A 64,924-nucleotide genomic window follows, 5' to 3' on the forward strand; every position below is an offset into this window, starting at 1 on the left:
TTTTTGTCACTCATTGTCCTGTCTATACAGAACACTTCAGGATAGGTTTTCCTGTCTATTTGAGTAGCATTCATGAAGAATATGATGGATTTCATGTTTACATGTCATAAAGTTATCAGCTACACCTTAGAATGCGATACTGTTGAAGGGCGCTGTTTCCACGTTTCCAGCGTCTAAATCTGCTCTTTCCCTCGTTAAAGCTGTCTGTGTGTATCCAAAATCTGAGCATTCACATTTAGTGGGATTTCTACACAGAACACTTCAGGATAAGTTTTCCTGTCTATTTGAGTAGCATTCATGAAGAATATGATGGATTTCATGTTTACATGTCATAAAGTTATCAGCTACACCTTAGAATGCGACACTGTTGAAAAGCGCTCTTAAGCGTCAGGATCTGCTCTAAGTCCTCGTCAGAAGCTTTCTCTGTGTCTGAGAACTGAGTTTTTGTCACTCATTGTCCTGTCTATACAGAACACTTCAGGATAGGTTTTCCTGTCTATTTGAGTAGCATTCATGAAGAATATGATGGATTTCATGTTTACATGTCGTCACCTTCCTAAAATAATGGCCTAAGTCATGTTTTGACAAAAATGTTTTTTTTGCCTAAATCACCCCCTCATGATGCTGGCCACCTCTGGTAAAATCGCCTGAATCCTCAGTTGAGGGGAACATGCAATTCTACCCCCGGTTGTATAATGGCCTATGTCAAAAGTGTGACTCTTTTGTTGAGTTTTTTGTGTTTCCTGAAAAACCTGAAAAAATGACTTAGGCCATTATTTTAAGAGGGTGTCGATGTGATAAAGTTATCAGCTACACCTTAGAATGCGATACTGTTGAAAAGCGCTGCTTCCACGTTTCCAGCGTCTAAATCGGCTCTTTCCCTCGTTAAAGCTGTCTGTGTGTATCCAAAATCTGAGCATTTACATTTAGTGGGATTTCTACACAGAACACTTCAGGATAAGTTTTCCTGTCTATTTGAGTAGCATTCATGAAGAATATGATGGATTTCATGTTTACATGTAATAAAGTTATCAGCTACACCTTAGAATGCGATACTGTTGAAGAGCGCTCTTAAGCGTCAGGATCTGCTCTAAGTCCTCGTCAGAAGCTTTCTCTGTGTCTGAGAACTGAGTTTTTGTTACTCATTGTCCTTTCTATACAGAACACTTCAGGAGAGGTTTTCCTGTCTATTTGAGTAGCATTCATGAAGAATATGATGGATTTCATGTTTACATGTCATAAAGTTATCAGCTACACCTTAGAATGCGATACTGTTGAAGGGCGCTGTTTCCACGTTTCCAGCGTCTAAATCGGCTCTTTCCCTCGTTAAAGCTGTCTGTGTGTATCCAAAATCTGAGCATTCACATTTAGTGGGATTTCTACACAGAACACTTCAGGATAAGTTTTCCTGTCTATTTGAGTAGCATTCATGAAGAATATGATGGATTTCATGAGTAGCATTCATGAAGAATATGATGGATTTCATGTTTACATGTCATAAAGTTATCAGTTACACCTGAGAATGCGATACTGTTGTAAAGAGCTGTTTCCACGTTTCCAGTGTCTAAATCGGCTCTTTCCCTCGTTAAAGCTGTCTGTGTGTATCCAAAATCTGAGCATTCACATTTAGTGGGATTTCTACACAGAACACTTCAGAATAGGTTTTCCTGTCTATTTGAGTAGCATTCATGAAGAATATGATGGATTTCATGTTTACATGTCATAAAGTTATCAGTCACATCTGAGAATGCAATGCTGGTGAAAAGTGCTGTTTTCACGTTTCCAGCGTCTAAAGCGGCTCCTTTCCTCGTTAAAGCTGTCTGTGTGTCTCCAAAATCTGAGCATTCACCTTTAGCGGGATTTCTACACAGAACATTTCAGGATAAGTTTTCCTGTCTATTTGAGTAGTATTCATGAAGAATATGATGGATTTCATGTTTACATGTCATAAAGTTATCAGTTACACCTGAGAATGCAATCCTGTTCAATAGCGCTGTTAAGTGTCAGGATCGGCTCTAATTCCTCGTTAAAGCTGTCTGTGTGTCTGAGAACTGAGTTTTTCTCACTCGTTGTCTTGTCTGTACAGAACACTTCAGGATAAGTTTTCCTGTCTATTTGAGTAGCACTCACGACGAATATAATGGATTTCATGCTTACATGTCATAAAGTTATCAGTTACACCTGAGAATGCAAGACTGTTCAAAAGCGCTGTTTTAACGTTTCCAGCGCCTAAATCGGCTCTTTTCCGCGTTAAAGCTGTCTGTGTGTCTCCAAAATCTCAGCATTCACATTTAGTGGGATTTCTACACAGAACACTTCAGGATAAGTTTTCCTGTCTATTTGAGTAGCATTCATGAAGAATATGATGGATTTCATGTTTACATGTCATAAAGTTATCAGTTACACCTGAGAATGCAGTACTGTTCAATAGCGCTGTTTTCACGTTTCCAGCGACTGGGTCTGCTATTTTGATGATCAATAGCTCTGTCTAATCGCTCTGAGCGCTTGATTCTGCTTTAACTATCGTCAGAATCTGTCTCTGTGTCATTCAGACTGAGCTTTCACACACACCATTAATATCATTACATAGCACTCTGTGCCTTTTTTCACTTCACGTATTTTTTCTATCAGGAAAGCCTCAGTATGATGTTTCCCGTGTCTACACGTTTCTCATAGGAGGAATAAAAACAGACTAATCTGTAATATTATGTCAGTTTGTAATGACATGTTTGTACAATCATATATTTGGCTACATTATTATAACACAATTTTCAGTTTGTGTGCTTTTCCCCAAGTTAACAAAGAAAACACTGATGATGATCATTACAATGTTTAATATTTCTAGTCATTAAATGGTAAAATGCCCACAGAACTTACCACTACTAAAGAGCCACAAATCCATTTAACCCATCCTTTTTTCAACCTCAGAAATGTTCTTCTAGACAAAGACATCCTGTAAAAGCACATTTACAAGAGTTATGGTTAGAAAACAGAACAAGAAAAAATGTAGAACAAGCACACTTTTTAGTTCTATAGTTATGAAATAGTTACAGTTACAGGTAGTTATTTAATTACTTATTCCATTAAAACATGACAATACTAGATCAATCTATACACGTCAAACTCAGGGATTGGTTACAGGCCTGGCTAATGCCACTTGAGTATTAATCTGTAGACTGGTAATTAGAGGATGGGTTTACTGATTATTTATTAATGAGTGGGTGTTTTCATGCATTTTCAAATACTGCCAGCCCAACTGTGAATGTATCATACCTGTAGTGGCCGTTTGTCCACAAAGAGCAACGAAAAGTTTCTAATCAAACTTTAAATCATAAAAAACTCAAAAGGCCACATTTGCACCGTGGGTTGTGGTGTACACGGATGGGAGAAAGCATAAGGTCCAGACGACTTTCAATTTTCAACAAAAAACGTGATTTATTTAATCGGATAACAAGCAAACACAGAACAAAGAAAAATTCCTGTGCCTCTCCCGCTCCGGGAACCATTTGCCCACCCAGGTGCATGCTGGTCCCTACCGTGCGCTTACCTATATAACCTACGGTGCCTCCCTACCGTGCCCAAATGAAACAAACAAATAACAACAAAACACCCAACTACAAAAATGATAAACTAACAGAATACTAACAGCAATTTAATCATAATGAAATCAAAATAGAATAATGAAATCTAAACACTAAACTAAATAACACCAAATAGCTCCCACAATACCTAAGTGCAATTTGTATTCATATATGATATCACAATAGCATGAGAAAAATCAGCAGTCAATGGCTTACTACCTTTATACTGCTGTGAACCAATGATATGTCTCTACATTCAGCAATATATATACAAAATTCATGATCTGATATGCTCCAGGGACTGTATTAATGTATTTTATCACAAAATTTGGTTCATAACATACACATACACAGTTAAAAGGTCACCCAGATCTGAGCCGATTGGCAGACCTCTGTCAGGGCAGCCAGAGTACCACCGCTCCCTCACTCTGGCTCGCCCACTCACTCACTCGTTTAAAATTAGCCATTAGCCTGCACATGGCTGCTAAAACATTAGTGGTGCCAAACATTATGAAGGCAAGTGTATTATGGCTGTCTTACACACCACAGACAGCTCTCCCCTCTGCCGCTGCCAGTCAATATACCCACAAGTTCCCTTTGTGTCCACCTAAGCGTGCCACCCTAAATGACTTTCACCCCTAGGACTAATTGTCATTTCAGATGGATGCACTTATAAGACTAACATGCCAAAAAACTCTGAACTGTAGCCACTCCTGTAAAATAATGGTGCTCATTGGTTAGGCCGCAAAACTGTAATTCAAAAGTTCAGTAGCTACTCTTCTGTATTCCCACTAGTTAGCATTACGTATTGGCTATTCCCGAGCTAGCTAACTTAGCTATCATGTGCTCATATATTTCCCAAATTTCTGGGAGTAACTAAACTAACACTGCCAATGTCACTTTCTAATCGCATACCGAAATTCCAATTTCACAGACTTCATTAGAAAAACATACTTCTTCCGATTATTATTTGACATTGCTCATTGTGGATTTCACTGTCGCTTCCACTTTCATGCCACTCTCCTGTGAATTCTTCCACATTCATGTAGTGAGCTTCTGAGCATGCGCAATCATAAGGTTGTTCTTAGAGGACAAAATAAATTGAGATAAAAAATAATATAATTTTTCCACATCAGTTTATGTTTTTCACCAACATCAAATATGATTACAACTGTCATATAGTCATTGATTTTCAGGATTCTAACCCTTCAATTCACAGTTTGTTTAAATAATGCCACTTCATGAATTATTTCCCATATACAAAATACTAAAGAAGAATTTTTTTGTATCATTATGAAATATAATGTCATGAGAGCCACTTGCTCTCAGCCCATATTGAAAAGTAATCAAAAAGACTCGCATTGCATATAGGCACACACACATATTTATAGTGCACCCCACAACTCACACACACACACACACACACACACACACACACACACACACACACACACACACACACACACACTCACTCACACACACACACACACACACACACACACACACACACACACACACACACACACACACACATCTTCAAAGCTCAATAGCCTACTGTAACTTATGTATTGAAATGTTCTGCACCTATGAGGTATAATATATTATTCTATTCAGTTTGAATGCCATTTATTCCAGTGGCCTACAATGCACCATAATAGCCACACAACTATGCCACCAGGAAAATAAATGTATTTGTTCCAAAGTCCAAATATAACTTCATCCAATTGAAAAAAGTAACAACTATAATTTTGGAACCTGGACTTCAGAATCAAAGACTATTCATGATGATATGGTGTAATGGAAGAGGGATCAACATTTGCAGTTTTTTGCAGGGCTTCAATGGGAAAAAAACAGTTTTAACCTTCAGTTGCGATTGTAAACTTTTTGTGTACATAGTGTATTATAGATATAGTATGGGATCTGAGGACACATCAACTGTTTATCAGAATGTGTTCAGTTTGCCCTGCAAAAGCACAATTTTTCAATTGTGCACTACTCTCACTCAAAGCAGATCCTTCTGCGTTAGAGATATTGTTAATCAGTTTTCACTTTATTCAGACTCATTTTTCACATTAACTGTCATTTCTCTCAGGAAAGTCTCATGTTAATCTCTACACTGCTCTCACTCAAAGCAGTTCATTCTACATTATGTTTAACACTAAATGAACTTTGAACAAGAGTAGCACAGAAATTGTTCGTTTTCAGGTCGGTCCCATCCAATTTCTTTCTTCATATTCGTCATATTTGCAACTAGAGCAGATAGGAAACATAATTCTGAGGCTTTCCTAAGGGAAATGAGAGTTGATGTGAAAAATGACAGATATATGATGGATATAAAAAACTTCATAACACCTGGTATTCCCAGTCAGTCTCCCATCCAATTACTGAAAGTACTAAAAATATGATTTCTAGTGACCAAGAGATGAAAAAGTGTACAAATCAGACCAACAAGTCAACATTCAATTTGGCTGGTTTATTCTTGCATGAAGGACAGAACTGATGTAGGATACACCAAGTCCCTCTCCGAATGACAGAACTTGAGCTGCTTATATCGTATGTTGTTCTGGGTGTTGTAACTAGCATCTGTTAACCTTTAGACCTTTACCTATGTGTTTCACTTTTATTGCTTACCTCCTAAAAGGGGGTGCATCACTAAATCTCTGCAGGATGTAGATAAACTAATAAACAACAATATAGCCATAAAATCCAGATATGTAATGGATCCCTTGACATCCTGCTCACCCCAAAGGTCAGCAGCTTACCCAAGGTTCACATTCTTAACATCCTTAAACCAAAGTTACAAACATGCAAAACAAATACAATCTTACAATCCTCCCTCTTTTTTATATGCCCTTTTTTTTCTTCAGGGGCTGAGGTTACATGTTGATGAACATATATTCAATAATTCAAGCATATATATAATATAAGAGATAACAGTTGACATCACATGCATAACATATCAAAGTACTCAATGCAAATAGGGGCGAAAAACCCTATGAAAAGGGAAAATTTGGCTTGCACTGGGCACATATTCTTTTCTATTCATTTAATTCTTCCCTTGATGTTTTCCTTTCAGTACAATAACATGAATACATGAACATGAATAAATGAATATACATGCTAACATAAAATCTAAGTATATTGAATATTTCAACTACAATTTCTACTTCATACAAAAAACATACTAAACAAAGTTCACATTTATCTTCTATCTCCCCTGTTTTTATTCAGTTTCTAACTTTATCCAATTGTTGCATCGGTCCTTTTCCTTAGATGATGACTAGAAGAGTTATAGCTGTTAACATCCTTCTTTTTTTCTAGTTTCTGTTGTTGCTTCTCTGAGGTCCTCAGTCCACTGTTTCTTCTTGGCTGTTGCATTGGGTCCTGCCTTAGTTTGCTGGCATGGACCCATTGATGCTGACCTTTGACCTTAACTGCCGTTCTTGTTAACTGCAGGACTTGTGTTTGTGCCCCGTAACGTGGTTCCCCAGCAGTCTCTGTCAATCTCCTCCCCCACACGTACAGTCTCCTGGCCAGAATGGGTGTAGTGCCAATTCTGCTGGTGCTGGCAGTTTCAATCACCTGTCGAAAATATTTGCATACAACAGAGTATAAGTTTTTGACATATTCTTGTTATTTGTCCTATGATTGTGTTAGATTTTATTCATCAAAACACCCAAAGAAAATGGTCACCCCATTAATACCTCATGAAAAAAACAGTAGTTATCATCTAAGTTATTGCCTCTGTAGCGTTAAGCCATATTTTAGGATTTACTCTTGTTGAAATGGGGCACCAGTCCTCTAGGAGGACAACAATGAATTACTTCATTGCCAAATTTATCAATCTCATATCAGAAGCCATGACTTCTCGATTCAATGGATCTCCAGTCTCTACGTCAAAAGAATATAACAGGACAACAACTGGGTGTAAATAAAGGAGTTTATTTAACTAAACTACTATCTACAGAGTAAATGCAAGGTGTAATAATTATAAAGATGAAAATAATAAGGAAATGAGCAGTGTGATGAGTTGGCAATGGTGGGAAAGGATATGTTATGTCTATACACTATGGCTGATGACACTACATCTACGAGTTAGGTTTGATGATTGAATATTGCTATATTTCGACATCAACCCAATCATGAGCAGAGTGGTAAGACTGGCCTACTGTGAGTTGCGCTGTAGCTGGAGATCCTCGGCTGGAACCCAAATGGCTGTGGTTGCCGTGGTAACCCTGGAGACGCGGGATCTATGTGGATTCTCCTGGAAGCCGTGTCCCGTTATCACGATGACAGATTCTGCCGGTGTCTCAGCGGTTCAGCTCTGGTGGAGTTTGCCAGGAGACTTTCTGTCTCGGGCTCTCTTGATTTCTGCTCGGCTTCTCTGCAGGCGGTCGTGCAGAGGTGTTATCTGCTGGTGTCTCTTGTGGGTTGATGCGAAATAAACTCTACTGCTCTTCACTTTGGCTGGATACTTTAGAGGAGACTGGCGTTGACCAGATGACTCTAAAGTTGTCAAAATCTTCAAAAGGGAAAACTTGATGATGATTAAAAGTTACAAAATTACTCTGAGGCACTTCTGTTGCTTTGGTTCAGTTGGTCTTGACTTGGCTTATAAAAATAAAAGATCGCGCATGTAGACAAAAATCATGTTACTTGTAGCTTGTGGCAAAGAAAAATAAAAGACGTGAAAAGTGCAAAAATGACTAAGAGCCATGAGTTTGTGGCTAGCAGCTTAGAGCTAAGACTTTACATGGCTACAGAGCCGGGCTTTGAGCCGGGACTCTGAGCTTTGAGCAAAGATCTCAGCTTCTAGTTTCTGAATCGTTTCTCGCTTCTCGCATCTTCTTGTCTGTGAACTCTGAACTGATTTTCGGGGCTTCTGACCACTGAACTGGCTTAGGCCTGGTTTTTGGATTCTGACTTTGTGACTGACATCTGACCTGGCATTGGCTTCTGAACTGACTTAGGCAATGTGTGAATTGTTCACGACTGTTTTATCCCCTGGGGGCTGGCGCATGTTTCATGGGCACCACCCATCTCCTCATGTGTTTCCACTTGGAGAAGAGAGTAATTTTCCACTGAACTTTAGAATAATTTAAATCTAAAGTTTACTTATAAACTTGCACATTCATCTTCCACCATGACCACAAAACATTAAATGACATAACATAAAACTACTTGCACTAATTGTCATGTCCAAGAATTTATGTTAAGTTACTTTTGTGTTGTCCTGTCTTTATGCTGTCTCGTGACTTCCTGTTTTATTTTGAAATCTTACTTCCCTCTCATGTCAGATAACTTGCTCCTTCCCCCCGTGTGTCTGATTGCCTGCCCCTCCCTGATTGTCTCCACCTGTGTCCCCTTACCTTGTGTCTATTTAGAGTCTGTGTCTTCCTTTGTCCTGTGCTAGTTCGTCTTGCTTATTTCAGACAGCCAAGCCATTTCTCACGATATCCAAGCCACGTCAGGTTCCTAGGAACTCTTGTGCTATCCTTGTTATTTCTTTCACGAACTTGTTTTCCTCTATCAAAAAGTGATTTTTGGTTAGTAGTTTTATGCCTCCTTAGTGAGTGATTTTGTGTTGATACTTTATCAAGTAGTTTTATGCCTCCTTAGTGAGTGATTTTGTGTTGATACTTTATCAATAAAGATTGTTTATTTTTGTCTTGAGTCGTGCGTTTGGATTCACGTTCTTGCCCAGTCGTGACACTAATGATAGCAGAGAGGAGTAATAGGAGTGTTGATTTCATATTACATCCTTCAAACCTGGAATTAATTATGATACAAGTGGTTAATTGATCAAACAACAATATAAACATTTCCCAAAGCTAATGGTCTATACATATGGATTACATAGCAGTTCTTCGACTGTAATAATAATAATATGGACATTCTGGATGTCATGTAGCGTGTTACCTTGTGTGAACGATGCTGACAGTAGGGTCACATGAAGGACATTGTCTTAAAATCTACATGTTACATTTCAAACATTCTATGGGATAGAAGTTTGGGGTTGAACTATTACATAGGAAAATCTCATGAGTTAGAGAACAGTTAGATATTTAATTTTACATTCTTCCTTTTGATCTGTGTCTGTGAAGAGAGTTCTGCTGGTCACTACCCAGGATTGGAATGTGGGTTGTAGTTTATGACTCTTATCTAGAGAGGGACAGAGGAAGGGAGGTTGGTGCGTGTGTGCGTGTGTTCATGCATGGCACAGACAGGCAAGGATTCACACCTTGGTGTTAATCAGTCCTTTTGTTGTTACTTGTCCTATACAAGAAACAATCAAATATCTTTAGACAAAGTCTTATTGTTACAAACTGGAGATTTTGCCTATATTCTCCAGTTGTCTGGTGTCCATTGGTTGATCCTCTGGAGCTGACCCTTTGACCTTTGGTCTGGTTCTGTGTCGTTCGGACATGCTAAAAGCACGGTCTGTTTGTGGAAGAGGGGTCCTTTGTCTCTGTTTCCTATCAATCTGATAGTTTGATGGTGGGAAGAGTCGCAAAGTGTCAATTGTGGGTCCGTAACTCTGCATGTCCTTATAATGAACTTCCTTAGCTTGTGACTGATGCCAGGCCACGTATGTACGCTACACCCCCCTTAGCCTGTTGTGCACATTTCACTCTGGCAATCTATGGCAACATCAATGCAGTTAATTATTCCTTACTAAGACCTACATGTTGAATCGACTTTCCTGCTTTCTTAAGAAAGCCTCTGTTTTCCCAAATTTTGCTAAAGTTGTGTGCTGCTGAAATTTTTAGAATCTGTGTAAATTGTAACTGCTTTATTTTCTGCTAACAAAGAAGCTCTCGTTGATGCAATTAATTCCGCTGCCTTTGCTGATTTTACTGGTAACTTAAATGATTCTGTGCATTTCCCTGTATCATTCTCAACTGAATAACCTTCCAAAATTGGCTCATCATTTGGACACATTGATGACCCATCATAATTTATATAATTTTTTTTTCAATGGTGTCTGTTGCAAATCTGCCCTACTGCTAGATGTTGAATTAATTAACTCCATGCAATCATGATCAATATCAACATCTTCTCCCTGAAGTAATGCCTTCAAATGCACAGTTGGATTTGTGTGTGCTGCTGTTGAAATGGTGAGATTTTGTGTCCCTGTCAAAATATGTTCATAATTACAATGTCTCTGACTAGTCTGTTGTGTCATAATATTTAATAAGATAATATTTACTGCATGGGAAGTGTGAAGAATCATGGGATTTCACAGTACAATAGTTTGCGCCTTTTCTCCCATTATTGCTGCTGCTGCAACTGCATGCAAACAAGAGACCATGTCCTTAACAATTAATGGAAGCGTTTTAGAATAATAGGCTACTGGTCTTGGTCTCTCCCCATGAATCTGCGCCAACACAGCTGGAGCCACATTTCCGTCCTCTGCCACATAGAGGTGAAAAGTCAACTTATAGTCTGGCAGGCCCAGAGCTGGAGCAGAACACAGAATATATTTCACATGACGAAAAGCATGTCTCATTTCCTCAGTCCACTGAATAGTTGGGGGAGTTTCTTTCAGTGTAGCAGCACGTACCACAGCATCATATGTCGCATATTCCGGTAACCCTGCCCAGCAATAGTTCACAAGTCCAAGGAAGGAAAGCATTTCCGTCTTTGTCATTGGCCTCCAAATCTCCTTTATTGCACTGATTCGTTCAGGTGACAGATACTGACAACCATCTTTCAGAACATATCCCAGAAAGTGGACAGAGTCCTGACAAAACTCGAGCTTCACACGTGATGCTTCGTCCACCTGTGGCCAGATGAGTCAGCGAGGCATGAGAATCTTTGACGCAATTCTCCTTTGTTGGTGATGCAACCAAAATATCATCTATATACTGTAGTAACGCAGATGAACCAGACAAAACCAATTTAGACAAATGTGCTTATCTTTTTTTTTTGTTTAAGTATATTTTTTTGGGCTTTTATGCCTTTAATGGACAGCACAGTGGAGAGTGACAGGAAATGGGGAGGCAGAGAGAGGGGGAATGACATGCAGTGAAAGGCCGTCCGATGCGGGATTCGAACCGGGGCCGACTGCAGCAAGGACTGTAGCCTCTACACATGGGGCGCCTGCTTAAACCACTACGCTACACGACGCCCCAAATGTCCTTATCTTAACTATTAGACTGGCAACACATACCATGCTCAACCTTCTGAATCCTTATTGACAATTACAATATGTGACTGTATGTCTCACGTTCCCTATTTTGGTGGACGAATCTTGACACAACCTTGCTTTATTTATTTTAGATTTCTTTTATCTTTTTTCTTTAATGTACTTGTAAACCTAATTTATGTTGGCCAACATTCATAGGTTGGTTTGGGTGCAGATGCAACAATGTTTCCCCATTAGTAGAGATCGGACATCTTCAGGGTGGTATGGCCCTAAGCGACAATGAGGGTGACAAATGCACTTTTTAAACATGATGTGATCATCACAATCATAAACACTGCTACGTATTTATGTCAAGCACAGCCATATTTACTTTTCTTTGTTTCTTTCTCTCTTCCTTTTTTGTGAATGATCTCAACATGTCAACATTTTAAGATCATAAAGTGTTGCTTTTACATTGTGATCTGAGAGGCACAGATGCAGGCACTTATAATTATTTTTTCAACAAAATCTCATAAATTTGTTTTACTTTCATATGGTTTAAATTCTTCTTAACACTGTTAAATTCAAGAAAAATATTTGGCATTTCACTCTCCCAAATTTATTGTCTGTTTTTCAATAACTTTAACCCATTTTACAGGAATACTTGTTTTAATATTTTCAAACACATTATCTACTGTTGATCAAACACAACGCTAGTCGTTTTTAACAAAGACAAAGTCGCTGAGGATCAGTAACGTCTCCAGATCAACTCCGAACAACGGAATGGAAAACTTGAAAAAATGCTCTGGTGGATGCCTATACTTCAAGATCGCTGATTCGCTCATTTCGCTTTCAATCAAAAAGGGACTCAGCCTCAGACAGATCATCCAATCATCATGCAGAAGCCGAGCGTCCAGGCCAGCCCACTGTCCCATAGACCCCCAGAGACGCTGAGCGTCCGATGGGCGGGACAAAGCCCAGCATTTATCCAATGACCGCCTAGTTTCGCTGCAGTGGAACAACCCACTCTCTGCTTCCCCATTGAAGTCAGGAGACGCTCGGCGTCTACACTGTGTAAAGCGCTGTGGCGCTGCGGGGATGAATGAGAAGAAGTCGTGTCGGTTACCTGTGATAAGTAGCTGATTCTGAACAAAAGATGAACGTGTTCTAGTGCATATTTAGGCAATGACATGTACACACAACAGTACATATTTGACCACTTATTTTGTTGACAATTTAGGGGAAGCTGAGCTTCCCTTGCAGTCTTAGAGCAATCGCCACTGATCACCACAATCATATATCATTCCTTTAAGAATTCTGCCCATGCCCCAAAGACCTCCTGATAAAACAAAGGCACTGTATTTGTAAAGGACTTTTCCAAACACATGATAATTCCATCTTCACCACAACCTCCACATTTAAATAGATAGTTCCCAAAAAAGACAATCCATCCACAATCTTTATTTCCATATAAATACTTCTGTACCATTTTAATTCTCATTGCTTTCCTTTTAGAGTATCTATATCAACTAATTTAAGTCCTCCATTCTTGTAACTACCAATCAGTGGCTTTGTTAAAATCTTAACCATTTTACCACCCCATAGGAAATTAATTGCAATACTTCTTAATTAATTTAAAAACCAATCTGGCATATCTAAAACACTCATAATATCATTCATTTTAGACAATAAAGATAATAAAAATTAACCACAATTACTTTCTCTTTCAGTCTTATTTGTCTTATTTTCAAAAGTTTAATGGGGATTTTATTTTATTCGTAACTCCAGTTCATGTATCATATCTGGATTATCTTTCCTTCAAACCTATGTTAATTCCAAGAACCTTCACATAATCTTGAACTTTCAAACATAAACTTTCATTTTAACAGACCTGCATCTATTATATCGAAAAACATAATTTCAGATTTTTCAATATTAATTTTTGCACCAGGAGCCTTCCCATATATTTCAATCTTTCATAATATACTTCACACTAAGTCTTTATCTGTGGAGGTAATATCATCTGCATACTGATAAATCAAACTATTTTTCTCAAAAGGAATTTTAATACCTCTAATCATTCTGTCTTTTTTGACAAATGCTGCCAGGGGTTCAGCTGAAATACTATTCAATATAGCCGACAAGAGGCAGCTTTGCCAAACCATTCAGGGCAATATAATAATCAGGTTCCATACACACCGTGAACATCGTTTAAAAAGCTATCTGGTGTCTTTTTCATCTCACCTGTCCTTCCTCTCAGGAAAGTCTAAGCATGCTGTTTACCGTATGTACCTGTGGAAAATAGGACGGATATGAAGTTTAAACAGACTCTACTGTAATATAATGTCAGTATGGAGAGATATGGTCAAAGTGTTGAGGAGAGCGTCCCGAGTGCAAAAAGCAGTCTATTAGGCATAATACAATGTTTAAAAACCATTCAGGGCAATATAATAATCAGGTTCCAACAGGACTCATACACACCGTGAACATCTTTAAAAAGCTATCTGGTGCATTTTTCATGTCACCTGTCCTTCCTCTCAGGAAAGTCTAAGCATGCTGTTTACCGTGTGTACCTGTGGAAAATAGGACGGATATAAAGTTTAAACAGACTCTACTGTAATATAATGTCAGTATGGAGAGATATGTTCAAAGTGTTGAGGAGAGCGTCCTGAGTGCAAAAAGCAGTCTATTAGGCATAATACAATGTTTAAAAACCATTCAGGGCAATATAATAATCAGGTTCCAACAGGACTCATACACACCGTGAACATCTTTAAAAAGCTATCTGGTGCATTTTTCATGTCACCTGTCCTTCCTCTCAGGAAAGTCTAAGCATGCTGTTTACTGTATGTACCTGTGGAAAATAGGACGGATATGAAGTTTAAACAGACTCTACTGTAATATAATGTCAGTATGGAGAGATATGGTCAAAGTGTTGAGGAGAGCGTCCCGAGTGCAAAAAGCTGTCTATTAGGCATAATACAATGTTTAAAAACCATTCAGGGCAATATAATAATCAGGTTCCAACAGGACTCATACACACCGTGAACATCTTTAAAAAGCTATCTGGTGCATTTTTCATGTCACCTGTCCTTCCTCTCAGGAAAGTCTAAGCATGCTGTTTCCCGTGTGTTCATGTGGAAAATAGGACAAATATGAAGTTAAAACAGTCTCTTCTGTCATATTATGTCAGTATGGACAGATAAGGTCAAAGTTTTGAGGAGAGCGTCCTGAGTGCAAAAAGCAGTCTATTAGGCATAATACAATGTTTAAAAACCATTCAGGGCAATATAATAATCAGGTTCCAACAGGACTCATACACACCGTGAACATCTTTAAAAAGCTATCTGGTGCATTTTTCATGTCACCTGTCCTTCCTCTCAGGAAAGTCTAAGCATGCTGTTTACTGTATGTACCTGTGGAAAATAGGACGGATATGAAGTTTAAACAGACTCTACTGTAATATAATGTCAGTATGGAGAGATATGGTCAAAGTGTTGAGGAGAGCGTCCCGAGTGCAAAAAGCTGTCTATTAGGCATAATACAATGTTTAAAAACCATTCAGGGCAATATAATAATCAGGTTCCAACAGGACTCATACACACCGTGAACATCTTTAAAAAGCTATCTGGTGCATTTTTCATGTCACCTGTCCTTCCTCTCAGGAAAGTCTAAGCATGCTGTTTCCCGTGTGTTCATGTGGAAAATAGGACAAATATGAAGTTAAAACAGTCTCTTCTGTCATATTATGTCAGTATGGACAGATAAGGTCAAAGTTTTGATCTGAGCGTCTCGAGTGCCAACAGGCGTTTATACAGTAAAATACAGTGTTCACAGTCCAGTCAGTGCAATATAGTGTTCGCTCGGAGTCATACACAACGTTAACATCATTATATATTATTCTTTGCCTTTTTTCAATTCACCAGTTTTTTTTTTACACTACAGCCTCAGAATGGTGTTCTCCGTTTGTACTAGTTGCAAATAGGACAAATATGAAATGAAAAAGACTTGCCTGTAATATTATGTCTGTTTGTATTGAAAGCATTAAAGCGCTCATCTGAATGCTTCTTGTGCCATCAGCAGTCCATTCGGAATCATACACAACATTAACATCATTATATATCACTCTGTGTCTTTTTTCGCTTCGCGTTTCTTTTTTAACAGGAACGCCTCAGTATGGTGTTTCCCGTTTGTACTATTTGCAAATAGTATGAATATGAAGTGAAAAAGACTTGTCTGTAATATTATCTCAGTTTTTACTGAAAACGTTAGTGTTGATCTGAGCGTCTCTGGTGCCAACAGTAGTCCATATGGCACAGTACAGTGTTCACAGTCCATTCAGCCAATACACTGTTCATAGTCCATTTGGCGTCATACACAGCATTAACATATTTTTTTTATCATTCTGTGCCTTTTTTACTTCAACTGTCTTCTCTATCAGGAAAGCCTCAGTTTGATGTTACCTGTGTGTACTAGTTGCAAATAAGACGAATACGAAGAAAAACATGCTTTTCTCCAACATAACGCTGTGTGAAATGTGTACATTTACTCTTGCAATTAGTTCAGTTTGCAGTTTCATCACAGCTGTAAAGGCTGCATTGAGTTTGATAGTTCTCTTTCATAATATTCGCTCGATGTCTCACTATGGGATGCACGCCCCCGCTGCAGCCCTCAGAAGCACTTATCTCATTACGCCAATCCTGATTGGCTGGTGAACATGTTCGTCCACGTCAGGTAGTCCTACCTGCCATAAATACCCCCTGCGGACGTCACCACTTCATTCAAATACCTCTTCTCACTTGGATCATATCTCTCGTCTTCAGCTTAACTGACCACAGACGGATCTTATTTAGCTTCCGTTGTCGGGCACTTGTTAGCTCGGGGCATTTTCATTGCTCACCGGTCACACCAGATTGGAGTGTACTGCGTTTCCTTGACTTCCGGCTAGACTAACGCTCAACACCCCACCACGGTGTTCGCTTCCCGGGGAATTAGCACACCAGCTTACCACCTCATTTCCCTCCCTGCGCAGTACAGAGGGAAATGAGGCGTGCTCCCCGGGATGGAAGACAAAACTCCTCACACCAGAGGATACGGAGACTCTGGGCCCCGTCACTACTGCTGTGGGAACAAGATTTCAAGCAGGAATCCACACCAGCTCTGCTCGTGCTGCCTAGGGCTGGAACATACCCGCCTGGCGATCGATGTCCCCGGCTCGTGTCAACACTGCTCGGTGTTTACTCTCAAGAGCCTCCGTACACGACTAGCTCGCCAAGCTAGCCTCTCCGGGCACGACCCTTATCTCCCATCCGACGGCCAAAATGTTGTAGGTGAGGAAGAGAAGGATGATGCCGCGGCGGCACCGGAGGCCAGTGTCAGCTGGGGCTCCCTGACCGAACTGGCCTCGGCCGTCCCGCCCGAGGAAGACGTCCTGGAATTGGATTACGGGGAGGATGATGAAGAGGGTGCCTAGGACCTCCTCATATAAGAGGATGAAGAAGAGGACGACTTTTTCATCACCCCGGCCCGGCCCGGGCTGCGCAGCCTGCAGCCCCCGCCGCCTCTCAGGAGGAAAGTGGGAGAAGCACACCAGCCTCTCCTCTTCCCAGCTCGGACATGCTCGACATGTGCTGCCCGGCTGAGCATCCTCTGGCCTGTCGTCAAAGTCTGACCGTTTCCAGTCAGCCCTGACTGAGAAAATGTACAAGGCGGCGGCGCTCTCGGCAAGAGCACTCAATGTCCACTCCCTGTTCATGGCTTACCAGGCCGAGTTGTGTGAGGATTTTGCGTAGTCTCAGGACCCAGCCGCGTGGGAGGAAATACCGGTCATCACCGACCTGTGTCTGTGTCCAGCATTGCGTGGTCCAGGCCACAGGGAGAGCACTGGGAAATATGGTTCTGCAGGAGCGAGCACGGTGGCTAGGCCTCACTAACCTGTCAGATGGGGAGAAGGACAACATCCTGGACATGCTGCCCATAGTCCCAGAGTGGCTCTTTGGCTCCGCACTGGCCTTATGCAGAGGCGGTGTGAGGCAAAGAAGAAAGATGATGAAGCTCTCCAGCTCTGCCTCCCTCGTAAGCCCCCAGCTCCTTCTCCTCCTCCTCCTCTTGTGCAGCGACGAAGCTTCACACATGGTGGATGGTTCCACAGTTTAAAGTCCCCAAGCTGTCGAAGCCCCAGCCCGCCCTGGCGCCCCTGCATGGTCAGGTAACCCGGCCCGGCTGGGCAGAGAAAATCACCGGCCTCAATCCCAGCCCGCGCATGCTGCCCATTCCCAGGTCAGGAAGAAAAAGAGAGCAGGGTGACCGCCTCTCTCCACAGGTGATGCAGCTGGGTGTTCCCCGTTCCCCAGCCACACCTGCTTGGCTTTCAAGTGTGCTCCCCGGGGACCACCGCGCCCCCTTCTCCCAGCCACAGCGCACCATGCCAGAGCGGGCTGGTGAAAAAGGACAGTTTGCAGCGGAGGGTTCAGCTGTTGCCCCTCCCTCATGTCCACAAGCACGCACCCACACACGTTTTCACAAAGAGTATGAAAATGAAAATGTGTCCCGCTGTCACATCCAGGCCTAAGGCCGAGGACACAGCATACAAAAGCCAAAAAAATAAAAAATGTAAAAATGAATATAAGCAGTGTGGCAGCGACACCTGCTGTCCCGCACCGCGGATGGCCCCACTCTCACTGGCGATGGAGCTGGAGTGTGTGTCCAATCTCTCCCTCAGGTGGAATAGTTGGAGCGCTCTTCCAGCTTCACCCTGGGTGCTGAGGATGTTCTCCGGAGGGTACAGGCTCCAATTTGCCGCCGTTCCCCCGCAATTCGCCGGCATAATTCATTCCCAGGCTCAGGGAGAGTCAGCTCGCGTTTTACAGGAGGGAATTCACTCACTGTTAAACAAGCAAGCGATATGTATAGTACCTCCCGTACAGAGTCAGAACGGTTTTTACTCCAGGTATTTTCAGACAAGAGCATGCTCGTCCCGGCACAGAATATAATCTTTTTGGGATTATTTCTGGACTCGGTGAACTACACAGCGTGCCTCTCGGCAGAGTGAGTGAAAACATCCAGGACAATACGACGACAGTGGCATATATCAACCGCCAAGGCGGCTTACGTTCACGTCGGTTACACATGCTGGCACGCAAACTGATCCTCTGGAGCCCTGAACACAGGCGCGGAACCTGTTATCCAGGGGCGCGCCGATGTACGGGGAGTGGACTCTGCATCCAGAGATTGTGGAACAGATTTGGACACGGTTCGGCCGAACTGCCGTAGATCTGTTCGCCTCGAGAGAAAACGCGCGGTGCGCGCTGTTTTACTCTCTGTACAGCAGGGATGCTCCTCTGGCTGTGGACGTGCTGGCGCACGCCTGGCCGCACGTGCGCCTCTATGCGTTCCCCCCCTGGCCCTGATACCCCCCACTCTGGCCAAAGTGAGGGGGTATCAGTGAGCATCAAAAGGGCAGATATCACAGATCTTGTAATGTCTATGTATATACACCAGACAGTCAATGAATGAAAAGATTTGACCTCAAATATTAGACTACATAACCTAAGTTTATTTTAATTGATCAAATTATATTTGGTCCACTAAAATGGGGTTTTGTATTTACAATAAAAACTAAACCTACACTTCTCACACTGTTCATATGTGGATATAAACACTCTAAAGAAAGAAGAAAGCTTAACCTCAAAGTCATGGTTTCATTTCAAAGCCAGATGTGGCACAAATCAGTTACCACAAAACAAAGACAGTTTTAAACTGTCAAAATATTTTCTGCTTTAACAGCATCTACTACACTTCCCCTCTCAAACCTTTGCTGATGGAAAGTTAGCATTATATGTTCTACTCTATTCAGAATTTAACATTTTTTCAGTGATTTTTCTCTGTTTTCCAGGTCTTCGTACTCACACCACCACATACAGGCCCCCTACGCCTTATTCATCTGTCCCACGTTTTTAAGATGTATCAGCACTCAGCCTTCATAAGCCTTAGAGATGTGTGTGCTACAAGGTTATTAAAGGGATTCACACTTAAGCTACTGTGACAAGGATAGGGTGGATGCTCACACTACAGGTGTCAAATATGTTTGAGAAATTTATATGGTTGCACAACAACGCCACCCTGGGAATTTCACCCAGGGAATTTCGGTTCTAACTACTGGACACACAGGTTCGCTCTATTCATTTGGCATGAGACGTGGTTCAAGGTATAAAAATATATATTTTATTACAATCAGTTAAAATAAATAACAATCAAAATCATTCACACAAAAAAAGGCAACTAGTCAGGAGCAGAGGCTTACCAGGTGGACAGGTATTAGTTAACGGGGAGTGGTTCATCCAAAATAAATAAATAGAAATAAATCACCCACACACACACACACACTTTGAAGTAACCACCACCGGGGAGCACAGCAGATCAAATGAGGGGGACACCACCACCAGTCACCGACACCGCCGCCACCACCACCGGCCTCCGACAACTGAAACAAAAATTAAATATTAGGGGAGTTGCAACTCAGAACAAAAAGAAATAAGTAATGGGCAAGTAAACCTAGAAAACGGATGTACAACTAACAAAGAAAACCTAAATGTCCAAATTATAACTGCCCAATAGAAATCAAAGCAAAATAATTCAAAGAAAATACACAATTCAAAATATCATTTAACACAAGAAAAACAAAGGAAATCTAATTAACTAATCAAAAGGAACCCAAAGAAAAGAAACAAAAATTGATAACCTAAGCAATTAACCCAAATTCAATTCATACAACCCACACCTCACTCATACAATTGAATCGATAAAAGAGAAAATCCAGCTCAGCACAAGCATGCCATGCAGAGGTACTGTGGGAAAACCTGAAGGCTCCAGGTAGCCTGCAGCAACGAGTCTTATTGTGAAAAGCTGATAGCTTCAAAAAGGTGCAACCGCCAAAACGCCACCCAAGCAGCAAGTAAAACAACAGCAGCAAAGCAGGCAAAAGCAGGAAGCAAGCTGGAAGTAGAGCCGAGACAAAGCAGCAGCCGTTCGATCTGTGGTTTCGCCTAACCAAAATATATTATTAGCGCTGTTCAATTTAAACTGAAAATTATGCAGTTGCAAACCTAAATACATACCTTCAGCAGAAGTGAATGCACGCACACACACACACACACTCATACAGGAGGGAGGACGAGAGGGACAAATCCAGACATCAGCATTTCCTATGACCACACTAGCATTAGCTGTTGGAATGCAAATACCACAATGTAGAGAGAGAGGACACTTACCACGCCAAACAGGAGCATACAGGAGCGACAGAGCAGCACACACAGCGCTGTGGTAAAAAAGGAAGCCGGCCTTCTACCGGAAGTGAATTGGAAAGCGGAAGAGCAGGGGAGAGGGCCGTCTTAAATACAGGCCCCTGCTCACGGATAGGCTATCAGGCCATCAAGGTGCGTTCAAGGTGCATTAGGTGCAACGCATAGACTATGCTGCCACACTACCATCTTACTTGGACATTTGTTTGAAATGTTACAGCAATTTCTTTCACAGCAAAGGACCAGATCAGATCATCACCAAATAGCGGACCTCGGTCCGGACCCGGACCGAGTGATGGTTCTGTCCGGACCCGTGAGCCGTGACCAATCACTGATAAATTTACGAGAATAGACGATTTTCATGGAGCATTTTTTTCTGACGGTCGCAACTATAGACGGCGGGCGCTGCTACTCGAGTTAATACGGCAATAGCCTCACTCAGTTGAGCCAATCAAATCCTTTGTTTACCCTGCGCGGCTGGCGCACCAGAGCAGTGAGGAAGAGACATGGCTTGCTCCAAAAGAAGGAAGGTCGATGCGGAAAACCGTTGTTTTAAAGATGAATGGACGGAGAAGTTTATGTTCATTCTTCCGGCAGGCAGTTCAAAACCAGTGTGCCTCATATGCTCCCAAAACGTTGCATTAATTAAAAGTGGCAACGTGAAGCGGCACTACGAAACAAAGCACAGCTCTTTTGAGCAAAGTTTTCCCCTGAAGTCCGAGCTGAGGGCGCGCAAAATAACCGAACTGCAAGCACAGTATGACAGGTCTACCCGACTCATCACGCATACATTTACAGCCCAGCAACATGCAAACGAATGTTCACTAAAAGTATCGTGGATTTTGGGGCAACACAAAAAAACATTTAGTGATGGGACAGTTGTGAAGGAATGCTTAAATGCTGTTGCTGAGACATTATTTGAGGGGAAACAAAAAGACGAGATGTGTGAAAAAATCTAACAAATCCCGATGTCAGCTTCAACAGCAACCAGAAAATCAGAAATATTAGCAGATGATGTACTGGCACAGCTTGATGCAGCCATTCAGAGTGCACCATGCATTTCTTTGGCCATTGACGAATCTACAGATGTTACTGATAATGCCCAGCTTTTGGTGTATGTGAGATTTTTCCACAAAGATAAGAAGGAGCTCTGTGAGGACTTGCTGGGTGTAACACCACTTGAAACACATACAAAAGGAGAGGACATATATGCAGCAATAAAAGAGATGCTGACAAAGAGGGGCATTGATCTGAAGCAGGTTGTCTCTGTCACCACGGATGGTGCTCCTGCCATGGTGGGAAAAGAGCGGGGGGCTGTGTCCCGGATGTTCTGTGTGCCACTCTATCAGAACATTTTGCTGAAGTAATGATTACAGTGATGAAACTCATCAACTTCCTTAGGGCATCCTCATCCCTTCAGCATCGCCTCCTGAGAGAATTCCTGGAAGATGTTGAGGCAAATGCCAATGACCTGAAGGGCAATGCACTGGGACGTTTCTGGTCTATTCGAAAAGAAATAGAAGCTTTCTTAAAGCAGGTCAAGAGCCAGAGAGCCACACAGTTTTCACTGTTTCTGCAAGATGAGCACAAGATGGATATGGTTGCTTTTTTGGTTGACATTACATCACATCTTAATGAGCTCAATTTAAAGCTGCAGGGCCAGAACAATTCAGTTGCTGATTTAATGACAGCTGTTCGCTCTTTCCAGAGGAAGCTGGACATTTTCAAGGAAGATATTGGTGCAGAGTGTGAACGCTTCCCAAAACTGCAGGAACAGATGCAGGGTGAGAGAGATTATTCTCCCTATGTTGACTTCCTCAGCAAGCTGATTGAAAACTTCAGTAACAGGTTCAACAGCTTCTGCCTTGGGCCACAGCTCCTCCTGCTAATCCAGAATCCTTTCCTCATCAGAGAGGTCAGAGGATTTTCAAAGGAGGTGACACAGGTGTTCAAGTGGGCACATGCAGGATCTCTACAGCTTGAGCTCATTGATCTGCAAGAAAATGCTGCATTAAAAGAGCATTTTGAGGCAACTGACCCTGCTACCTTCTGGCTGCAGACTGTGTCTGAGAGTGTGTTCCCTGGTCTAACTAAAGTAGCACTGCACACCATGACCATGTTTGGATCCACTTACAGCTGTGAGTCAGCCTTTTCCACCATGAACATCATCAAAAACAAGTACCGTTCTAGGCTGACCAATAGCCACTTACATGTCTGCATGAGGATGGCCCTGACTCCATTCCAACCCAGATTTAAATCACTGGCAGGGCAGTCACATGCCCATTTTTCTCATTAAGAGAAAAAGAATAATCAAAAGAGAAAGGTGGTGGCCAAGCTCTGTTCTCATTTTTTTCCCTAAAAGAGCAATTTCTTATTTATTGTTTTCTTAAGATGTTGACCTATCAGTTTTTTAGGCTGGGACCTCTTTGATTTAAGAAAAATGTAGTCAATGCTTTGTTTGCTCTGGTTTTGTGCCTAAAAGAGACACTTTGTATTTATTATTTCCTAAAGATGTTTAGGCCACTTTTTTTTTTTTTACTTGAAGTGTGTTTCTTTAGGCTGGGTCCTCTTTAATTTAAGAGAAAAAATGGTTATTAGGCTCTGTTTTATTTATTTTATTCTGAGGTTTCTGTTTTGAATGTAAAAAAAAAAAAAGGCCTTAAATTTATTTATTTATTTTAATTTATTTATGGTAAAAGAGATAGTTCACTATACATGTTCACTCTGTTAAAGGTTTCCTGCATTGACAATAAATATTATTGAAACCATATGAAAAAGTGTGTTGAAATGAAAATGTTCGGACCTTTTACTTGGAGGAAATTTTAGTAACTGGACCTCGGTGACTTTTAATTGAATACCCCTGCTGTATAATGTTTAAGGTTTAAATACATCAGGAAACTTTCCATCTTCTTCTCTGTTTTTCGGCGTAACGATAAATGTGTGACAGCGTCACACCGACTCCACACGTCGTTGGGAAGAGCTGCGTTTCCGTTTGGACGGTGACTTACAAAAATTTACACTTTCTTGAAGTAAACAAACCCCTGGTGTATGTTTGAATATCTATCTGACGTTGTCTGTGGAAAAAAATGCGGTTTTGTGGGATGTAAATGGCCTTAACGGCCTTAAGATCCGTCTCCTCCCATTATATGCTGCTGTGGCGATGCGGGGACAGACAGTGCTACTGCATAACAGGAGCAATTAAAAAAATCTTCAGATTCATTCTTTTAGACCTAAAATATTAGGAAACTAGAGCCCCAGGTTGCCTGGAATTGTTGTTTTAAATTAAAGAGTACAGTCCAGACCTGCTCTAAGTGTAAAGTCCCTTGAGCTGACTTTAGTTGTGATTTGGCGCTGTATAAATGAAGTGATTGATTAACTTGACCATTTAAATCCAGATGGTTGGTGTTATTAAAGCTCTGAGAAGAATATTAATATATTCAATTATTAATTTTCTTTTGCTTTATCAATTAGTGTTGAATTGACTGGATATGGCTACAAACTGTGGCCCTATTGTGTTTGCCCAGCTAACAAGAACCAGATATGGGCATGCAAAAAATAAAAAAGTTATTTTTCAGTGTGTTCAAATGTCTTTAACTTAATACCACTAGCATTTACAGTGTCATTCCTGCATGTACTCACACAAACACATGCACACATTTCTGCAGCTGTTTCTCGTCCAAAGAAGGAACTAACAATGTCATATTTTTCCTATTACTTAGGGCAAATCAACAAAGATCAACTCACATTTTGTATGGGCAACCTCTCAAATTAGGTGAGTACATGTGATAGCATTGTTAATTGTTGAATCTTAATTAAGCCATCGTTTTCTGCTAAAATGTTTTCTTAAATTACATTTTCATCTGTTTTTCCTCTTTCTTTTCTAGGTAGAACATGTGAATGGGCCTGTGTAAGGTGTGTGGAAAATCAGTATCAAGTAGGTATGAATTACTTAAACATTGCAAGCTAAAACACAGCCAAACAGGTTCAGGCATCTCTGCCCATATTCTAATTGTCCATGCACATTTAGACTATGGAACCCATACCCATAAAAACAGGAAACATAATCCCCATACTTTAAATTATTTTAAAGCTGAGGTAGTCACTGTTGTTGCCAGGTTACAGGAATCAGACACTTCTGTTATTGATAATGTTTCTTGTGCTGCAGATACAGATGTAGAATCTGAAACTGATTGTTGGGTCTGAGCTCTACCTGGGCACCATTATGTTAACAGTACTCTACCTCATGAGCTGGACACCAAATATGTTAGATTTCGGTTGTTTATCAATTTATTGGCTATCACAAATTAAGAGAATATTAATATTAAAAATATTAATATTAAATAATAACTTTAAAATGAATTAAAGTTCACGGGGCACCAGCCTAAACTAATAGGCAAAATAGCCAATATGGTTTTAGTCTCAATTTATTACCATTAATCTGGAACTCTGATTAACCATTAGCTTACTAACTATAACCAAATTACCAAATCAATAGTAAGTTACAGTTGAAGGATTGGAATTCTACCGAGTAGAGGTTGGCAATATTCACGCTTGTGCAACATTAAACACACCAGTAGTTATACTTAAAAGGCATTTATTTACAATGGAGCAGAGTAAAGTACAATGTCTAATCTAGTGTATACAGGTGTGTGTGTGTGCGTGTGTGTGTGTGTGTGTGTCTGTGGGGACACAGACAAAGGCAAGATGGCCGAATCAAAGTGGTCACTGTGACCACATGACCTGAACAAAGAAGACTACACAAGATGGCGGTAAACAAAGAAACTACTAAAATGGCCGCTGAGACCACCTAGTGTGTGTGAGAGGGAAGGTGTGAGTTTCTTTGTTAGCCTAGCTCATGTAATCTAAAGGTACCAGGTTAGAGGGGGGAGGTTAGCTTCATGCAGGTTCTAGGACTGAGACGTACTGCTATGTGTGTGAACATACGAGTACTCGATTAACTGTATGACTGACCACAACCTAAGCAAACATTGCAACAACAAGACATCAATCAACAAGTACATTAACAAGTTAAGACTTCTGCTGATTAGCTATGCTGTGCTATGCTGTGCTGGGAGAGGTTAGGCCCAGTCCGTTAACGTTACCCAATCCTTGGAACAAGCAAAGAGGTCCTTTCCAGTGTTTTGTAAAGTCCAGTGAGTTTGGGAGGTTTCCTGGTGGAGTAAAGTCCTGTCTGGCTGTGTTGCTTTGCGGTTATCTCCCTTCTTCTCCTCACAGAGTTAGCTGTTCCATGCTAACTCTGCTACGACTCCTGTTGCTTGGAAAATCAGCTGGCCTTGTGTCGTAGCTGCTGATTCTGAAGAGGATTTGGTTCACTCACAGTTAATCCGAAGCAGGTCGCTGTTGTGGAGGAGAAGAGTGTTTGCAGGCTGCTGTTAGCAGGCCGGCGAGAGAGCTAGTTTCTCAGGTAGCAGAGCTGACCTGGGCTGGGGCCTTGTTTCCCTTTGAAGAACCGAGAGGAGAGGGCTGGAGCTGCTCTCCAGAGCAAGCCAAAAAGGGAAAAGAGAGAGAAGGGGTCTAGAAGACTGGTTTTGTTCGGTGACACCCTTGGGGGTCACATGTCACACGCTGGCCCACACTGGCTGGCCAGTGGGGTCCGTGGGGGGAAGGGTCATCCCCAGGTGTGAACGGTGAGGAACTGTGGAGTGTGAGTTCCTTTGTCCAGTGGAGCAAAGAAACATTTGGTCTATTGAATGATTGAGTCCCAACGTGATGAAGATGCGCATGCTTCCAGTATTGAAGATCTTCCCAAAGTTATTGAGCAGAATATTGCCTCAGTTTTATTAAAGTTAGAACATATTATTTTTGTACCAGCTACAGCTATTGACGAATTACTTAAGGAATTACACTATCTGTTAAGCTCTGTATCTGTTCCAATCACATTTAATAGCCTGTGTAACATCCTTAAAAAACATTCTGTTCCAGTTAATGAGTCAGTTTTCAAAGAGCTTGCTGAAGTAGTGTGCAAAATCCTGTCCTTTGGCTAAAGCCTTTGCAAAAGATGGCCCTCTAGCTACAGCCTACAAAAGGAAACGGTATTATTAAAAAAAAAAATTCAACGTGGTAAACACACATTAAGTTTGCAAGGGAGAACTCAACTATCTGTTGTGGCATAAAGAGAGAGTGTTTTTTTATTAAGTATTTATCTCATTTTCATGTTACCCGAGGCTACTCTCCTGACATTGTCCATGACTTATTTGAGGGTGTTGTTCCAGTTGAAATTGCCCTCTGCATTAGTGAAATAATTACCAAAAAATATCTGTCTCTTGACACTCTTAACAAATTAATCCTGAACTTTCCATGTAAGTGGGGAGATAGAACTAATAAGCCTCATATTATACCACGCACCTACTCCTCTAGAAGGACCATAGGATAAAAATTATAAAAATTGGAATCTATTGAGATTGTTCCCATTTATAATAGGAGACTTGATACCACTCCTCCTTGAACCGTCACCTTACAGTGGTGGAGGAGTTTGAGAGCCCTAATGACCCTAGGAGCTATGTTGTCCGCAGGGTTCCCGGGGCCCCGCCCTGGAGCCAGGCCTGAGGTTGGGGCCCGTGTTTCGAGCGCCTGGTGGCCGGGCCTTGGCCCATGCGTTACATGGGTTCGTCACCCAGTGGGCCCACCACCTGCAGGAAGAGTCAACAGGGTCCGGTGCAATGTGGATTGGGCAGCAGACCAAGGCGGGGGCCTTGGCGGTCCGATCCTCGGTTACGGAAAATGGTTTTCGGAACATGGAACGTCACCTCTCTGGCGGGGAGAGGTGACGGGAGCTTGTGGAAGAGGTTGAGCGATATAGTCGGCCTCACCTCGACACATAGCGTCGACTCCGGAACCCAAGTCCTTGAGAGGGGCTGGTCTCTCCTCTTTGCTGGAGTTGCTCCAGTTGAGAGGCGGAGGGCCGGGGTGGACTTTTTGGTGGCCCCCAGGCTCTCTGCCTGTGTGTTGGGGTTCACCCCAGTGGACGAAAGGGTAGCGTCCCTGCGCCTTCGGGTCGGTGATTGGGTTCTGACAGTTGTCGGTGTCTATGCACCGAACAGCAGTTCAGATTACCCGCCCTTTTTGGAGTCCTTGGGACAAGTGCCCCAAAAGGGGACTCCATTGTCCTATTGGGAGACTTCAACGCTCACGTGGGCAATGACAGCGTGACCTGGAGGGGTGTGGGGAGGAACGGCCTGCCCAATCTGAACCCGAGCGGCGTTCAGTTTTTGGACTTCTGTGCTAGTCACAGTTTGGCCATAACTAACACCATGTTCAAGCATAAGGACGTCCATAGGTGCACATGGCACCAGGACATCCTAGGTCGCCGGTCTACGATCGAGTTTGTAGTCGTATCATCAGACCTGCAGCCGCATGTTTTGTACACTCGGGTGAAGAGAGGAACAGAGTTATCAACCAACCACCACCTGGTGGTGAGTTGGATCAGATGGCGGGGCATCTGGCAGGCCCAAACGAGTTGTGAGGATCTGCTGGGAAAGCCTGGCGGAAGAACCCGTCAAGATGATTTTCCGCGCACACCTCCGGCAGAGTTTCGATCGCGTCCCGAGGGCGGTAGGGGGCATTGAGTCCGAATGGGCCTTGTTCCGCTCTGCTGTTGTTGAGGCGGCTGTTGTGAGCTGCGGACGCAAGGTAGCTGGGGCCAGTCATGGCGGTAACCCCCATATCCGCTGGTGGATACCAGAGGTGGGGGAAGCCGTCAGACTGAAGAAGGAGGCCTACAGGGCATGGTTGGTCTGTGGGTCTCCGGAATCAGCTGACAGGTACCGGCGGGCCAAGCAAAGCGCAGCCGCAGCAGTTACTGAGGCAAAAACTCGGGCGTGGGAGGGGTTCGGTGAGACTATGGAGGAAGACTATCGATCGGCTCCAAAAAGGTTCTGGCAAACCATCCGGCGCCTCGGGGGGAAGGCGGCAACCCGCTCAAACTGTTTACAGTGGGGGCGGGGAGCTGCTGACGTCAACTGAGGATATAGTCGGACAGTGGAAGGAATACCAATACGTATTCTGTGGAGGAAACAGAGCCAAGAGACCTGGGGATGGATGATCTAATCTCTGGGGCAGAAGTCGCCGAGGTAGTGAAACAACTGCGCGGTGGCGGAGCCCCGAGGGTTGATGAGATCCGCCCTGGGTATCTCAAGGCTCTGGATGTTGTAGGACTGTCTTGGTTGACACGCCTCTGCAACATTGCGTGGACATCGGGGGCAGTGCCTCTGGAGTGGCAAACCGGGGTGGTGGTCCCCATCTTTAAGAAGGGTGACCAGAGGGTGTGTTTCAACTACTGGGGAATTACACTCCTCAGCCTCCCTGGTAAGATCTATGTCAGGGTACTGGAAAAGAGGGTTTGGTCGGTAGTCGAACCTCAGCTCGAGGAGGAGCAATGTGGTTTTTGTCCTGGGCGTGGAACTGTGGACCAGCTCTTTACCCTCGCTAGGTTGCTGAATGGGGCATGGGAGTTTGCCAATCCAGTCCACATGTGTTTTGTGGATTTGGATAGGTTTACGACCTTGTCCCCAGGGGCTTCCTGTGGGGGGTGCTTCGGGAGTATGGGGTGGATGGCCCCTTGTTAGCGGCTATTAAGTCCCTGTACTAAAGGAGTGTGAGTCTGGTTCACGTAGCCGGCAGTAAGTCGGACCTGTTCCCGGTGAGGGTTGGACTCCGCCAGGGCTGCCCTTTGTCGTCGGTTCTGGTCATAACTTTTATGGACAGAACTTCTAGGCGCAGCCGGGTGGTGGACGGGTTTGGGTTCGGTGGCGGGAGGATCTCGTCTCTGCTTTTTGCGGATGATGTGGTCCTCTTAGCTTCATCGAACACCGACCTTCAGCTCTTGCTGGGAATTGGATGAGCGGGAGGCGACGACGACGGCGACAACGACAACTTGATACCAGAGGCAGAGCCTGCTTGGCTTGTGTTGCTTGACTTAAAAGAAATAGTTGAACTTGCTGTTACCCCTCTTCATAATAAAGAAACCATTGCCTACCTGGACTGCAAAATCACAGAACACAGGGACAGATTCTTGGAGGTTTTTCCTGCACGACTCTTACCAAAGCATCACTTCCTTGAACACTACCTTCAATTGATCAAATTTTTTGGGCCTTTAATAGGGCAGTGGATTATGAGGTTTGAGGTGAAACATAGCTTCTTTAAGAAAGTTGCTCATCATACAAATTGTTTCAAGAATATACCATTCACATTAGCAACTAAACATCAGCAAATGATTGCATATCATATCAGTGCATTACATCTTAAACCTGCTTTGGAAGTTGAAAATGTTTCCACACTTCCTGTGGATGTACTGAACAAGGAAGTAGTGGGAAGCCTCAGGCAGAAATACCCCAAGATGAATGCCAAAAATGCAACCAAAGGGATCTCCTACAGAATTGGCATGCTAATTCCATTTGGTTCAACCGGTGGCCTTCCTGAGCTTGCAGAAATCCTTCAAATCTGCATTCTCGAAAGCAGTTTGAACTTCGTTGTAAGGATATTGTGTGCATGGTATCATGAGCATTTCAGAGCTTATGAGCTGACTACATCTCCTAATAGAGAGGTTGCCCTAGTTGATCTTGAAAACCTGGCTGATGCTTATCCACTCTGTGACTATGTTGTACTCTGTAAAACATGGACAAATGACCACACAGTGATTTGGTGTTTCCTTGACCAGAGCTTTACTAGGAGTCAGTCAAAATAAAATACATGACAGCAACTCTGCTGAACTCGAACACATTTGCACATACTGTATTGCATGTTCACATCCCAAATTAATTAACTAAACAAGATATAACTGTGCTACAGACGTAAACAATGAAGACGCTTAGCATATCCTATTTATACAAGATGGCGGCAGCCTCGCTCGCCCACCTCCACCTTCAACTACTCGGAAAAACATAGTTTCATCCTACTCAAACATCACACAACTCCTCTCTTGACAGTCAATATGTCTCACAAAAACTATCGGAACAATGTCATTGCTCGCCCCTTCAACCGCATACCTGTAAAACATGGACAAATGACCACACAGTGATTTGGTGTTTCCTTGACCAGAGCTTTACTAGGAGTGAGGAAAACCCCGCGAACAATCTCCTGTCTGTGGGCGTAGACCCAACCAACCGATCCCCGATCCCGCCAGATCACGACCCACTCTGCCTTTAAATGAATTATCCCTTTTAACTATGAGCTTTTAAACTCAATTGCACTTTTAACCTCTTCAGAATAATATCATCTTTTTTAACCTATTACAACTACACTGTGGGTGTGAAACAGATGGTTACTTTGAAAAGGCACATTATTGTTTAAGGTATGTCTATAATGAAACTTCTTTCTCACTCTCTCATGAAGTAGGGATGTAACAAAAATCACTTGATCAATTGTCATGAAAAATTGCAGAATTGTATTAATCTTGTTTTTATCATGTAAATGTTAGAGGTTGTAAGATATTCAGTGGCAATATACACTGTGTGGTTATGTGATTTCAACTAATATCTGTCTGTCTATGTATCTATCTATATGTCTGTCTGTCTCTGTATCTGTCTATGTCTGTCTGTCTCTGTATCTATCTATATGTCTGTCTGTCTGTCTATATCTGTCTATCTGTCTGTCTGTCTGTCTCTGTATCTGTCTATCGATCTATCTAGCTAGCTAGCATGGTTTTCAAGTCAGACATGGTAGAATTAACTAAATGGGAATCCTCAGATTAACTGCTAAAAATGACCATTAGTTGAAGTTAGGGGTGTAACGGTACACAAAATTCACACCTCGGTTTTCGGTACAGCAGAAAAAAAGGAAAGGTCGAAACTAACATTTTCTTATTTATTATTATTAAAAACGTAAACATCCAACAATGGCTCATTGGTCATAACTATTACTGAAACAGTTTAGTTGTGCTGCAGTGGTGGAAAATAACTGGTCTGTTTATTGCAAGGAGTCAAGACACCTGCTGACAGCTGTTTTATGCATATTTATCGTCTAACTGTATATAAAGTAGTTGAAACTAGCTCCACATCCAGCAGCTACAACAGTAACATGCTGCTTACACACTGATGCTTCACTATTAATAATCTAATGATATCATATACAATAATACAGCAGTCAGAGGGACCAAACCGCTACTTTTACTGCAGTACTTTAACAATATTTTTCTCTCTCAGAACTGGTTCTTATGACTTGTTGTCCGACTACGTCCAAAATGAAATGTGTTTTGAACGGCTTCACTAGGCGGAGTGAAAAGCCGACTGTCACAGAGAGGGGAGGGGGCAGGGAGATGCGATATCACTACGGAGATAACGGAGCATATTTTAATAATAGTGTTGTACTCGTACTGCGTGTCCAAGAAAGTGGATTATTAAACTATTTTAACAGCAATTGTTTGGGTCACAGAGTATACCGAATGAAAGTTCCATACTGAACGTCCAGTACCGAAACAGTTCGGAATGAATACATATACCGTTACACCCCTAGTTGAAGTTCTTAAAAGACATTGCAGTAATTTTTCAGTATTATCATAACCTTTGTGTCCTGTATTTGCTCCCTAGAAAACATAAAGTGAAAGATGTCAAGTCCTGTCCACCTGAGAGTTGTCTTTGGCGGGGATGATGCCAGAAAACTTCACCTGATGTCAGGGATACCAGCATCTGTGGATCAACTTGTCCTTGAGATAAAGACCGCTTTTGGACTTGTGCCGCAGTTCAGGCTCCAGTATAAAGATGAAGATTTTAGAAATGAATATGTCAATCTTACATCAACCAGTGAAATAAGAGACAGGGATACTCTAAAAGTGGAAAGTGGAAAGTGCGCAAAGGACAAGAAAAAGCAGCTGCAAACATCAAAAAACCAAGAAAAGCAGAGGTTAACGTTCTCCCATCCCTCCCTTTCGGTGAAACAAGAGAGAGTCTTGAGAATGTGTCAAGACCAGGCTTAGACGCAGGACACAGATGCAGGTTATCAGAGTCTTTATTGGGAAATTCAGGTTCTTAACTCCAAGACAGAGAAATAAACACAGGCTATGAAATATTACCTCTGACGCGCTGCTTAAAGAAGAAGCGTGGATTAACAAATTACCAAAATAATAATCGCTCCAATAAGGGAGGAAAAGACTACATAAAACGTTAACAGAAAATCACTCTCGCTACAGAGGAAAAAATAAGTAACAAAAAAGATGAAATAGAAACAAGAAAAACTCTCCTGAAAACTGGAAGCACTATTATATGAAAAATAAAGTAAATAATAATCACTCCACACGGACGAAACAAAAGGCTATTCAAGCATTAACTATGGAGACAAAACTAAGATATAAAACTTACAACAAAAAAATCTCTCTCTTGGAGGAAACCGACAAAATCTGTGACAATGACTATGGTCCAAACTGAAAAAGGCTGGGGTGAACGCTGTTGTAGTATTTTAGACTATTAAAGTTAAAACTGTTTAATGATTTATACTAGTGGATATTTAGGTGCTAAGGGTGAGTGGTCATTTAAACATCTGCCTCAGGGAAACTATTTACAACCACTGATAAAGATCACCCTATGGCCATGTGTAGGGGGGCAGCCGGAGGTAACAGAGGTAGATTAGTGGTAATTTATATGTATGCATTAACTGTCTTCCTTTGAGCGTGCTGAGCTTTAGGTGACATTTGAGGTCGGAGTCAGATGGGAAGGAGGAAGTCAGCAGAGCCAATCAGAAGACGACAAAACGCCCATGCACATTTCTTTGTTTGTACTTGTATAAATACACTGGATCAGGGAAAGTTAGGTTGTCAGACTGTGGACTGACCAACACTTGTTATTGGTTAGGAAAAGGCACATCTGATCCAGAATTCTGTAATTGTTCATTGCTTGCTGAAAAGATTCACTAAACAATTTGAACTAAATTCTTTGGTGTGGACATTCACTGGTCTTTTGAGTATTTTGAACACTGCACTCACCCTGTGGGGGTGAGAGTTTTTTTCTCTAAATAGCAAAAGCTCCTTCAACGCACATCAACGAAGACGAACACACTGGCACAAGACAAAGGGAGACGCTGACTATTTGAACACATGAAGGTAATGGGGAACAGGTGGACACAATCAGGAATCAGGGAAGACAATCAGACCGGTGACACGTGAGGAAGGGCAAGTGACCTGAAACGAGAGGAGAGTTACTTTTTCAAAATAAAACAGGAAATGACAAGACAAAACATGGAGACAGGACAAAAACCCAACTTGACCTCACCGCGGTGTGACAGAATGAAAGAGTAGCTCTCTTGACAGAGGTGAAAAAGAGACACAACGAGGCTGCGGAGAAAATGCAGAAGACCTTCTCCTACAGACGTAGGGAGGTTGTCCAGGAATCACCTTTAGTCTCTGAATTTGTGAACAGATGGCCTGCCTTGCTCACAGTGAGCATTACTGATGACATTTTGCACACTGCTCTGCTGATGTATAACTGCTTTCCAAAATTATGTTCAGATAATAATTAAGTGGGGGAAAATATTTTATTCTATATGAACATATCTATTCGTACTATAAATCCATGGTGAACAGTTTTTTCTTCATGTCAACAGCGTTTCTTAAGACTGCATTTTCTGAGACTGATTGTAAAGGGAGACTACACTTACTTTTCTAATGGGAAGTTTTAAAATGCAGAGTGTTGGCATATCAATTGTTATGACCGTGGTCATATTATTGTAGTTGGTCTGTTGTGTATGTGTCTATGTGTGTGTGTGCCCTGTGTCCCTGTGTTTTCTTTTTGTATGCAAATAGGTGTGTGCCGCAGCCGCGCCGTCATTGGTGGAAAGGCTCTGCGCCCTGGTCAGTGATTGGCTGCAGCCCCTGGTCACCTGATATATAAGGAGCCAAGATGGCCACCGGCTTATCGCTCTCATTCTCCTCTTCTCCCAACTGATCACTCTGTTGCAGTGACTTAGCTTGGTGTAGTTCTTCGATTAATTTGAGTAGTAAGGGTGGGCTGCCAGTTTTGTTTCTCTGGTTTTCTCCTGTTTATCTAGTTAGGCATGTGAGTTTGTTGTCATTTATTTTCCATTGGTTAGATTAGTTGTTTACTTTCCAGACAGGGTTATTATGTTGGCCTTAGTCCACCCTGAAGCCTAAACTCAGTATTTATTTTCTATATGTTCACTTAAAACCTTTTATGTAAATAAATCACTTTCGTTATATTTAAACCCCTCTTTGTTGTGGCTACTTGGGACTTGGGAGAGATGGGGCCAGTTTATGTTGTGTCCTAGGCCCCCCCTAGACTGGGGCATAGCATGAATTGGGGGCTCGTCCGTCTTCTTGTCGCGCTTTGTGTCCGGGTGAGTTTTGGTGAGTAGTTTTTCTGGTTGGCAGTTTTATTTTGGTGTGTGGGGGAATTATGGAGTTTTCATTTGACGATTTTGTGACCAGTCAATCTTTGGCGAAAATTGATAAATGCAGAAAAGCAGACCTGTTGATTGTAGCAAATTGTTATAATATGCATGTGTCTTACGGTGCTAGGAAAGGGGAGCTTAAGCGGTTGCTCTGTGCAGAGTTGGTGGAGCAGGGCGTCTTACCCAAACCAGCTGTTGATGCGGCTGATGCTGCTGCGGGTGACGCGGCCAGTGACGCACCGGTGGCTGAGGTGAAAGTGGCTGAGGCTGCTGGCACGCTCGCTGCTGGTGTGGAGCTTGGGCTGATCATGGATCCTCTTGTAGGTAACATGACCACAGAGGATCTCCGCATAGCACTCCAAATAAAGGAGGCAGAGACCCGAAATAAACAGCTGGAGGTACAAGCCATGCATCTGCACATCCGGGCTACAAAATCTAGAAAAAGACTGCTGCAGGCTTATGAGCTGGTCCCCGAAGCATACCGTCAAAAATTTAGAAACAGTGAAAAAACTGCCAACCCTATTTATAAATTCTCATTTCAAATTACAAATTTGTTGGCCGCAAAGTACATGGACCATGTCGCTACTGTCACTGTATGGCTTCAACTGAAACGGCTTCCGTTTCAACTGAAATGCCTTCTGTTTCATCTGAAATCCTCTGAGTTTTCAGTTGTGTGTGTTAAAGGTTTCACTAGTATATATGAGATCTTTTCAGTTGTGTCTGTGTGAGTATAATTTTTCAGTTTTGTGTGTGTGTGTGAGAGGGTTTCAGTAGTGTATGTAAAACCTTTTCACTTGTATGTGTTTTCAGTATAGTATGTGAATGAGTATGGCTTCATATATGTGTGTGTATATACATGTTAATTCTAGATAATGTCCCTGACGGCCCCACACACACACACACACACACACACACATATCTGTGAACTCTCAGTCCAGCAGCTGCTATAACAGACCTGCATTAAAAAAAAAAAAAATTTAAAAAGTATATAAAAGTATTTGATATTTGACATTTTGCAGTTTCATTTTTGTACTGCTCACTTCACATCTGTAACACTGCAAATGTCCTCCACAGAATGAAATGATTAACATGAGAAGAGTTTTTCAGCAGTTCTGAGCACTTTGATATTTTATAGCAGTATTTACATGCATATTTTCAGCTACTTTGGGGCAGCAGAGAACTTTCAACAGCATGAGCTCAAACCATATTGCTCCCTCTGTAACTGACACTCAGTTCAGATTCAGACACTGTGTGTGTGTGTGTGTGTGTGTGTGTGTGTGTGTGTGTGTGTGTGTGAGTGAGAGAGAGTGTGCGGGGCATGGCGGGATTGAGTTAATTAATACGCTGCACACAGCTCTTATAATGAAATAGTAAAATATTTCCCTTTATTTATAAACTGTGGTGGGACTAATCAGACTGACAGAGAATGTCAGTCCAGTAGTTGGTCCTTCAATGTGGCACAGGACACTATCACTTTCACACTGCTAAAAGAATGTGGACATATGTGATCCAGACCACCTCTGAATGTGGGACCAGATCACCCGAGACGGATGTTAATGCATGGTCTAAACAGGGCCACTGTGACATGTGACTCAATGCATTATGGGACTGTTAGCAGACAGTATTTTCTGCTACACTATATGGAGCATACAGTTCCAATAATGACTTTTTGCACCTTACCTCCATCACTTATGGACGGCTGCAATAGCTTACAGTCAACCTGTGAACAGACTGTTGCACTATCCTCACTCAGCTATGAAGTATTATTTTTTACATTTCTACCAAAATTTATACTTGTTACCAAATAAGATTTATCCACCTCTTTATTATGTAAACTTGTCTTGTGACAGTATAGTTCACCTTACCTTCATCCACAACTGTATTTTATTTTTAATGTGTCACAGGTGATTGTAAATTGCACACATTATTCAATTCATCCTTTTTTACACCTCTCCAGTGGTGTAGAAAAAAACAAAAAACACATTCAGGTTTTTTCTCAATTTGTAATTAATTACATGACTTTCTGTTGGCTTTAATCAACAACAAAAATTATAGAAATGTTTAAATATTGCTGTCGTTCAACAGTGATAATACAGGATCTAGAGATAGATATTAGAGTTTGTGCTTTTCTAATGTGTCTTATGTACTTACCACATTTAATAACAATGAAAACACTAATTCACCAAAGTGACCCGTTAGATTCATCATGAGGCAGATGGTAAATATGAAAAAAACATACTCAGTACAATTAATCACAGTAGGTTTATTTATTAAACATCTTTGTGATGACAGCAATTAAGTTATGAATAAAACCAATGTACATGAGCTGTACTATACTGACAACTGCTTCAAAATCTTAACTATTAATTTTCAATTCACACTAAAGCGTGCATAAGGCGAATATATACATAACAGCAGCACACATCTATTGAGTGTTTCGTTTTGCTCCAGGTTGCAGTTCTGGTGGGTATGTTCAAGCTGTTTCCTACTGAACACCTTTTTGATGTTAAATTGGTAAATACTTTCACCTGTGAAGGTGGTGACTGTGCTAGAGCTGCACAGATTCTGTTCTTAAAATGTTATTACTATCATTTATCAACAACAGTAGATATTAAGTAAAAGGCAAGAAACTGAACCTGTGAATACAGAGGACAGAGAATAATAAACAAAACAAATGTCTAAATAGCTGGTCTGTCCTTTCATCAGAGGAAGCTGAACTGGAAGTGGTCTTCTGGCATTATCATCATCATCACAGCCCATTTCAGAACAAAGGATGTCCATGCAGTTTCCTTTGTCCTTACATGAGGTCCTCATTCTTTTGGCACCAGTCTTTTTGTTTTCAGTGTGGATACCTTTGAATGAATCAAAGACAAATACTTCAGTAGACATGGTAAATCACAGACAATCACACACATATACCAGCTGTCAGAAAAGGTGCATGAATATCTGCTTCAGTTGAGGACTGCTGTGTATTAATTTACAGTATTAAATGACAAACCCCTACGAGATAATGTTCTAGTATACATTGTATATTGTACTCAATACAATACGATACCAGCGAGAGGAGGAGACAGAAAATAAGTTAATGAGATAAACCTGAATGTTTTGCTGCATGTAGGAAAATTCTATCAGCAACTGATTTTTTCTAATAACATTAGAGTGTAACATGAGTGCAAATGTTTGCATGTTTTGGGACCAGGTACGATTAGCATAACAAACACGAAGTTATCAGCTAGCTAGCTAGGTTAGCAAAGTGCATCTGTAATTCACATTAACTTCTTTGGATGTTAACTGTCTCCCGTTCTACGGTAAAAACAAGCTTTTAGTGTCATGGGTTGCCATGACAGACATTTTATGTGTGAGTTTTGTATTATGTTTGTACTTTTAGTTTGGTCGTTTCCTGTTTTATTTTGTAGTAACATTTCTCATGTCTCTTGATTTTTTGACTTCCTGACTTTTTCCTGTTTTCTTCCTTGTTGATCGTCTACCCCGCCCTATGTGTTTCACCTGTGTTCAATCACCCTTGCCTCCCTTGTGTCTATTTAGTCTCTGTGCCCTCCTTAGACTGGGTCAGTTCATTTGTTCATGTCCCCCGTGCTTCTGGTCCCTGTTGAAGTTCCCTGTGTTTCCTCGTGCTTCTGGTACCTGTTCCTGTCCCCTGTTACTTTCCATTTTGGATTTTTAGTAAGTAACTCACTTTTTGTTATTAAAAGACCCTTTTCCACCAACTCCCTTTTTTCGTTGTCTGCATTTGGGTCCAGCCTTACCTCAAACTGTTTAGGGAGCATCATACACATTAAAAAAAAAAAAAAACTTAGAATCAAAGGGCCACTGATGCACCATGGGCATGTGGTGTACGCAGGCAAAAGAGGTGCATTGTCCATGCCAAGTTTATGTGTTTCTTATGGTTTATTTGTCAAAAACAAGCAAGCAAACAAAGAACAAAGAGATCCTCTTACCTGCATGCCTCTCTTGCTCTGGTAAAAAAAAAAAAAAATCATAGGTCCACCCAGGTGCATTCTGGTCCTATACCTGCCATCCTACCTATATAACCTCAGGTGCCCACAGTGTTACCCAATTCATAAGCAAAACAAACACTAGTTACGCAAAAAAAAAAATTAATATGCTAAACAAGGAAATAACTAAACTAAACAAACGACTAGCAAAAGAAATCACTATCAAAAATCTAATCTAAATAAAGCAAACATCTAGAGTAATCAAACAATACTAATTATTAATAAAACAACTAAATACTAACAACAAATAAATAGCTCCTACAGACTGAGTATTTCATGAGAGAAGTTGGTGTTTTTTGAATGAATGTGTATTGGAGCCAGAGTTTTTTGGAGTGTGCCCTCAGCGGCCCTCGGTGCTATTGCACATTAAGACACTTCTGCATTGGCTTCACTTTTCAGCCCCGGAGACTACATCCATTTTAATATACAGTCTATGGTTGTATCAGAGGGTTGGTTGCTCAGGTTGGAGGATTGGACGGGACATGTAGCAGCTGAACAACCAGTTATTTTTCCAGAAATAGATCAAAGAGCTGCAAAGAGACTGAATATTAGATTTAGATTTGAACACCACTCCCTAATTTTCAGGCATGGACCATTGTAACTTTAACTTCAGAAGTATTGAAGATACTGAGAGAAAGGGACAGAGATAAACTTAAAGAAATGAAAGATAAACACCTTACTCATGTTATTCTTTAAAGTAAAATCCAAACAGATCAACAGAGAGATACCACAGATTTGTAAATTAGCATTATACTGAGCTCCTTCTCTTTAGCCATCCCAGCACATGTTGGCTTAGTTAGCACCCTCCAGCTGTGGCAGTGGAAAAGCTTCAGCAGGAATGTGGAGATAGGCCTGGTAGCTTTCAGTCTTCTCCTGGAACTATTTACTTTGCAGTCTGCTGCCTGTGACATCACAACCCAGACTGTATAAATGAATGGAGGCGGTCAGCTTTAATAAATACATCCTCTCCAGAGGAGAAGAAGAAGGAGGTGAGAGTGAACAAACAAAGGAGCACGGGAGATGGGGGTGATGAAGATGGAGAGAAGAGCCACCCAGCTGGTCTGTTCTGTGCTGCTGTGTATCATCACCCAGGTAAGACCTGCCACAGTAGATCCCACCTGTGAAATGACAGGGCATAGTTATTTTACATATTAACTCATTATCTGCAGAGCTAGTTTTCGTCAGTAGCATCAGTGATATAACTACTGAAACAACTTTATCACAATGCCTGCTTTTTGTACATACATCATGACAATGGTTGGGTTGGGGGAGTCCCCTATCTTCTTCATAGTAACAAACAGTGGAGTGTGATTATGGAGGACTGACATAAAGTTTTGGTCAATATAATATGATATAATATAATATATAAAACCACCATTAGGTATTTGTTACTGTGTACATATATGCACCAAGTGGGGATATGAGTTGGAAACCATCAAATTAGGTTTTCTGGGAGATGTGTGGCCCAGTCATAATCAGCTAATTACCATGGAGAAGGAAAAATATATTTTGGGGGATGAACAAGGTTGTGATAAGACTGTTAAGACTGTATATAAGTACAATATGTCTATATGTATGTATATACTGTATATGTGTGTGTGTGTGTGTGTGTGTGTGTGTGTGTGTGTGTGTGTGTGTGAGACCACATCAAGACTGATGTATGAAATGTGTTACTTACTTGAGCCCACACTTAGATAAGAACTAACCAACTATCTAACTGTAATCTTATGTTACAGTAATATGATGATATCATAATCAGTGAGTTTACGGTGGGATTGTCCCATGACACATTCTGACCAGGCCATGATCCGACATGTTGTAGTTTAACACTAGGGTTGTGTAGAGTGGAAAATTCCATCATCAGTGGAAGTGACTGCCTCACACCATGTTGTTCCTATACAAACACTATTACTGTGGCCTTAAATGTGGTCATGTGTTTGTATTTGTAACATGCTACAAACTTTTTCTTTCTTTCTTTCAGCTCTCATTAGTGGCACATGTAGTAGCCTTTGCGTGTATGTAGGTGCGTGTGTGTTGAGCAGCAAAGGAAAACAGATGACACGTCTGTGTATTCATGATAACAGTATGTGGTTACTGTGTGGTAACCGTGTGTCTGTTGTGTGACAGGTTCACCTGACGTGAACACACTTCCTCTTCCTGTGTTCCATTTGATTGTTTCTGAACATACTGTACAAACAGCAGAGAGACAGGCTAACTGTTAAAAATACTATAACACCTGAATAGAGACACAGGTAATCTGGTGCAGATTACTGCTCCCATCCAGTTGGTGTGAGCCACTGAAGAATGATGTTTGAACAGCATCATGTCTTTGCAGAGATTATGTCCTAATTACGCTAAACATGGGAGCAGGTTTCACTGGAACTATTTCTTCAGTAGAAATTAGTTCCAAAGAAATTGTGTGTTGATATCCTTCATATATTCTTTATTTAATGTGACCAGGACCAAACCTAAGTTTAATAGCAGAGGAGACAGTCAACAATCTACTGCCTAACAGTGTAAACAGTGGCTGTTATTTTCATCCTCTCACTCTAGGTGTGGTGCCAGCTGTGTATGGGGCCCTGTCACTGTCCACCAACCATGCCACGCTGCCCCGCCGGCATTCCTCTGATGTTAGACAGCTGTGGCTGCTGCCAGCTGTGTGCCAGGCAGGAGGGTGAGGCCTGCACCGACCGGCTGCCCTGTGACACCCAGAGAGGGCTGCAGTGTGACTACAGCGCCAGCTTCCCCGGCGGACCAGGACAGTGTGTCGGTGCGGTCACAACACATTCCAACTAAAACACTTTTTCAACTAATCCTGACAAAACTGCAACTGCTACTCCAACTACTACAGCACCTGTTTCTATGTCTTTATTGTTACATTTCAATCACAAAGCCAGAGAGCTTTGTTAAAGGTATAATGTTCAAGATTGTGCTAGTTGATCCACCTCCACAGGTTGCAGCATTTCACCTCTTCACCCCTGTCCAGTTAATCATGTTATTATTTTCCCCATGTTCCGTATAATTTATTATTTATATGTGCATTTATTCTTGATAGTTAAAATTGTTGATAGCACTGACACAAATTAAGAGTACTTGTAATACAAACAGTGTGTTTTTATTTACCTATAAAAATATGAAGGCAAGGGAATACTGCATGACACAAGGGTGTCAGGATATAGCAGCATGAGGAAGGGATGATGACATCATCACAAAAGCAGAAACACGTAAATAAAGTTAATTGCCAGGTAGGTTTTTACTTACAAAATATTTGGCTTGGTGTTTGGTGCAGTATCCAATAAACATATTAACAGGAAATAACAATAAAAAGGTAAAATACTGCAACAGCCAAAAAGATAAATATACATAGATACACATATTCAAAAAATAAATCAATGAAAAAAAACTATGCACAAAAGTGTTGACGAAACTCCTTCTGAGCAGGATGTATAAAAGATCACAGTATAGACAATATCTGTTCTGTGCAGGGATAATACGCCAACGTGTTACTGTAATGTGGTTGTTGATGGTTGATGAGGCCAGATGCAGAAGAAAAGGCAGGGTGCTGGCCCATCACTGGGGATGATTGGACAGAAATTCTGGTCCTGATACAGACAAACGTGATAGGACATTAGTTCTTTAGATCATACAAGTTCTTTATATTCAAACATGTTAGGTCGGTTGTGTGTGTATATAATAAATATTAAGGATAGATATGAATATGCTAAGATAAATACAGTACTAGGCGGTGGATCCTGAACCTGCTGGTTTCTTGATCGAACAGTCTCTTTGTCTTACTTGTAAAAAAGTTACTGACGCATCTAGCTGGACAACAGCCACAAGAACAGGCTAAATTCTACTAAATCACTAAAAGATCAACATTATACATTTATGCCACTTGAAGTGTTTGTCAGTACGGTTTGTAAATTGCACTAATGATACTTTTCGCTACAGACCGACATTAGATGTTACGCACCAGTCTAAAAGAAGAGCTAATCTCCTTACTCGCCTAGAGCTGTGGAAAAACACACCAGCATTCACCCGTGTTTTGCTTCTTTACCGTTGAACGTGGTTTTTTGTCGGAGCGGTTTTTCGGGATGGAGATAAAGATTGCTTTCTAGGCACTTCAGACATCTCTGCGTTTCTGTGATACTCGTCGGCAGCTTTTTGTTTTTAGTCGGGGGCTGTAGCCTAACTTCCTGCTGAGGAAGAAGCTCTTCTTCTCAGTGGGACTGAGGGCAGACTAGACGCTACACTGACTCACACAGCTTCTAGTGTGTCTAGGTGGTATTACAACACGGTCCGAGACTCGGCTAGTTCGTTAGCATGCTCGTTTCAGTAGATATCTCTGAAATACAATAGATGGAGATCTTAGTCTGACATCATCAATGTAGGTCCTTCACATACTATTGATGGTGTTAGTTCGTTTTTTGAACATTTTAAAGCCCTAATGCCTGACTATCTTCCACAGCTCCAGAACTAATTTGAATGGAATATGTTTTCATCGGATGGACATTGGAGTCTGTGGACTCCTTTGTGGTTGTTGTTGTTGTTGTTGTTTCCATCTGTTGCACAATAAAAACGCTTTTTGACCAGTTTACCACAGTACATCTCAAGATCAAACACAGTTATCAGAAGTAAGACTTTTCTTGATGGATTTGTAAACACAAAACCAACATTTAAAACAAAATCGTTTTTCAGACTATTGGCTGAACAAGAAAAATGATGCACACATATATTAGATGGTAATTTAAAGTGATACATGTCATTGTTTGATGTGTAATGCAAAAAATAGAAAGTGATATTATTAATATATTGATAAATGATAAGAAATCACTTTGATATTATTGGGTGTGAAAATAAATTCTTGACCTTGAAAAGGAAACAGAATCATAACCTGGTTAACTGGAGGGAGGCACAACCTGAGGTTACTATAGCTGTTAACAGTACTACTGCTGCTACACAACTACTGAGTGTTGGCAAACTACCAGTGCTACTAATGCTACACAAATACTGAGTGTTAGCATGCTTCCAGTACTACTGCTGCTACACAACTACTGTGTGTTAGCATGCTTCCAGTACTACTGCCGCTACACACGGTTTTTACCGCTTACAAGCCAGCCATTACATCAAATTTCACCTTTGCAATAGAAAATACTGTTAACCGAATTCTTTAATAAATGAGAACTTAATCAGCTGAGATCAGCTGAGTGAGCCCAGGCCACAACCTGTACTGTACTGTACTGAAGAATAGACCAGAGAAAGGAGACCTCTCTGTTGAAGAGCTAAGTTAGCAAAGAACAAATAGCAAATGACAAGTCAACATATGATTTCCCTGAGAGTAGAGATCAGTAGGAATAGCTTACAGGCTCATTGATTTTGTACAAGCCCTCTACAATCCCACAGCATGTGTAAGATTAATGGAACATTACACAGACGAAAGCAATTTTGGAAGGCACATACAAATAATGTTTGATTTTTGACTAACAGCTGCACCTCTGCTATCACTACTACTGTTTTCTAATCATGACACTCATTCATTATGATAAGAACACCGGGTTTTGCCTTTCTACTCTAATTTACGTAACGCTGTAGATAACCCTTCATCCTGTTCTTCATGTCAGACATGTTGAAGGAAGAAGTGCACCACTCATTTTTGTGCTGATGAATGATGTTTTTCATCATTCGGATGATTGATAAAATGACTCAGTTCCTGACTACACCCCTCCTCTGCAACACATACCTGAGAATTTCTTGCTAACGCTCTTACAGTAATAGATGAGATCACCATCTTCCAGCAGATTATTTGTCTGCACATGCTTCACATAACTTACCCAGATAACACCCTCCTCTCTCCCCCTCTCTTTCTTCTGCGATCAGGTCGGAACGAGCTGGGCTGTGAGGTAAATGGCAGGAGGCTGGAGGAGGGACAGGTATTTCAGCCTTCCTGCGCCCAGCTCTGCCACTGCCTGGGAGGGGGCGTGACCTGCGTACCACTGTGCAGCGATGATCTGCAGGGACCTGCTGATAAATGCCCCAACCGTCAGCTGGTGAGACTGCCAGGGCGCTGCTGCAAAGAGTGGGTGTGTGACGGCACAGACAACAGCATTTCCTCAAATCCATCAGCAGGTAATGAGGCTGGTGACCTGAGAGACAAAACAAAGATTGCTGGAATCACATGTCAACATGTTAGTCTGCTCAGGTCATCAGAATCATAATTTGTCAGTCTGTTAGGGCTCATGACTCATGTGAAAGAAAAAAGCATCAAATTCAGCTATTTTGAAGACTGAGGCATTTTCATTTCACTTCTTCCAGGATTTTGAGCATTTGGATGATTGCCAGTTAATTCCTGTGAGGCTTTTTGCCTTCAGGTCCACATGGAGACAAGCTCAGCCAGCACGATGGTTCAGGTTGCTTTCGGGTTGTTTTTCAAAACTGAAGAGGTGTCAGGAAGATTAAACATCTGTGAGCAATATTCTTAGCAGACTAACCTCATCTGAGCAGCAGTTTATAAAATGTCTGACTGTGTATGTGCTGAATTTTCTGACCCATGAGCTCTCATCAAACACACCTACTTCAAACAGCTTTCAGCCTGATGCACACACACAATACTTTCCACTCTGGCATTTCTTTCCAGCAGAGCAGGCGCATCAGGACCACGGGGGTGGGCTGTCTGGCCTGCCGTTAGGCTCCATCTCCAACTGCATCGAGTGGACCTCAGACTGGAGCCCCTGTTCCCACAGCTGCGGCCCAGGTGTCTCCACCCGCACAACCAACAGGAACCGGGCCTGTCTCCTGCGGACTGAGACCAGACTGTGCCAGGTCAGGCCATGCCAGACTCTGCTTGGGCTCCAAAGGCTGCAACTGGTCAGTATAATCAACACGTTACTATAGTCCCAGTGATCAAACTCATAAGACATTTCTCAGTAAAGTTCCCAACAACATGTGCACACTTTATACAAATACTGAGGTGACATACTGTGTTTCTGAGCCTCTGTGCATCCACATGGATTTAACTTTAACTATGTGGAACTCAGAAATGTCCAATTTAAACAGACACTGTAAAAGAAATACATATATAAATGAAAGAGTGCCAAATGGGTGATGTATTTTTGTAGGCCAACCCAGATGTTAGCATCACACCTGTGACAAACAAGAGTTTATGATATTGACAGGTTTTGTTCAACACATCATCTTCAATAATAAACACCATTTTATGATGTTTGAAGCCTGAATACAATCAGCAGAAGTAAAAAGCTAATGTTAGGCTATAAACCAACTACACCCCGGTCACATGACTTCAACGTCACCACCACTAAATTTCAGCTTGTATTTTGAGCCTTTCCTCTGACAGAGTTAGTGATAGTTTGTATAAACACAAGTCTGTAAAGGTGGACTGGTGAGTAGATCAGTTTTGAAGTTCAACGTGATGATGTTTAACGTCCCCGACCACCTCTGTAGTCTCATGTATACATTTGTTAGGAACTGAGACATAAAAGCTTCAAGAAATCAGGACTAGGGTATTTACTGACTGATTTTTTGTTGGAGAATAAAATGTTAATATGTCTTCAGTTTGTGTTTAACAACAGTCCAACATGTTGCCAAGGCGAAGGGAGCTGCGCTTTTGCTTTGGCGGGCACAGATGCTGACGTCAGGCCGTCTCATTTCGGTGGACCTTCGTGGCCTACTACAGTCATGCTCAAAAATATTGGCACCCCTGCACTTCTTTCAGATAATGCACCATATCTTCCAGAAAACTGTTGCAATTAAAAATGCTTTGTATTCACGTTTATTTCATTTGTTTGCATTGGAACAACAGAAAAAAGCAGAGAAAAAAAGCCAAATCTGATATCCACATATATTGACATATATATTATGATATTCCACACAGAACTCCAAAAATGGACTGGACAAAATTATTGTCACCTTTTCAAGATTGTAAGAAATAATAGGATTTCAAGCAAGTGATGCTCCTTTAATTTGTATCTAAACTCACCAAGTAAAAGCTGCTGGCAATATAGAAATCACACTGGCAAACAGTTTAAATGGAGAAAAGTTGACTCAACCATTGTGTTGTGTGTTTGTGTGTACCACACTGAGCATGGAGAAAAGAAAGAAGAGCAAAGAATTGTCTGAGGACTCGAGAACCAAAATTGTGGAAAAGCATGGACAATCTCAAGCCAAGTCCATCTCCAGAGATCTTAGTGTTCCCGTGTCCACTGTGCGCAATGTCATCAAGAAGTTTACAGCCCATGGCACTGCAGCTAACCTCCCTGTATGTGGACGGAAGAGGAAAATTGATGAAAGATTGCAACGAAGGATTGTTCAAATGGTGGATAAAGAACCTCGATCAACTAACCAAACAAATTCAAGCTGACCTGCAGACACAGGGTACAACAGTGTCAGCTCACACTATCCATCGACGTCTGAATGAAATGGGATGCTATGGTAGGAGACGCAGAAGAACCCCACTGCTGATAAAGACACATAAAAAAGCCTGGAGTTTGCCAAAACTTACCTGAAGATGTCTAAATCCTTCTGGGAGAACGTCCGATGGACAGATGAGAACAAAATATAGCTTTTTGGTAAAGCACATCATTGTTCTGTTTACAGAAAACGAAATGAGATCTTCAAAGAAAAGAACACGGCCCCTATGGTCAAACATGGTGGAGGTTCACAAGATGTTTTGGGGTTGCTTTGGTGCTTCTGGCACTGGATGCCTTGACTGTGTGAAGGGCATCATGAAATCTGAAGACTACCAAAGAATTTTGGAGCTCTATGTGTCAGTGTCAGAAAGCTGGATCTCCGTCAGAGGTCCTGGGTCTTCCAGCAGGACAATGACCCAAATCATACTTCATAAAGTACCCAGAAATGGTTTAAGACAAAATGCTGGAGAGTTCTGAAGTGGCCAGCAATGAGTCCAGATCTAGAGAGAGAGATTTTTAATTGCAACAAATGGTGCATTATCTGAAAGAAGTTTCCGGGGTGCCAGTATTTTTGGCCATCCTCCAAAGGTTTCGTCTGCTGAATTGGGAAACAGCTGTGCCACAGTTCCACTTCTCATCCTCAGCTGGAAGGAGTTAAAAATAAAATTACAGTGTTAAATATTTTTATTTTACGAATGATTTTAATATTTTATTAATGTAGTCATTTATTTAGACAACACAGGTTTATGTCTACTGTTTTATTGTCAACATTTATCTACATTAACATTAGCTTGTCCTAATACAATTACATCACCTGCACTTCACAACAAAAGACAGACAGTTTCTGGGATAACACTGACACTGAAAAGACAAAGATCTTTGGGGAAAATACAGCGAAAGGAAGCACTGCACCTGACCTCTGAAGATCCTACAGGAAGTGACCTCACATCACATGACAGGCAACAAGAGTAACTACATCATTACTGTAATGTTGCCTGTCACTGTGTTTCAGGGGCTGAAGGTGTGTGAGAGCAGCTACAGTTCACCTCTTTCCACTCAGCTTGAACACCAGGGCTGCTGGAGCACCAGAGCCTACCGCCCCAGGTTCTGTGCCTTGACCTGTCCGGAGGCAGTCTGCTGCAGCCCCTCCCACACCAGGACAGTGCAGATGGTCTTCCGCTGCCCCCAGGGTAAGCTCATCCAGCAGCAGGTGATGATGATCGCGTCCTGCTTCTGCAGTATCGCCACCTGCCGCCAATCCCCAGTCACATCCAGCCGGACAGTCCTGCCCTGGCTGTGAGGTCCAGCTCCAGGACTGAGGGGCAGGTCCCATCTGCTGGGAACCAGAGGACAAAGATGATCAGACGGACACACACTGACTAATTATGTGGCAGAGTAGGAAGTTGAGCCAATGTTTCAAAATTATGGAAATTCTACAATCAGGATGTGAAAGTTGACAACAGATGTGAAGACTTGAGAAAGTGTATCCAGACATGCAATTACACAGTTGTGTAAATGTGTTTGAAAGACCACACCAAGGTTTATGTAGTAATCTGTATCTAAATTTAAAATAAGCTACATGTAACTTTTTATCCCATATTATACCATCTCTGTGTTCCTGCACTTCTCGTTTGGCTCCAGAGCTTAGAAAGCAACAGAAAACTACCCAACTCTCATGTTTCAAATCACTTTAAACTGAATTTGTATAAAGCAGTGATGATAAAAATGTTCTTGTTGGTTGATAGTGACTCTTAAACAGATTTTGAAGAGCAGTCAGCTCTGTCTCTTTATCTACACATTGACATGTGTTTAGCTTCAAACATCCACTGAGAAACAGATCAGAACTCAGTCTGTCCTGAGCTACCAGCTGAAGTTTGTTTAACTTGTGTCTAGGTACCTCTGTTGGCTCAACTGTTAATCAAATACAAACATGGAGTACTACTGGGGGGCAGTGTTACGCTACCCAGGTCTGAAGCTCTAAATGTAATATGTTGAGTTTTAGAGTTCTGATTGTTGCACACCTTTCAGCATAGTCTGACTATGGTTCATGGATGAATCTGGTAAGCCCTGAACCCCCCAAGTGGTCTATTCATGATTCTTCAGCATACAGGCTGCAGTCTGGCATCTACAGAATGTGTCAAGTGGAGTTGGGCTGAATCAAGTCGAATATACCAGTCTGTAGTTTTAATCGGACTCAAGCAGTGAGCACACACAGCTACAGTAAGCTGCGGGTAAAACATCAGTCAGTCACGACTTGCTCTGCTCAACAGCATTTCTGATGAATCTGCAAATACTTCATTTTTCTTCTTTTCAATAATCCAATATCAAAGGTCCAACAGTTTAGAGGTAGACTAGAATATTCAGAGCGAGGGAGAGAGAATTCTTTAAAGGTCCATATAGTCTAAAGGTCCATGTGATGTTTGATTATAAAGCAGGTCTAGGTTCTATATTAACTATCAAAGTGCTCAGTCCACAGAGAAAGTCCACAGCCTGTATTCAGAAACTGAGCCTTAAAACTAGCCATCAGGACTTCTGGAACTTTGTGATGTCACAGCAAAGCAGTCACCACTCTCAACCACACCCAAGCTCCGCCCACCTAGACCCACTGTCCAACCTTGCAGGATTTGGGTTCTCTGAGTGTTTCCTGAAATCTGCTATATTTTTATTAGATCACTCAGAAAATGGTCAGGCAATCAGAAGAGAGGCTCTGAGCCTCCCGTCTTCTGATTGACTAGTTTTAACTACAGCTCCAGAAAAAGAAACCTGAGAGAGGAACTATAAAGCAACATTGAAATGATTTTTTGTTCTTAAAACCACAAATATATCTTCTATATAACACTGGAGAATAGGAAAATATGGAGCTTTAATAATAAATGTTGATATGATTTTTGGCTGCAAGACGAGATGTATTTGTGGCTGAAGTTGGATTTTAAGTTTTCACATCTTTATGATATAAATAAAAATAAGGGGTGTGGCGTAGTGGTTTAAGCAGGCGCCCCATGTGTAGAGGCTACAGTCCTCGCTGCAGTCGGCCCCGGTTCGAATCCCGCATCGGACGGCCTTTCCCTGCATGTCATTCCCCCTCTCTCTGCCTCCCCGTTTCCTGTCACTCTCCACTGTGCTGTCCATTAAAGGCATAAAAAGCCCAAAAAATTATAAAAAAATAAATAAATAAATAAAGATAAAAGTAAAATTAATATCTCCAGAAATCAAGACGCAGGTTAGAGGAAGTAAAATGAGCTGCTGAGACCTCGATTTACAGATGTTATTGTTCAGGCACTTCACTACAGACTGTGAAGCTAATAGTGGAGCTTTAGTGGTCATTAGAGGAGGTGCAGTCTATGGTAGTTCACTACTACCCAAGTTTCATTTGCAAATGCTTGGATGCATTTTTTCATTTTCAAAAAGTACTGATTTTATTTCTGTAAAAATCTCATTTATCAAGAGAAGAACTGTTTTTGTTTAAAGAAGAAAACTCTGATCAATTGATAGAAGTGACATTACTCATGGTTTTTATCTATAAATATCTTACTAGATATTTAAATGTTGGTGCTTATAAAGGTTATTACTTAATCAGTGTTTGACAAGAGGGAGTGTCTCTCTCTCTCTTTCTCTCTGTATAGACATATATATATATATATATATATATATATATATGTAGGTATATGACATGTTAATAGCTTAGTCTGTCGTGATCAGGATGATGAATATATCCTGTGATTTGTTCTGTGTAAACGTCTCTGATGTTGATTTGTTGTGTGTCTGAGAGCTGGAGGTGGGCGGGGCTTTTCTTGGTTTCACATTCGCTTCGGTTGTTTGTTAGACGTGCTGGTAGTAGTGTAGTTCCCAGAGGAGATGTGTGCTCCGTAGGAGCCCGCCACTGGCTGCTGTTTTATTTTCCATTCGAATGATAACGTGATTTAAACCCCGGAGATGTCTGGGAACGTGACGCACGGCTCCTGTGGGGGCATCAATCTGAACTTTACGCACAGCTTTCTGCCGCCCGTGTTCGTCACTGTCTTCGTGGTCGGGACGCTGTCCAACATCTGGGGTCTGAGGAGTGTGTGCAGCAGCTGGAAGAACATCGGGAACATCAACATCTTCATGCTAAACCTAGGGGTGGCGGACCTGCTCTACCTGTTCACCCTGCCCTTTCTCGTGCACTATTACGCGCGCAACAGCCACTGGCAGTTCGGCTCGACGTTCTGCAAGGTGAACCGCTTCTGCTTCAACCTCAACCTCTACGGCAGCATCGGCTTCCTAACCTGCATTAGCATCTACAGGTATTTAGGGATTGTGCACCCAATGAGGGTTATGGGGAAGATCTCCAGCCGACACTCGGTGGCCATCAGCGCCATAGTCTGGCTCCTGGTGATCATTCAGATCCTCCCTGACATGTTCTTTGACAAGAACGACCTCAACTCTCCACACTCGTGTTTCGACACTACCTCCAACGACCTGATCAGCCACTACCTGCCTTACAGCATCGGCTGGACCGTCACAGGCTTCGCTGTCCCCCTGGTCATCATTCTGGTCTGTTACGGACACATCGTCGTGGTTCTCGCCAGAAAAGCCAACGTGAACCCGGTGCTGAAGCAGCGGTGTCTGAAGCTGGTGGTGATCCTCGTCATACTCTTCTCCATCTGTTTCATCCCCTACCACGTGTTTCGGAACGTCAACCTGAAAACCAGGATACTGAAACAGAACGGAATCTGCCGCGCAAGTTTCCGTGACATCTACATCGCGCACCAGGTAGGCCGGTGCCTGGCGTGTCTGAACAGCGCCATAAACCCGCTCATTTACATAGTTGGAAACGATGACTTCCTCATGAAGCTTCAGCAGCTCAGCCAGCGGGCTCTGCTGTCTCTGGGCTTTACCCCAAACCCGCGGAACCGGGTCCGGATTCACCGTCGAGAACTCACGTCAGCTCCGACCTGATGAACGGATAAGAAGCTAAATGGGTTCAGCCGAGGTTGCATGTCCCTGCATGTCACGTACCGCCAGAACTTCCACTTTCCCGAGAAGAAACAGTGATGACTGAAAACTGTTGTCAGTCGGTGTTAGGGGTCAGAGGTCATCGGGTCGCTGAGCTGCAGAGAGGAGAGCAGGTATAGACCTGCTGCTGAATCTGTTAAACAGTATAGAATAGACAGAAGCTGCTGCAAGCTCATCTCACCACTGGACTGAATCAGTATTACACAGCTGCTGTTCTATCCTGCGCTCTGTTATTGCATGTGCTTCAGTCCTGAGGTCCTCTGTGCTGAAGGTCCAGCCCTGTGCAGTGCTGCAGAGACTTGTTTATGGCCTTCGCACTGTTACAGGTGAAGTATTTGATCTACTTGGTGGTGGTTTGTATTTTCCATGTTTTATATAACTGAGACTTTTGAACAGAGGCACTTACTCCATTCATCTGTCAGAAAACACACAAGATGCATGCTGGGATATACAGTATGAAGACTTGGTGGATTTTACCACACTGTAAAATATTCATTACCCAACAATCATAACATGTAAGTATTATAATAAATATCTTAAATAAAAGTACAGAAATAATATCAGCAAACTGTCCTCAAGTGTCACATATTAAAGTAGATAAAGAACATTATTAAATGGTGTTACTGGAGCATTGTTATTCATTCATTTACATGTAAGGTGGAGATACGTTTGACTATTACCGTTTGACTTTTTGATTTCATAAATGTATGTACAGTATGTCATTGTTTTCATGTTAACCTCACAGGTGTAGGTTTGTGTGTGGACAGTAGGGACACGTTGCTGACGTGCTATCTCAGATGATCTCTCCATTTTATCTCCTTTGTGTTACCTGTAAGATCTGTGCAGAAACCATCAGGTGAACTGAAGAAGAAAACACCTTCATCATTTTGACAACATGTGTGCTGCAAATACTCACAACACAGTGATGAACCTGACTGGGACTTGTTGGGATGGAGAGAGAGAGAGAGGGAGAGACAGACAGACAGACACAGAGAGAGAGAGCGAGGGGGGGGGGGGGGGATGAGATGCAGCAAAGGGCCATGGATTGAACTCAAACCCGAGCCGCTGCGGTTAAGGCTACGCCTTCATGGTACCTGCTTTACCAGGTGCAAAAAAGCCTGTCATGTTCTGGTTCCTGTTTGTCCCCAAAATATGTGACTGATCTAAAAGCTTCATACACCCGTACTGTATTTTGTAAAGGCAGTCCTGAAAAACAGAACTGAAGTGTAAGGGAAGGTATAAAGTTACTATGGCATAAAGTTTGTCACAGTTTTGCCACCACAGCAGTCAAGGCACAGTAAGACTGTATAGTAAAGTTATTTCAAACATCTGGGGAAATTTTGCAGCAAGTTCAGTTTCATGTCATACCCGTGGTTTCAGGAAAGTGTGGGCCATCCACAACATGCTGTCGTAGCACAGGAGTTCAACCACTTCACTTCTTAGTAACAGTATTGAGCAGCGCCTGCAGCACTGTATTCAGACTTACTGGAAAAGTCATTGTCATTGTTTGGCAGTTATTCTTTGGAACTGCTCATTAATGACGCAGAGTGCACTCAGTTCAAATGAGGCGGCAGCAGGAAATCAAGACCAAGGTCTGAGCCCTGTGAGGATTTCACGTCATAACTTATCAGATCTGTGACCTGCTATGCTCCCAGCTAGGATCCAGGTATAAACAGGAACATATAACACAATAAGGATATGCTTCTGTGTCCAACAATTCCCTGGCCCATTCAACTGCAAACAAAGGCCACAAATAGTCTCTAGTCAGACTGAAGGCAGAAATGTAAGAATTCAAGTAATTAGGAGACATGCACAACTCTTCCTGCCTACTATATGGCAGAAATACAGGAACTTAGACACAATCGTGGCAGTATGAAGTGTTTGTCTTCATTTATGGATATATTCCTGTGGTTGCACTATATCAGATGTTAATTTAAAGCTTCATATTTTCCTCTTCTCCTGTGTTTTATTTGAAGTGTTGTTGTCTTTACAGATAAATATTAACATCTCACCATTTCCTTCCCTCACATTCTCTGATTCTGTAAACACAGTCTGGTAAGAAAAACACAATGTGGCTTGATGAATGTGTGTAAGCACTTACAGGAAACACTCAGACCAGCTGCAGCCAGAGACTACATTCACCTGTCTGTGACCTTACAACAACCTGTCCATCTGTGTCAGTCTCATCCACACTTGTTGCCATTTTTGTGTGTCAATATTTCATAAATTTGGGAAGCTATCCAGCTACGTAGACGTAGATGTTCTTAATCCAGATAACTAAGAAGAGCTGAATGATCAGTTGTTTCTCTAAACGGGGGAAATAGCCACAAATGGACACCAGGCCAATTTGAATCAATCACTGATTGGTGGGATTACTGACAAAGCAATAGCTCAGCCATGTCTCATCATTTCCTAAATATTAAACATTTTGTCTGATTTCTTTCCTGTAGAAAGGAATGGAGATAATGTTGAAATCCTTGAAAACTTTCTCCTCTTTGAAATTAAACTACTTCATACTTTTAGCTAAAGACTTCATTTCAGCTTTACAGCTTCCAAAACTTTCAGTGAATAAACTTGAATTCAGCTTTTTGATATCTTGTACAGTTTTTGATTTCAGCTCAAAGAGGGCCAATCTCCCTGATCCCACATCATCAGCATACTGTACTTAAATATGTTGTGTAAGTGTATGTTTCATTTCATTGACTCACAATAAAAAACATCAGAGATGATAAAAATGGTACCTCGTGATCGCCTGTGTTCTGGGTAACCACTTTTTACACACACATTCTTTGTGTTCTTTCTAATCCCCAACATAATTATAATAATCTATATCAATCCCATTTGTCTAAATCTGTCCCATTTCCTCAGACTTTAAATTATAAATGAAATGATCAGTCCTTTATCAGACATGACAGATAATAACACAGCGTCCAGTAATCAATAAGCTTTCACAATTTCACAATAATCTACTGTGACTCTGAACAAACAATAAATCACATTTTAAACTCAACCTCACCTGAAAGTCAGGTTTCAGATCTGACTGTTTCTCTTTAACACACGTCTAAATGTTCAATTATCAAGTTAAAAAAACATCCTTGTTTATAAATCAATAACAGTTAATGAGCTAATCTGTTTCATCGGGACTGTGTGGAGCTTGTTTTAATCAAATCTAACAACCAAGCAACTGTCATCAGGCTCTAATTCTGACATTTTTCTGACATTACCCTGACATTATTCTGACATCACCTTGACATCACTCTGACATTATCATAATCATAAAAAAAATTCTCAGTCATCAGGCCTGACTGAGCCTGACCACTGTCAAACTGCTCAGCTTCCTCAGATCCAGCAGATAATGTTTCCATTTTAGGGACGGTTGACTCCAGCAGAGTTTAAAGTTAGTCCTCTGACGGATTTTACTGTTTTTAAAAGGTGCTATATAAATAAAGTTCATTATTATTATAAACCTTCATTAGATCCTGCAGTCCAGTAGTTAGGGGTCACACGGGTGCAGATGCTGACGCTGCAGCTCTCTGGTTTAATTCCTGTTTGCTGCATGTTGTCTTCCGCTCTCTCTCCTGTCTCCATGATCTCTATCAAATCGAGGCATAAAATTCCCCAAAAAGAATCCTTAAGTTCTTCCAGTAGTGTAAAATGTCAAATGCCAGAGGTACAGCATGTCTGTAACTCATCATTGGCTTTTGATGAAGATGAGCATCTCACAGAGACACAGGTTCAGGCTACTCAACTGTTTACTACAACATGACACTTGTAGCTTCACTCATGACTCAGTGATGAGCAGTGACTTAAAAACCACTTTCCTTTTCATTGTTAGCAAACCACAGAACTGATGAGTCTTTGTTAGCCGTGTGTGACCTGGGTAACAGATGCTATTCATTCGAATTCACCAGGTTACAGCAGTCATCACATTGATCATATTTATAATCAATTAGACTATTGATCTAATCAGTGGCATTCTGACTGATCTGATTAAGTCTGTGATTGAGGAAGTGAAACAAACATACAGCACAAGAAGACTCTGAACCTCAGAGATGATTTATTATATCTCAGGTTGTCTTCACATTATGGATTTAGCTCTTTACTGATATTGTTTTCACATCTAATCATCTTTATGAGGTTTCTGTCTTTCAGTTCATCTACACCAGCTGTCATCTACACCAATGCTCCAGCCAGACTGTTAACTGGTACAAGGAAGAGAGACAGCATCTCACCTGTACTGGTTACCAGTATATAGTTCAAGGTTCTTTTATTTGTTTTTAAGGCTTTACATGGTCTGGCACCCCATCACCTCTCTGAGCTTCCCTGCCCCCTCCCTATCCCCAGATCTCTCAGATCCTCAGATGTGCTTCTCCTGGCTGACCCCTGGTTGAGGCTAGGGGTGACCGTGTGTTCACTGTAGTCGCCCCAAAGCTTTGGAACAGTGGCATGATTAAAGGCCCCACATTTTCCTCTTGTTCAAAGTGTTGTTCCATCTTCTCTCTCAGGCTTCTCTCTGGAGCTCTAGCAACAACAGGTCAGTGAGCCTCTCGCCTCTCTTCTGATTGGTTGACAATCAGGACATGTTCAGAGCTCTGATCAGGTAAAGTGAAAACACCTGATGTTTTCCTAAAGTCTTGTAGGAACCAGAAGGATTTTATTGGCCCCTGATTCATGCAGTGAAATGACACTGTAAATCACAGGGTCATTATTAATGTGAAGGAGACACGCTGACTGTTCAAATGGGAGTGAAGCAACACACTAAAGGCCTGATTTACTAAAGCTTTGCGTGTGTAAAAACATGCGCAAACGTGACAGCACACGCAAACACATGTTGATGCTGATCTACCAACCGAGCGCACCAAGGATTGCGTCTGTCAGTCAGGCAAAATAACATGCGCTATCCATTTTGCGCTTCTGCCTTCATGAATATGCAATATAGGCATGCCTGCCAGAACGCGCAAAATATTGGGAGGAGTAGATGCAAATAGAATCATTTTGCGCACGCAATGTGATTTACCAAAACTGAAACTAATTGCGCTGATTATTTTTACGTCTATATTTAGCACGTTTGAAAGTCAAATCTTAGGCCACCTGGCACAGCCACGCGCACAGATGGCTGCGGCCATTGTTGCAAGGAGGCGGCGTAGGCACGACAGGCAATGGAGAGAATGCATCTTTTCTGTTCGTTTCACTCTTTTTGGAATGGCAGAAGAAAAAATAATCGAGACATATCGGTTATCCGGCGATGCCATGATTGTCCTTTGAAAAAGAAAAAAAAAAGTCATTCGTTTTGAAAAAAAGGAGTTCAGAAAATCCTTAAATAATAAATGTTGCATCATAGTGTCAAGTATTTCTTGTTTGTGCTATTTTGACAAAACCAAAAACTCACATTTTTATGTACTAAAGCCCACTTTCTTTTAGACATAGGAAACATTTAGTTAGGCCTAGTTCCTATAATTTTTTGCTGAAACTTAAAACAAATTAAAACGCACACACTTCTGCGCCCCTGCTGGAACGCACAAACAAAAAACACCCTTTTGGCAATTACGCTTTTCCATTGCATAGCTAAAGAACGTTCATGACGGAAGTTCATGTCTTATGTGGTGTACCTGAATGAATTAAAAATAGCTATCCAACAAAAGAAATGCGTGTTTGTACTATATGGGCTTTGTCAGCGCATTCGTTTATGTGCAATAAGAGTTCTCCACTCAAAGTTATCCATTTAAACCAATATTTATTTGCTATTAAAGAATCAAAATCAGCATGTACATGGATCTCCTCTGATACCACAGTCTGCAAGCAGTTAGCTGTGGCCAACGTCTCAGAGAAGAGTGTCTATCTTAGCAGTTACACAGAGTTTTTTATATATTTTTGTAACTATCTGATTGGTGAAAAAGTTGGGGAGAAACCATGGTTTAGACTCAGCTCTCCCTTCGTTGGTGCACAGGCTGGTCCCAGCCTCTTGGCACAGTGCCTCCTTTTTCTGAGCTGTCCTCACCTAGAGAAAAACCTACTCTCCCTTTTCCTGTAACCGCCTCTTCACCATGTTAGGAGTTGTTGCTTACTTTAAGCATCTGAGGCATCACCTGTCATCCTGTTCTTCTGGTGTCTCCCTATATGTGCATGACTGCCTTGAGTTTCACCCTAGCGCCCCCCTAACGCATAGCAACAATAATCATCATAATACTAAACAACAAATAATAAACAAATAATAAACAACACTCTTTTAGCAATGCAACATAAATTTTAATATTTCTCACAGCTTACCTTGGTCTGCATGTGGTTCAAGGGTGTCATAGTCATGAACCCAACAAGTTAATGCTCAGTCACTGTCTGTGTAAATCACATCAGTAGAATTAAGATTAATACACATTACCCTATATTTTATTAGTTAGATAATGCTAGTTAAATCCTGAAATTATCTACCAACCATAAACTAAACAAGACTCAGCTGATACTTAATATTATATTTAATTCATACAACAGTAATTAATCCTACCTGTTTCCTCTGTTCTCCTTCTGTTGTGCAGCTTTCTGCTGTGAAGTTTTATAGTTGGCTGTTAAACTTGTTCATTTGCATGGTTACAGTAAACTTCCATGTTTACAATGGTGACAGAATGGCAGCAGCAGCCTGCAGCACCTTCAGGTTCTTTAATGAAAGTACCGTTATTCTAAAAATGATGGACTCTAAATATTGTTCTATTTTCTTTCCAGCTACCATAAGACAAAAACCACAGCACTGGCAAGTCAGGGCTATACTACATCTATGCCAAATAAGCATCCAAGTCTTAGTCATCTAACATCAACAATTGAAGGAGAATCTGACCCGTTAGTTTGTTTTACATTTCTAACTTGAAGATGACTCGGTGCCAATGTCAGCATTACCAATATGTACTTACAACAGTGTAGGAGATGATAAAACCTTACCATATGAAATGACTGTGCTTTCGATGCTTATGACATTCCATTCTACAGCTGGGATATGTGTATAGACCTGCTGCACACTCAACAGGGTTATTTGGTGATACTGAAATGTAATCTCAACAAGAATGATTTTCAAATGGCCGGAGTTGGACCTTGCTGAGGACCAAGCTTTGGTGTGTTGTATAATTACTAGATTATTACTAATTTCTTCCTGAGGAGACTCAAGAAGGCCCACCTGTCACCTCAGATCCTGGTGAACTTCTACCGCTGCACCATCGAGAGCATCCTCACCAACTGCATCTCGGTGTGGTATGGTAGCTGCTCTATCGCGGACCAGAAGTCACTCCAGAGGGTGGTGAAAACCGCCCAACGCATCACCGGTTCTCCCCTCCCCTCCATCGAGGCTGTCCAGAGCAAGAGGTGTCTGCGGAAGGCGTGCAGCATCGTGAGGGACAGCTCTCACCCCAGCCACAGACTGTTTTCCCTCCTCCCCTCAGGGAAACGCTACAGGGTTCTCCGCTCCAGGACCAGCAGGTTCAGGAAAAGCTTCTTCCCTGCAGCGGTCACCCTGCTGAACTCACAACCCCGGTGTCCCCCCCCCCACACACACAACCCAGAGACTGTGACTGCCACACCAACCCCCTCAGCCACCTAACCTTGCACTGAACTGTTCTGAACCGTCTCTACTCATTGTCTAGCACTCACTGTATTTATTCCCGCTACCTCATCATTGTAATTCGCTACCTCATCATTGTAACTCATTGTAATTCACAGTGTAATTTATCGTACCCTACATATGCACATCTTCACTTTACTTATGCACACCCTCACTTTACATACCTGTACAGCACACACTTGCACTTTAACTGCTCTTTTGCACTTCTGGTTAGATACTAACTGCATTTCGTTGTCTTAGTACGTGTACTCTGTGCAATGACAATAAAGTTGAATCTAATCTAATCTAAAAAATTATCCCATTATGGCCACAATGAACCCCCATTTGTGATTCTACATCGTATTATTGTCTTTTTGTATTGTGTGATATGTACTCATAATTGTATTGTGTGTAGCATAAGAATCTCTATACATGAATTAAAAACCACTGTCACTGTCACCAATGCTAAACTTGTTGTCTTTCAGACAAAATAGAGTGTACAGTAAGAAGTCCAAAAGTTACCGTGTCCACACAGTAAATGTTACCAAACGACCCACGGGTTCTTGGACTTCTGGAGTTGTGCACCCACCAACAGCTGAACTGGTCGAGGCACAAATCCACAGAGGACAGGTTTGTTGAACACCTGCCGACAGTCCTATCTTGTCTATCACAAGGAGCCACTGTGTTTGATCATCGTTCATGCAACAATATAGAATTCAGGGGTACAAACCATGCTCTGTAGTGGCTCTTCTACTCAATCTCCTATTCTGTGGATTATATGCCGCTGTAAATTTATTTCATGTAATTACATCCACCTGATTTCTTTTTTCTGCCAATATGACATGCTTATACTTCATAGATTTCTACTGATGTATAGTCATAATGTACAGGGGTTGGACAATGAAACGGAAACGCCTGGTTTTAGACCACAATAATTCATTAGTATGGTGTAGGGCCTCCTCTAGCGGCCAATACAGCATGAATTCGTCTTGGGAATGACAGATACAAGTCCTGCACAGTGCCCAGAGGGATTTTGAGCCATTCTTCTTGCAGAATAGTGGCCAGGTCACTACGTGATGCTGGTGGAGGAAAACGTTTCCTGACTCGCTCCTCCAAAACACCCTAAAGTGGCTCAATCATATTTACATCTGGTGACTGTGCAGGCCATGGGAGATGTTCAACTTCACTTTCATGTTCATCAAACCACTCTGACACCAGTCTTGCTGTGTGTATTGGTGCATTATCATCCTGATACACGGCACCGCCTTCAGGATACAATGTTTGAACCATTGGGTGCACATGGTCCTCCAGAATGGTTCGGTAGTCCTTGGCAGTGACGCGCCCATCTAGCACAAGTATTGGGCCAAGGGAATGCCATGATATTGCAGCCCAAACTATCACCGATCCACCCCCATGCTTCACTCTGGGCATGCAACAGTCAGGGTGGTACGCTTCTTTTGGGCTTCTCCAAACCGTAACTCTCCCGGATGTGGGAAAGGCCGTAAAGGTGGACTCATCAGAGAATAATACATGTTTCACATTGTCCACAGCCCAAGATTTGCACTGCTGGCACCATTGAAACCGACGTTTGGCATTGGCACGAGTGACCAAAGGTTTGGCTATAGCAGCCCGGCCGTGTATATTGACCCTGTGGAGCTCCCGACGGACAGTTTTGGTGGAAACAGGAGAGTTGAGGTGCACATTTAATTCTGCAGTGAGTTGGGCAGCTGTGGTTTTATGTTTTTTGGATACAATCCGAGTTAGCACCCGGACATCCCTTTCAGACTGCTTCCTCTTGCGTCCACAGTTACTCCTGTTGGATGTGGTTCGTCCTTCTTGGTGATATGCTGCCATTACCCTCGATACCGTGGCTTTTGATACATCACAAAGACTTGCTGTCTTGGTCACAGATGCGCCAGCAAGACATGCACCAACAATTTGTCCTCTTTTGAACTCTGATATGTCACCCATAATGTTGTGTGCATTGCAATATTTTGAGCAAAACTGATATTACTCTGCTAATTGAACCTTCTCACTCTGCTCTTACTGCTGCAATGTGCAATCAATGAAGATTGGCCACCAGGCTGGTCAAATTTAGCCATGAAAACTCCAACACTAAATTGGCAGGTGTTTCAGTTTCATTGTCCAACCTCTGTATTTACCTACTGCTTCACCTGTCATTTGTGTAGGTTCTAATTCTTGCTTTTTTTTCTCTCTCTCCCTCTCTATCTCCATAAAGGACATAAATTCAGCTACATGACAGACTATGGGAGCAAGAAAATTCCTCAGAATATAGCTTAGACAGTTATTTATTATAAATATCTATTGACAGACTTGTCAAATATTACAAAAGATAAATAAATTAAAATATATATACACAGACATTGTAAAAATTATATATCATTACCATGGCAACAAGAGTGAATGCTGGCGCAACTTGCTGCCGCTGCTCGCCGGTAACCTAACTTTTTAACTTTTAATATTTTTTTTTCAACTTTTCAGAAGTTCTGACTTATTTTATAGTTTCTATAAACCTAATCGGACCTTGTAATTGCCTTCATTTGGAATATTTCTACGATCTACTGGCACTACGTCCGTATGAGTCTTAACTAGCCTACCGTTAGCTCACCTGTTCTGTTCCGGCTTGAGCCTTACTTGACGTTTATCTGGTGAACACTGCCTGAGTTCTCGTCCACAATGTGGACGGTAGGACATACATCTTGTCCGTATGTGTCTGGCTCTTTCTACTGCCCGTCCACCTGCCAGTGCTGGTGATGCTTCAGTGCTCGGCCGCTGACCTGCTCCGGCTGCGCTGTCGCCTACCTGGACCTGCGCCTGAGGCACTCCACCTTCACCCGGACATCACCTTCCAGCCCCGCCGGAGATGCATTCGCCGAGGGTCCCGCCGGAATTTCCACTGTGACATCTCAGCAGCGGTGGGGTCCATCTGGTCCAGCTCTCGGCGCCCTCCGCGCTCCACCGGCTGGGTTGTCGACCGCGTTGTGTTGACCCGCCTGGCCTCGTCGGCTGGCACCACCGCCGGCTGCGACGGCACCTCACTCAGTTTCGCTCTGCTGGACATCCGCTCACTGACGGGCTGGGGACATCTCGTCCAGGACATCATCGCAGACCGTGGGCTAGACTTTCTTTGTTTGGCCGAGACATGGCAACAGCCCAGCGACTTCTCCCGGCTGGTTGAATCCACTCCTAGTGGATTTGTTTACGTCTGTCAACCCCGTGGCTCCGGTCGGGCAGGAGGTCTCGCGATAATTTACCGCTACAAGTGGAAAGTCTCGCTGGTGTCTGTGGCCGTCTCCAGCTCGTTTGAATCCACTGTCTGCGAGCTGTTTGGTCCCACTCCAACCATCATTGCTACTGTCTACTGTCACTTTTGTATTGTTTTTATTTTTATATTTCATTTTTATTGTTGTTAATGTAGCGCCCTCTAGACGGCCTGTCTATGTTTATGAGGTACGCTTCCCAAGTTCTTACTGTTGTAGAAATCTCTTTCTTTAAGATTAACTAATACCAAATGAGAAGTATACTGTAATATAATATTGGTGAACTAATATCTATTTATACTGTGATACAAACCACTTTTATTTACTCATTGAATGTGTTAAAACTAATTTTTAATGGTTTTAATCAAAACTATAGATAAATGAAATAATTAAATTTTCCTTACCATCTGTAAGTACCCTTTTAACACTTTGTAAACAACAGTACTATTTCTAAAACACCAATAACCAGAAGAAAGGTAAATTTTAAAGATTTACTGATGTAAATATAAACACAAATGTTCTCTCAACAATGAAAATACACACAAAATAAACACTCAAATTCAAAAACCTTTCTGTACCTTTAACTGATCAATTTCTAAATATTCAAATAACCCCTTATTTTGAGTGCACTCATTATAAAAGAAAATTAATAACCCACCTAAAGCCGGCAGTTATAACTAACTGAAAAAGGATGTTAACGATGCAGGCCCGAAGCGATGCTCGTGTGTGTTGTAGCCAGAAACAAAATGGCTGCTTCACGCTAAAGCGCTGAAATAAAACAGTTAAGAGACTCACTGCAGTGATGGCGTCCTCGTCCCGTATGCAGTACCAGCGGGTTGCTGATACATGGGCGGATGGTGGCGATTCTTCCTGTCTGGACCAGCGTGTTGCTGCCAAGACGGCTGAAGATGACTCCCACGCTCCCGGTAGAACCTCACCGCTGATCGTCTCAACAGGTCCGGCACACAGCAGGCTAACTTCTTCCCCTAGTCGAGTAGCTGGGTTAGCTGCACGTGGATGAAGAAGTAGCTAAGCTAATGCGAGCTGCATTAGCTGTTAGCTGCGCTCCTCATTGAATACTCTCTGCCAAAGTATTCGTCCTTTCACTGGAACACGGTGTTGCGCTGAATATCAGTCACTACGAGGTTCACTGTCCGCTTATCTCCTGATATTTTTTACAAACAATGTCCGTGTTCTGCATATTTGCTTACTCTACCACATTAAACGCCAGCAGTTCTCCCTTTTCCTCGTCGAGTATCCCGCTCTCTCT

At 41.9% G+C, this 64,924-nt stretch overlaps 2 protein-coding genes and 1 long non-coding RNA gene across 3 annotated transcripts; 2 read left to right on the forward strand and 1 right to left on the reverse strand.

Annotated features, from left to right (window-relative positions):
• Window positions 1-37,644: 37,644 nt before the first annotated feature.
• LOC130184771 (CCN family member 5-like) lies at window positions 37,645-49,509 on the forward strand. The gene is made up of 4 exons (XM_056400796.1): window positions 37,645-42,146; window positions 45,254-45,502; window positions 46,011-46,240; window positions 48,812-49,509. The coding sequence occupies exons 1-4, from the start codon at window positions 41,948-41,950 to the stop codon at window positions 49,097-49,099; spliced, it is 966 nt and encodes a 321-aa protein (XP_056256771.1). The 5' UTR covers window positions 37,645-41,947; the 3' UTR covers window positions 49,100-49,509.
• On the reverse strand, window positions 42,476-43,582 carry LOC130184780 (uncharacterized). Its single transcript, XR_008830045.1, has 2 exons — window positions 43,434-43,582; window positions 42,476-42,978 (listed from the first exon to the last, which is right to left on the reverse strand). It is a non-coding gene; the product is annotated as an uncharacterized LOC130184780 (long non-coding RNA).
• A 2,100-nt stretch (window positions 49,510-51,609) lies between the features above and the next one.
• Window positions 51,610-53,782, forward strand: LOC130184750 (P2Y purinoceptor 1-like). The gene is made up of 2 exons (XM_056400785.1): window positions 51,610-53,309; window positions 53,631-53,782. The coding sequence occupies exon 1, from the start codon at window positions 51,733-51,735 to the stop codon at window positions 52,735-52,737; it is 1,005 nt and encodes a 334-aa protein (XP_056256760.1). The 5' UTR covers window positions 51,610-51,732; the 3' UTR covers window positions 52,738-53,309; window positions 53,631-53,782.
• The last annotated feature ends 11,142 nt before the right edge of the window (window positions 53,783-64,924 follow it).

The sequence above is a fragment of the Seriola aureovittata genome, chromosome 2 (assembly GCF_021018895.1).
Source record: "Seriola aureovittata isolate HTS-2021-v1 ecotype China chromosome 2, ASM2101889v1, whole genome shotgun sequence".
Taxonomy (NCBI): Eukaryota; Metazoa; Chordata; class Actinopteri; order Carangiformes; family Carangidae; genus Seriola; species Seriola aureovittata.

Bases quoted from the DNA above. Each gene is read 5' to 3' on its own strand.
- LOC130184750 (XM_056400785.1), top strand. From the start codon at position 51,733: ATGTCTGGGAACGTGACGCACGGCTCCTGTGGGGGCATCAATCTGAAC.
- LOC130184771 (XM_056400796.1), top strand. From the start codon at position 41,948: ATGGGGCCCTGTCACTGTCCACCAACCATGCCACGCTGCCCCGCCGGC. The intron at 42,147-45,253 runs GTGCGGTCACAA...TTCTGCGATCAG, and splicing joins CGGACCAGGACAGTGTGTCG to GTCGGAACGAGCTGGGCTGT. The intron at 46,241-48,811 runs GTCAGTATAATC...ACTGTGTTTCAG, and splicing joins GGCTCCAAAGGCTGCAACTG to GGGCTGAAGGTGTGTGAGAG.